The following is a 66,164-nucleotide window of genomic DNA, read 5'->3' as shown; positions in this document are numbered from 1 at the left end:
CAGAGTTCGGAATGTGGTGCACAAAATCGCACACTGCACTGTGCGAGTGGAAATTGTTTTTAAAATATGTACACGCACATTTGTGGTGTTAAGAAAAAAAATGCACGCACTCAAATTTGTTGTGCGATTTCAAATTTCACATCGCACAAAGCAATGATTGTGCACACAGATTCGTCCACACACATTTGTGCTGTGCGACTGATTTACAAAAATGTGCACAATCAGATGTGCGAGAAAATTTTATGCTCGCACCGCACTGTGCGACAAAAAATTCTCTTTGCACACGAGTGTGCTGCTCATATTACGTTTGCACAAATGTGCACAAATGTGCGACTGCACAAACGTGCACAAATGTGCACAAATGTGCGGTTGCACAAACGTGCACAAATGTACGATTTTGCGCTTGCACCCAAGGGTGGAAAAAAATTACAGGAACTTCACAATTTTGTTTGAAATAGAAAATATTATATTGTTGCAAATTTTGAAGAAATTGATATTTGCGTTCTTTGGGACTGTAACTTATATTAAAAATTGCATAAATTAACAAATATTTAAAATAATTATTTTTGTTAAGTAATGTTAACTAAAAATTATAACTGTCTTAACCTTATTTGTATTTTAACTTAAAATATCAGTTTTTTGTATATTACTTTGTGCATTTTTAAATGCAAATATAGTAAGTGATCTTAAAGTATTTGTTTGGAAAGTTTTGCACCAGTTTAAAAGAAATAAAAACATATTTTAGGAAATTTTTTTTATGCCCAAAAAATATGTATTTACATAGGTAGAGTATCTAACTTTTATTAAAAAACACGAAAGATTAGGAAAATATTTTTTTTGAACAGGTAGCAGGTATTGGTATTGGTGTATTTGTTTAATAAAATTTGCAACAGTTTAAAAAAGATAATACAGGAGGGCCACAAATAGATATTTTTCTTCTCCAGAAATATGTATTCACTTAGGTAGAGTATCTAACATTCATTAAAAAACGCGAAAGATAAGGAAAATATTTTCTTGAACAGGTAGCAGGATTTTAGCGCCCTTTCTACTGTGCTAAGTAACCAAAGATATAATTTAAGTGAAAAAAATATTTCAGCAATGTTATTAATAAGATTAAATGAAAATTTACTTCAAAAAATATGTAATAAAAATTATATATTTTTTAATAAGAAATTAAGATATTAAATTATTGAATTATTTCAATAACTTCGTTAAATTTAAGCTGTAATTAAAGATAAAAAATTAAGTGAAATCTAATAACAAAATTAATTTATGTTGTTGTAAAAAATATTTAATTTGGTTTTTATAACCTTACTAACGAATCTTAGTGTACAACTTACTATTAAATAAAATTTTATGAAGTAGTCCAAAATTGATATATATAATTTTTTCAAAGTACGATCCGTAGAACCGATCCTCTTTACTTATAACATTTTGAAACAAATACTCTTTCTCTATTAAATTCATGTACCTATTTAATATAACAAAGTTTTCAAGTACATTGTGAAATTAACTTTATTCCCATGTTTTAAATTAGTAAACCTTAAAATAATAAGTAATATAAGCAATAAATGTAAATCTAATAATAAATTCAAAATTAAAATATAAATACAAAATCATTTCTTCAATAAAATATTTCGCATTAAGACCAAAATTAATACAAATCAGTTTTACGTACTATTTTGCTGCGATATTTGTCATAATATTGTGCGCTTTTAAATCATCATTTCACACAAATGTGCAGTAGACATTTCGTCTCCGCACATTTGGGTGCATTTTTATTTTCGAGTCTGCACACAAAATGTGCTCCTCGTATTCTTTTCTGCACACGTTGTGTGCGAGAGCAAGCTGGCTGCCGCACACACAATGTGCTGTGCGAAATAACTTCGGCACAAACACCGAATGCGTGTGCGAGTTTTATTTCACTCCACCACACTCGTGTGAAATGTGCGTTTCGTTTGTGCACACAAGATGTGCACTTAAGATGTGCACAAAAATTTTCGCACACCACATTTGTGGTGTGAAATTTTAGAATCGCACAACATTTGTGCGTGGTGTTTTGCATTTTTGTGCACAGCACAGTGTTTTTCTGAACCCTGGTATATATATACATGTAGGAATGTTTAGTCGTCACTACATATTTATTTATCTTAAGGTATATACGGTTATAATGTCATCACAATATTTAAATAATATTAACTGTAATATAGTTGTTGTTGTCTTTATTATACTGTATAATAAGAGAGCAAATCTCTTAAAGAGTATATATATTAAAGTTATAAACAAAATCTTACCATTTTTCAAGTTTTCAAGAAAGACAAAATATAGTTCAAAAAGTATCATTCTGCAATCAAACAACATTTATTTCTATTTTCTCCATTTATATATGTATATATATATATGTAAATATAAATTGATATGAATTTTAATGAAAATACAAAATGTGTAGAAACAATTGTTTTTGTCTCATCCCAAAATATAATCTGCGAAAAAGGAACTAGTAAAAACCCATCCTCAGGTACCTCGTGTATATCTTTCATATAAATGCTTCCATAAAATTATCATTTCCGTTTCATCCAAAATAATTTTTAAGTTAATATATACAAATGTTAATGTACTCATGTACGTACTCATGTACACAAAGCATATGTTTTATGACAATTGTAATAATTTCCGGATTTCGTTGATTTGTTGAGAAATGCAGTTAAGTCCTGCTTTTATTTTGCTGTCATATAGTTAGACTGACATTTTTATATTAGTTTCTTTAAGACAGAGCTACCTATTTCAATAAATTCTTTAAAATAAATATCTAGTAGATACCAAGTGAGTTCAAGATGAAATTCATAAACAAAGGCTGAAAATTATCCTATCATTAAGTAATATACCTAACAATTTGTTCAATAAAATTGGGAGATCAAACTAGTCTTTACTTTCAATAAATATAAACGCCAAACGATATTAGAATTTTAATTTTATGAACACATTTATTAAAATGTTACATAGTTATATTGAAAATGTGTGGTTGTGAATTTGTATTCACAATTGACCACCATTGTTACAACTTTTACTGTCCTTTTTGTCACCATCGGAAGACACACCATCAGATTCCTTTCTATCCTCCCGGACGGCTATGGGTGCTACGGATGCTGTTGGCTCAGTAGTAGTAACATTGTTAGGGTTAGGTGCGTACCTATATCCACAAGCCTCACATATACCAGGTTCTTGCCTATTAACTCCAGCAAAAGTATTGTTAACCGCAAACTCATAACAGTCGAATATATCATGGTGAATTATCATTGCTAAAGTAATAATTGTTTAATTTGATATATATATATATTTAATTATTAACTTATCATACCGACTTTAAAAAATTTATATACCGCGTCCTCACCGTATGAAATTTCGTACACAATGAAGATGTCATGTTTACACCTTCGCAAATATTTGTGAAAGCCGAATCGTTGTTGTGAATGACAGAAAATGTAATAGATCCCAATGTCCCCAATGTTGCAATTTAATCAAAAAGGTGCCACTATATTTCTTATTGTCACAGTTGAACCAAACTCATCACTTGAAATTATTGTTTCCGAAACTTTAAGAAATGTGGTTTAATTTTGTATCTAAATCGGATGCCTGTTAAGTTGGAAGATACGGAAATTGGAAGTCAGTCAAATTAAAATATATAATAAATTTTATCATTTCGACACGTTCAAAACGTCACATTTGAATATAATAACCATATAATGTATCCTATGATTTTAATAATTAGGAGTATAGTGGCAGTATATATTATTCAATATAATTTGATAAAATATAAAATTTAAGGTTTTCTATTGTGTAAGATAATAATAACTCATTCCAAACTTAATCATAAAGAGGCCTTGAATATGAAATTTTAACGCCACAAAATACTTGGTTTTCTCTAATATGTAGTTCCACCAAATCCATTTGGTGGAACTACATTTGAATACGCAAACTATGGTAAATAATTAGATTTTGTGAGAACGAGCTTTTATTTCGTACTGTGCAAATCGGAACCAATCTGTTTGTATCACCTCCAGGTATTCAAGTATTCCAGGTAAAGCACACAATTATCATTTATTGATATATAATTATTTGTTTTGAAAAATTATTGAAATAATTGATAACGTTCGTAAGATATTTGCTAAATACAGCTTGTTTGAAGTTTATATATTTTACTATAACTACTCTCCAAATAAAAATCAAATTAATTATTTAATTAATTCCAGATTCAAGGCCTGCTTATGATTAAGGTTGGAATGAGTTATTATTATCTTACACAATAGAAAACCTTAAATTTTATATTTTATCAAATTATATTGAATAATATATACTGCCACTATACTCCTAATTATTAAAATCATAGGATACATTATATGGTTATTATATTCAAATGTGACGTTTTGAACGTGTCGAAATGATAAAATTTATTATATATTTTAATTTGACTGACTTCCAATTTCCGTATCTTCCAACTTAACAGGCATCCGATTTAGATACAAAATTAAACCACATTTCTTAAAGTTTCGGAAACAATAATTTCAAGTGATGAGTTTGGTACAACTGTGACAATAAGAAATATAGTGGCACCTTTTTGATTAAATTGCAACATTGGGGACATTGGGATCTATTACATTTTCTGTCATTCACAACAACGATTCGGCTTTCACGAATATTTGCGAAGGTGTAAACGTGACATCTTCATTTGTGTACGAAATTTCATACGGTGAGGACGCGTTATACAAATTTTTGGAGGTCAGTATGATAAGTTAATAATTAAATATATATATATATCAAATTAAACAATTATTACTTTAGCAATGATTATTCACCATGATATATTCGACTGTTATGAGTTTGCGGTTAACAATACTTTTGCTGGAGTTAATAGGCAAGAACCTGGTATATGTGAGGCTTGTGGATATAGGTACGCACCTAACCCTAACAATGTTACTACTACTGAGCCAACAGCATCCGTAGCACCCATAGCCGTCCGGGAGGATAGAAAGGAATCTGATGGTGTGTCTTCCGATGGTGACAAAAAGGACAGTAAAAGTTGTAACAATGGTGGTCAATTGTGAATACAAATTCACAACCACAAATTTTTAATATAACTTTGTAACATTTTAATAAATGTGTTCGTAAAATTAAAATTCTAATATCGTTTGGCGTTTATATTTGTTAAAAGTAAAGACCAGTTTGATCTCCCAATTTTATTAAATAAATTATTAGGTATATTAATTAATGATAGGATAGTTTTTATGATAGTAAAACAAATTTTCCTTTTTTTTTGTTTATGAATTTCATATAGAACTCACTTGGTATCTACTAGATATTTATTTTAAAGAATTTATTGAAATAGGTAGCTCTGTCTTAAAGAAACTAATATAAAAATGTCAGTCTAACTATATGACAGCAAAATAAAAGCAGGACTTAACTGCATTTCTCAACAAATCAACGAAATCCGGAAATTATTACAATTGTCATAAAACATATGCTTTGTGTACATGAGTACGTACATGAGTACATTAACATTTGTATATATTAACTTAAAAATTATTTTGGATGAAACGGAAATGATAATTTTATGGAAGCATTTATATGAAAGATATACACGAGGTACCTGAGGATGGGTTTTTACTAGTTCCTTTTTCGCAGATTATATTTTGGGATGAGACAAAAACAATTGTTTCTACACATTTTGTATTTTCATTAAAATTCATATCAATTTATATTTACATATATATATATACATATATAAATGGAGAAAATAGAAATAAATGTTGTTTGATTGCAGAATGATACTTCTTAGACTATATATTGTCTTACTTGAAAACTTGAAAAATGGTAACATTTTGTTTATAACTTTAATATATTTACTCTTTAAGAGATTTGCTCTCTTATTACACGGTATGATAAAGACAACAACAACTATATTACAGTTAATATTATTTAAATATTGTGATGACATTAAAACCGTATATACCTTTAGATAAATAAATATGTAGTGACGACTAAACATTCCTACATATATATATATACCTATGTATATATATATTGTATAGCATTGTATAATGTTATTATTATTATATATGTTTTATTGTACGCATATTCATATAATAATTTTCAAAAATTTGTTAATATATAAATACTGTTAAAATATTTTTTCGTGTAGTATTATACGAAATTTATATAAATATAATCTTATAAACATATATAAATAGAACTTTTATGTATTTCATAGTATTATGGAAACAATGGATCTGTTTTCATAAATTAAATGACTAGTCGGTTGGTATTTTAAATCAATTAATAGCTATGGGAAATGTTTGTTAACAAAAATATTTCTGAATTTTAAAATTGGTTTTGTTAACAAATCTCAGAATGGTTACAGGCTCCTCGGGGAGGTATGCAGATCTGAGGTCAATTATTGCTTAGTCTGATGAAGTGATAAGCAATAATCTAGTCAAGGCGTAAAGAGGAGTTTTAAAAATAGCTCGTGTTAAGAAAGAGTAAAAGTGCTCAAGTGCAGTGTCTTAAATAGAAATAAATAAATTAAAAAGAAATTAAATATTATTAATTGTAAATATTATTTTAATGAATCGTTACGAATAAAACAAATAATAGGAAGAATCACAATGATTTCTGAGTAGTTGAAAAGCCATTAAAAACAACAGCTTTTCAGAACTCCATAATTTTTTTTTATTTAAAATTAAATTACTTATAAGCAATGAAAAAGAAAATGCTGAAAAATTATAAAATTTTTTAAATTCTGTTTGCTTGTTGCATAGATCACCTTTAGCGAGAGTTATGGGCTTCTCAAACGATATATATACATTAAACGTTTAACTAGTCACTTGCAGTATAAATGTGAACCTGTGAAATTTTCGTCCATTTACAAATACAGCCACCATATTATATTTGTGGAACTCATCACAAGTTCAGTGTATTTATTTTTCTTGTCGGACAGACACAGACGTTTAGGTTTTGCTATTCTGTTTGTCAATATCTGTATTTTATATTATTAATAACGCACAGAAGAAACCTGTTTCATAAAGAATTTCTGTCACCTGTTTCATAAAGAATTTCTGTCACCAGAGCAGTTTAAGAACTCTTCTCTATATTTAGTTCTAGACTTTATTGCCAAAGCTTTAAGGGGCTTTGTTTAATCAATAGTGAGACTGGTATAATAGGACTCTTCTGGCCGCAATACCGGCTGTTGGGCAAGTTTCACGTCTACTCTTTAATAATAAATCTGTATTTTATAGATAATATTTTTTTTTGCACTTTTCATCTTTGTTAGAATAAGGTTTTTGTTCGCGAGAAACCCGCTTCGTCTCTCAACTTCAGTTCTTTTTTCTGTCAATCGGTTTCAACTCAATCTGCTACTTACAATATTTCAAAAAATATGAGTACACTATATAAATCGTGCTAACACCTGTGAAAACTGAAGACACTATGTTATACGGTAATTGTGTTGACTTGGTTTTCATTATCTCTAATTCTGTTTTAGAATTTGTGTAAGTATCATCATCATTGCAAGTTACCAAGTCATAATGGGATGACTAAGTAATTTATATTGTCGACCTTTTGTTTTTTCTCAGATATCTAATTAGCAGTCCATATTCAATCCAATTGAATTATCGAATTCAAAAATTTTTAAATATTTCTTATAATAATATTTTAAGAGGGATTCAATAAATACTTTGTGTTTTGTGTTGATTTTGTACAGAATAATTGTTCTTATCACTTAAAATTTTTTTCAACATACCATAGGTTCAACATATTGGGTTATTGTAATTTTCCTCCGACCCGCTGAACTGAATTCTCCTTTTACAGATTCATAAAAATTGTTTACTAATAATAAATTCGACGTTAAACAGATAGAATGTTCCTATGAGTTGCAAGTCATCTGCTCTCTTACGAGGAGGCGAAGTCAGTTTAGTATATGAAGTTGAAGTGGAATTAAAGAAGAGATATTGCTTTAGTATATCTTTTGTTGTGTATGCGTTTTTGTAAGTGTTGTGTACTTAAAGTTTTATCTCATTGTAACGATGCATTTAATAATGAAAAATCTCTGCAGTCTAAAAGCTGTATGAAGTGATTTTCTCTTCTCGTTCAGCATTTCTTTTTGCGATAATCCCTCAATACTCGTAAATTCAGTTCGCTTATCAATGAACTTGGGTAATATGCTGCTGATACATGTAGTTGGTGCATTCACCTAAAAATGTGTTATTGATAAGGGCCGTCTCGCGTATTAATACAATAGATTATATATACTATCATCAGTTCAGTGTAAAGATGTTAGAAGTTAAATGATTTTAATTTGTTGTAAAGGCTGAGTGATTATTCGTAAAGAGTTCGTCAAAGTGTTCTGTTCGAAATAAATCTTTTAATTCAGCACACTCCGTATTATTTTATAAATACTAACGAGTACTTAAATAAAAATATAATAATTCAATTATTAAGCAATTTTACATATAAAAGATATTAGGGTAAGTGTTTTATTTAATAAATTTAATATGAGTTTTTATATTATATATATATATTAAATTGAGACAAAAATTATCGACATAACGTGAAAGTCTGATATATGATATATTTACTTTGTTACACAAATATATATCTTTAATAATTAAATTCATATTAATATTAAATCAGTGTGTTCATTGGAAAATATTTAAATTAATTTCAAATTGATTATAATACAACATATAAGCTCTATATTATATATTGAGTTCAGCGAAACTTACCTAAGAAAATTTGATGTATAAATATAAAGTGAATAAATCTTAATATAAAACCTTATTTTTATAAAATTTCAAATTCATCATAATAATATTAGAAAAAATGAAAAGTCTGTAAACTACATATGTCAAGAAAGGTATATATAATTAAAAATAGATGTAAAAAATTAGTGAACATATAAGAAATAAAAATATGATTTCGTATATTGTAAAATACTAAAATTATTTTCTATAAACTTTTTCAAATAAGATGTATAGTATCTGTATAGATTGATTGTGTTATCTAGCTATAATGAGTACTATTTTTATTAAAATACATAATTGAAAATAAAAAGAATTAATAATAATTTTCAAAACAAAAGATATATTAGCATATGAAGACAGTTCATCGCTTCATTCAGAGCCTAAAACCGTAGAAATTTCTATATATTTCTATAATTTATTTTTTCTTCGCTGCGAGCTAGTACTTAAAACCCTATAGCATCTTGTCCTATACCCGTACGATTGCTTAAAGACATAAACTTAACAAATCACATATTTCCAGTATATAATTACCATTACCAATTACTTATATTATAAATATTTATAGGTTATAAAATTACTATTAGTGCTATATTCAATCCGACTGATTTAATTTTTATAGGTTTGTAACATATTTATAAATATTTTATTTATTTTATTTATAAATAAAATATTCAGTAAGAATATGGTATATTAAATATTTAGTATAAGTATAAGAATATAGTATAGCAACTAGTAGTAGTCTCAATGTTGACTTAACATTACGGTGTTCAAAAACATGCATATTAATACAACGCGTCCATCAACGTTCAAAGAATTTCCGCCGATGTCAATGAAGCAATGTCTGGAGGACATAACTTCCATCTTGGTTTGATGCGAGGCCCACACAACACAACCTCTGCTGATCTTTGGGTCACAGCAAACGATGATAAATACGCAACTCCACGCTGAATGAATTATAAACAAATACCTGATTATTCTACCCACGTAAGTTTAGGTATTAACCATAGCGACTACGAGTTTAACCTCAACACCTCAGCTCAGCTACGGGTCACTGTAGTACCCGTAGTACCAGATTCACACCTCTAGTCGAATGTCGCAAGCTTGGATAACTGGGATAACCATGTACACTTCCTGTCAAGTGTCGGTATAGCAGCGGGATTTTAGCTGCGTTCTACGATAAGCATGACTCACCTCGGGAATACTCTAACCCCTTCGCCGTAGGTGGATTTTTTTCATAACTGGTTGTTAACGTTTAATGTCTTAAAATACTCAAAACGTTGATTATTTAAAAAAGCGGTCCCAGTTTCTGTTAATATAGATATAGAAAAATGTGATTTTAATTAAAAGATTATCTCTAAAATTAGCGTTTTGCGGCTGAAGTAATAAACAAAGATTAGCGAAGGCAGTCGGATATTTCCACAACTTTGTGAACTACTCATGTAATGTAGTAGATGGGTTAATATCTTTTTTAAAAAAATTTTTAATATATAATTTATTTTTTTCTTTCATTCACAAAAAAAAAAAAAAATGTGCATACTTTGTGCATGGATTTATATGTCAATTATTTTGACACATTATCAATTATGTTTTTAAGAAATTGTCAGAAATATACAGAAAAAATTCAAAATTAGTTAGTTCAGAAAGCATTTATCGGGCGCAGTCTTTGAATATTTCAATTTCGTCTTGGGAGTTTCTAAAACGGCAGAGTTGACGACAGAAATAATTGGTCAATAATTCCACATATAAAGCAAATCAATAGATTTCAATATAAATATAAGTAAGTACCTTTTTGATTAACATAAAGTTTTTATGGTCAACAGTAATTTTTTGGATTTTGTTCTGTCTAAATATATAAAATTAGTGACTTTATCCGTTCAAATGTTTAAGTGACTTCATTTTCGCGTATATTAAGCTTTTACGTGAGAGCCATATCTGAATATTATCAATAGCATAAGTAAGTTAACGTCAATTTGGGTTGGAGATAGTGTAAATATATCTGAAAGGAGACGCTCCGATAACAGTTGAGTTTTATATATAATATCAAATTATCAGTACCGTGGATTGAAAAATATTTGAGCAACTAATATTCAATATGAATTATCACGTCTCAACATTAATGTGGAGTTATAGAAAAGTAGGGTAGCGCAGATGGGCCATAGAATCATCTCACATACTAGAAACACATTTGAAGAAAAACAATATTGCACTATTGTTGTTCTGAATGTTGCGTGAGCAATTGATAAAGTTTGGTAGGAAGGTGGGTTGTATAAGATATTGGTCGAAAAACATAAGTTTTGATAGGAAAACATTTTACCTTTGTTATTTATCTCATTCTAGCTAGTTTTCCCGAGATAATGTACAAATGTAATATACCGCAACAAAGTACGGTATATATTTTTTGAAATATACTTTGATTTGGTGTGTAACACGTTTTTTATCTGAAATCTGTAGATAATTATCTGCTATCTACTATAATTATATAAAGTATTTTTTGTACAAGATTTCCATAACATTTTTTTTATTTTTTATATATCAACACCTTATCTTTATATTACTTAGTAAAGAATGCTTTTTTTGTTTTGATGACTTAATATCAATTAGAAAATATCTAGAGATAAAATATCTTCTATCTTGCTAAATACTAAAAATGTATTCTTACCGTCCCCACACTAAACTTTAACTATACTAGAATTATTATCATTTATTTATTTTCTAATTGATGACGGACCATAGATCATCATATCTTTCTGTGCGTCCTGAGGTGGATTTAAGGTTTGTTATTGCGAGGTTGGACAACGTATCAACTTTTGTGAATAATTTAAGGGCTCTGTTCTTGATATATTTTTTCACTGAGTCGATTCTTAGATCTGTATGCGTGTCTGTTGTTGCAATATACCAAGGAATCTTTATTAGTCTTCCTAAAGCTAGATTTTGTGCTTAATGACAGTATTTTAGGCTTTGTTATTTAATTAATGAAATCAAATTTTAAGTTTCATTAAAACTATTGTTTTTTGTGTAGTGAAATTTTTGTATAGATAAAGTAAAGAAATGTGTTTGAAAATAAAACATCTGTACCAAACCTCACTTGCTTTCCTTATGTATTCATTTTCGTTTGCATCGTCATTATGAAGGTTAAGTCATAATATCTGTCAGAAATCTTCTATTTGAAGAGATTGTCTTTTCTTCCACAAAAGCTGAATAAATTTTAAAAAAGAAATTTATAGTTTTTAAATGCGTTAAACTGCAGAACAATCTATTGTTGCAAGACTGAATTTGTTATCTCTCAATTTCTGCATACCTTGAATAAGGATAGCTGAAATTGAATCCCAACCTATCGTTGTAGTCTTTAACTAAGCTATTGTTTAATAGCTCTGTTCCGGATGACACAACCTGCTTTCACTTTAATTCGAAACCTGAAAGCAAATAGCTTTTAATATTCACAAGGAATAATGAAAACGAAACTATGGAGTTGCACTAATTGAGGATGAGATGGTCTTGTTTTTTAATCAAAAAAAATTAATTTAGAAAATTTTATAGGTGGCATCTTTTCTTTTATATTTTCCATTTTCTATTTTCTATTTTCTATTGTCTTTTAAAGTTTCTAACTGAGGTGTTCGTTAGAGTGACAATATGTCGAATATCTAAAGTATATCTTGAATAGTTAATTTTTTTTTTAGTTTTTAGTTATAGCTTAAGCTTTTAAATCGTTTGTATGATATTTGTTTGTATATTTTATTATTAATTACAAACAATTAAGGTGTTTCAGTGAATTAGAATAACTACAGTGAAATATAATGCTTCGACTTAAAATTTCCTTTTAGATGAAGTGTAGAATTCTGTAATTGTAGTACAATTTTTAATAATTTTATTTTAACAGAATAAAATCAATTTTATTAGTTTATTAATAATCTATAATAAGCTATTTAAATAATCTATTTACTTGTAGTACAAAGTTTAATTTTGATTAGTTGTTACTTAACGTTTAATTTCTATTTTTATTTGATTTGACGTAGTTGATCTCTTAAGCGACTCTAGTACTGTCATAGTACAATAACAGATAGGTTTGTCATACTTTCAATTATTTTTCATTTTATTTTAATTCAAATATACAATAACTGAAAGTGATAACCTATTTCGATCTTATTTTGTAATAAGACTTTTTAATGTAAGTGGGCTAATAGGTTCGTACATCGACACGATGAATATATGAAAATACTTCAAGCTTACGGCAATCTACTCAATTAAAAAGTAAATAAATAAAAAAGTGCATATTTGTTACTATGCTCTACATACATATATATATATATATAATTATATATATATATATATATATATATATATATATATATATATATATTTACATATATATACAAACATTTCATGATATACATTTAAAGCAGTAGAATTAATATTATTATATTTTATTTATTATACATAGTTTTGAGAAATTGTGTTAAAAAACCTATTACAAAAAAAAAAAATTTATACCTTCTGCTCAAAAAGTACTCGGATTTTGTAAATAAAACACAAATTTAAATTTTATTCCAAATTTATTTTATCTCCTTTAAAATATGCTCCTTCTGAAGCGATACACATATGCCAACGCTTAACCCAATCTTCCATACACTTTTCGTAGGCCCCTGAAGGTATGGTTTTAAGTTCCTTCAGCGAATTCTCTTTTACCGATTCAAACGACTTAAAACGCTTACCACGAAGGGACAATTTGAATTTCGGAAACAGGAAAAATGCGTACGGCACCAGATCTGGCGAATATGGTGCCTGAGCGATGACAGTGGTGACGTGTTTGGGTGTTTGGTCAAAAAATCGCGTACAACAAGAATTTTCCATAGTAAAAATCGTTAAATGCACTTGAGGTAGTCTCACATTAACAGCTACTGTAAGCAAACTAATTGACAGATGGCGCTCAAATTTCTACCATATGTCAGAAAGGGTGTACCAACATAACAAAAAATTTTTGAAAAACGTCAATTACTTAGGAAGTAAGTTACAAACAACAAAATCCGGATTTGAGCAGAAGGTATATACTGACTGTAAACTAATTAAAAATTTCGATTATTTCCTAAGACCATTGATGATGAGTACTGGGCAATACTCGAAATAGCGTTGGACCATACAACGACTAATTTCAATAAAATTAAATAAATTTTTGTAATCGTTCTTTCTTTCTTTCTTTGCTATTCGAAAACCCTCTAAAAAATAAAATTATTGAAAAGTGACAATCAGATTGAAAATCAATCTAAAAAATTGACAGATATCTGCACAGATTGATAAACAGACAGATAATTAAACAAACAGAAATATAAATAGAGATAGACAAATAGAGATACATATGAAGACGCTAAAACACAGTCAAATAAACATACCTATATACTAAGAGATAAACAAAAAAACAAACAAATAGACGGACAGACGGACAATTAGATAGACAGATCGATAAGGCAAGTACTTAGATAGATACAGATAGTTTTATCGAAAATCTATATTACTATTGTTTCGTTTTTCTTAAAAAAAAAAACAGAGATTCTTCCACAAATAGACAAGCAGTAGCATAAAAATGCTAATAGATAGACAAATAAATAAACAGATAGACAGACTTACATAGAAATAGACAAATAAACTGGCAGGCAGACAGACCTAAAGACTTTGAAATATAGGTAAACAAACTAAGAAAAAGTTAGGTGGATCGATTACAATGTACGACATTAAATTCTCTTTTTTGATCAATCTCAAATCTGCAATTCATTTTTCATCTAGACATCTGTATCTCTGGCAATAACCGGTTAAAGTTGAAAAGCTAAGGTTTTACAGAATAAATAAAAAAAATATCGTGACTTCAATAAACTTGCGAAGCGTTGACTTGTTTTACCACGATTAAATAACGATTCTATAGATATAAATGACTCAGAACTATAGTGTTGTTAGATGTTATAATGATCAAATGAATATACCTACTTAGGTATACCTATGTTCTATTTTTATAGGTTTATTGGTAAATTGATGTATTATTTTATTATCTGTATGAGCAACTCATAAACAAGTGAAATAATCAGTTTTACTTAACAAAGAGATACATATAAATATAAATATAAATACTAAAAAATATAATTTTTTACAAATTAAAAACACTCCCTTTTATGTTTTATAAAACATTTTATATGTTTAATATTTCAGTCATTCTTATGGATTAATCTCTTAGGTCATTAAAATCGAATTTATAATACTTTCACAAACAATCGTCTACACAATTAACATATAATTCAGTTATATTGCCCAGTAGCTGTAAATTTAGCTACTACATATATAATAGCTTATATATAGGTTTTGTATTCCTTTTTATATCTGGAAAAATATAGCATATGTTTGAATATATATGTACACATTTTGAAGACAATATCATACTTATGCTTTATATGTATACTTTCATATTTAGAGATTAATATTAGCTTTCGTAGAAAATATCTTTTTCGTTGTAAAATGTTAATGCAAAGTACACACTAGAAGGGTTCGAACAGTAATGAAGAAACAGCAACAAAAATTTGATTAAACGCTGTTTCGAGTATTGGCAAAAAGTACTCATCATCAGTGATCTTAGAAAATATTCGAATTTTTTTATTTAATTAGTTTATAGTTCGTATACCTATAATTTGTTGGACTTGCAGGTAGGCCAGGCTTACAAACGTTCTTGTAGTCGACAGTTAGTTTACGGTGGAACAAATATTTAAATTTTAATATATTTTTTTTATTTAAAATATATACTTTATAATTCTCTTGATTTTAATAAAACAATTAACTAATAATTGTATTTTTTATATATACTCTGCAATTATAGGTCTCCGATAACGCCTGTAAGTAATGTATACTATTAGGTTAGGTTGTATCGGAGAATAAAAATATTTAAGTATGTTTATAAATAATAAAACTAATTTTCATTACATGGGATTACGTTGAAATGATCTGTTCTAATGGCATTTGTGTTATAAACAGCATTTTTTGTCACATACATACATATAATATAGTCCATATAAGTTATAATCCATATATATAAGTTAGTATATGGTTATAAAAATATTGAATATATTACATAGTATATACATATGAGATTTATTTTTATTTAATCACAATATTTCTTATATTAAAGGTCCTTTAAATCTACAAGCTGCAAACGAGTTCATAAGATTTATAGTACAAGTAAGCGAAGACATTAACAGAACCTTTGCCCGAACTTCTGGTTTTACCGCAATTAAAGTGCAACAACATTAGCAATAATGGGAGACACCATTGATATGTCATCATTGAGCTCAATTAAGGCCGCCACGAGTTACACAAGCAACTCCCTGCATGAAGCCATTAAGCTACGGTTAGGCAAGCAGGGCCTTTCGGCAATCAAGCCACAGACAATTCCACAATTTTTTCGCGAAGGCTGTCAAAAGTATGCAACATATCCTGCACTGGTGTACGAGTTGGATCCGGATCTAAATGCAACTGCAAATGCACACCCACACCCACAAACCACGGAAGGCGTTTGGCGCACGGTTACTTATGCTGAGTATGCGAAGCAAGTAGAGCAGGCAGCGTTGATACTATTGCACGTGGGTCTGCAACCCCGCTCCTCTGTCGGCATACTTGCTTTTAACTGTCCTGAGTGGTTTTATACAGAGTTTGGCACTTTACGTGCTGGTGGTGTTGTGGCTGGCATTTATCCTAGCAATTCGGCGGAAGCAGTTTATCATGTACTCGACACATCGGAAGCAACTGTTTGTGTTGTGGACGACACACAACAAATGGCAAAGGTGCGTGCAATAAAATCTCGTCTGCCGCGTTTACGTGCGGTCTTGCAGTTGCATGGTCCGTACGAGGACTTCGTTGGTGTTGACGAGGGTTATTACCGTTGGGAGGATTTGTTGCTTATGCAGTTCGGTGCAGAACTGAAAGAGGAATTGGAGCGCAGGGAGCGTGATGTGGGCGCAAATGAGTGTGCCCTATTGATTTACACAGTAAGTGTTAGTTGTTGTTAGTCGCTAATAATGCGTTATAAAGTACGTACGAGTTTTAACGTACGAAAAACTTAAATACGCCTAGTCGTGTAACAATATTAGTTCTGGGCATAGTAAATGTGTATAAATCATATTTTCCTTTTAGTCAGGCACTGTTGGTATGCCGAAAGCGGTTATGGTTTCGCATGATGCAATCGTTTACGACACAAAGGCCATCACGAAAATTCTACCCGATATTAAGGAGGGCGCTGAAACCGTAGTGACTTACTTACCATTAAATCATATTGCAGCTCAGATATTTGATATATATCTTCCTTTGTATAATAATGGCTGTGTTTATTTTGCGGATCGTGGTGCATTGAAGGGCACATTAGGAAGAACATTAGCTAAAGCCAAACCGACACGATTTTTTGGTGTACCGCGAATTTTTGAAAAAATGCAAGAAAAGCTTGTTAGTATAGAGGTAAACTTGTCAGCCATCACAAAATACATTGTACGCTTTGCCAGACAAAATGTGGAGCAATATCATATGTGTATATACGAGAGGTAAGTTGATTAATAATATTTTGGGTTCTTTTTTAATAAGTTATAAATTGAGCAGAAAGACACCTTCGCATTTTAAATACTGGTATTCATCGAAAATAACTGGCCACATTAAGAGTGCATTAGGTTTGGATAATTGCAAAAGTTTGATAATTGGTGGTGCACCGGTACGCGAGGAGCTTAAAAAGTATTTTCTCAGCTTGGATATGGTATTGATTGATGTGTATGGCTTGTCCGAAACAAGTGGAGCAATAGCATTCTCATTTGATCAAACTAACCTAAAGAGTGTTGGTAAAGCAATCGATTGTGTGGAAATGAAAATTTGTAATCCTGATAACAATGGGCACGGTGAGGTATGTAATACTTTGTTTATATTAGTTTAGATGAATGCAGAAAATTTGATAGATATTATTTTAAACTTGAAGAAAATCGACACAATTTAAATAATGGAAGCCAATATATACGTTTTATAGATTATTTCGTAGCATTTATGATTGAAAAAAAAATCATCTGTCATCATAATATTGAAAATTATGGGTATGGCGGGCGAGCTAAAAAATTTGATAAAAGTACAGATACGTGCAGAATTTTGAGTAAATTTAAATACTTAAACTTAATTTATAGGATGTTTGTCTATAAGGAATGTATTTCAATTTGAAAGAAAACAAATTCATTTTAAGTCACATATATATTAAATATATTAATTAGATATATAATATCATAGTATTAAATATGTGAAATAGTCTTCATAAGTATACAAAAAAAGTTATGGACAAGAAATTTGCCGAAAATTTTAGACTATATTTTAGAATTATTGGATTGCATTTGTTGCATCCTTTCTTAGCTGGAACAGTTGTTAATATATCCATAAGATATTATAAATAAATTCACACATCATGTTTTAATTTCGTTTCCACATGTTCTCCACATGTTTCCATTATTGGAAACATACATTGTAATAGTTTTGCTTCCAGTATCATTGACGATGACATATCAATTTTTGGACTCAACCAATTTTTGCCATCTGACTCAATTCGACACCAAGTTTTCCAAACGCTCATGCGTAGCCTCATTAAATCTTCTTCAGCAACTCTGTTAATTCTTCTTCATCTAAGCAACTCTGTCTAGGTCTGCCTTTTCTTCAAGATCCAATTAGGTTTCTTACAAATGCTGTTTTGCTGATAGTTCTCGGTTTATACGCTGCTTGACGTGTCCTAGCCATCTTAGTCGTTATGATTTTATGTATTGTGTTATATTCTGCTTATCGATTGAGTCCTCTAATTCGTGGTTGTATCAAATAAAAACTATTTTATTATCAAATAAAAAAGTACTTTCCGTTCGTGAGATAGTAGTTGGCATGTTTCCGTCTGCGTGTGTGCATAATTCGCAGCCCTACGTTAGAACTGATCTAATTAGGATTTTATACATACTAAGTATTTGTTATATTAGATTAAAAAAAATTTTATATGTAAGTTTTATGTCTCATTTGCTGTCTAAATTGTAACTTGTATCGCAACTGATATATTTTCTTTAGAATTCAGTACTATTCCAAGGTATTTGAATTCTGTGATAGCTTCAAAGTTAATAGTATCAATATTAAACCGATTACTACAGACTCTGGATTTTGATCTCAGTATATATTTTATTTTTTAATGATTAATTTTTAGTCCGATTTTTTGAGTAAAGCTTTTAAGTTTTCTGAACGATGATCTTAAAGTGTTGGGGCTTTCGACTAATATAGTAAAAATTGAAGGTCATTGTTAAACAGACTTTTATCAACGTCCATTTCTGATAGAACACTATTAAGCAGTCGACTGAATATTAGAGAAGAGAGTGCATCTCCTTATTTTACTCGGTTAATCCACCTTGAACGAGTACTTGACTTGTTGTGTTCTAAAGCGTTAGTATTATTAAGTTGTTCAGTTTTATTGGAATTAAACTTTTCAATAGCGCTAGCTTAATTTCTAAACGGCATATTTTTGTTAAAAGCAAAATATAAATTATTAATTATTATTACTATATTTATTTACAAAATAGTTTTTGTAATCAACAGTTTTCTAAAAATACTATATATGATTTAATTATGAGCTCTTTAAACTTAGGTTTGCTTAAGAGGGCGCACTAACTTCATGGGATACCTAAATGATGTTCAGAATACAAAAGATGTACTCAAGGAAGACGGTTGGTTGCATACTGGTGACATTGGTTACATAGATACTCAAGGTAATTTAATTATTTCTGGACGCATAAAGGAGTTAATCATAACAGCAGGCGGTGAAAACATACCACCTATACATATTGAAGAATTAATCAAGCGAGAATTACACATTATCAGTAATGCTATGGTTGTTGGTGATCATAAGAAATATTTAACTGTTCTACTAACTTTAAAGGTAACTTTTGAATATTTATATAAGCTCGTATGGTCCTTAACTCATTATATAAATTTATATTTTAGACAGAATTTGATAATAACACAGGTAGACCAACAGATATATTAACCAAAGAAGCCATTGATTGGCTAAAATCTTTTAATCTTGAATTGACAAGATTGTCTGAAGTATTAGAAATACCTACTGATATAAGCGATTTAGATGCATCAAATGTGGAAGTGAAACCACATCCAATCGTTATGAAAGCAATTGAAGAGGGTATACAACGCGCCAATAAACATTCTATATCGAATGCACAGAAGGTGCAAAAATTTTCCATACTGCCACATGATTTCTCTACACCAACCGGCGAATTAGGTAAAGTTATTAATTTTACATATAACTAATACAATAATATATGAATTAATTTTATAATTATTTATTATTTATTATTAAATGATGATAAAAATTTTGTTACAGGTCCTACTCTCAAGATGAGACGCAATATCGTTTTACAAAAGTACGCCAATATCATCGAAGGAATGTATAAGTAAAAGATACTATTTCTTGTTTAAATTTTAATACTATAATTTAATTTTAATAAATAAACTCAACACATGTTTACTGTAATAGAAAAAAATGCTTTTTATACTAAAAGTAATAAATTGTGAATACAAAATTAACATTAAATTTAAAAAACTGAGATACATTTTAAATTTGCCGCATATTCCGTTGTTCCTTATCGTATGTCTCTAATTCTAGATCAGGTTGAAAAGTTCGCACAGACTCCCCTAGCGCTAAGGCTTCAGGACGTAATTGAGGCTATAGAAAATAACAAAAATATTTAACTATGAATAAAATTAATTGATTGAATTGTATAAATAAATAATAAATAGAAAATTAAGTAGAATATAAAAATTTGTTGAGTTCAAGGTTTGACTTCTTGAAGCTTACGAGTTTCTTAAATTCGATTTATACATACATTTATTATATATATGACATTTGCAATGATCTGGACCTAGTATAGAGTATTTAATGTTGTACAAATAATCTTCTATTCGTAATAAGTTACCCTAATTGAATATAACAAATTTGAAACAGATTGCTTTAAAATATATGTTACTTATGTACTCTCAGATGTACTCCCGATTTGTTAACTGAATAACTACAAGTACTCATAGCATTAAACTATATGGTATATATATTATATACTATATAAATACTATACATATATATACTATATATACAATAAATTTTACATATAGTACTACTATATGCTATACTATATGTTATATCATATACTATAATATATACTATATATATTTACTATATACACATCCTAAAAAATGACACACATACTTAAATAATGAAACGGAAAAATTTAAGACTTTAATGAATTTAAGCCAAAATAATGTTCTAGATTATCGATCTGGAATATAAAATCATTTAAAAGCAATAACCAAGAATTGAATACTGACGATTCCACCATTAGACGATTCCATATTCAGGATGAAAATGTCCCCTAACACAATAATTTTAAAAATGGTCATAAGGTAAAGGTGCAAGATACAAATAATGCAAAATATCGAGAGGATTTCAAGTATTTTCGCATATATATACAGCTATTGACAAATTTGATATATAATTTCTTAAACATATAGAAATTAATTAAATTAATGAAATTATTAAATATTTTTTTTATTTTTTATTATTTAATGAAATTTGATTTTAACTTCAGTTATGTCGGAAGTAATAATTTTATTTAATAGAAACTAGTATATTTGGTGCAGAAGTTTCAAAAAGTAGTGAATTACAGTAACAAAAATTATTTTTATGTTATTTTAACTTTTGGTTAACCAAACAACTGTTTCGAGTATTGCCAAATATTCATCATCACTGCTCTTGAAATTACATCTTATATTTAATTATTTCATAAAGAGACTTTTTTCGAACAGTAGTGAACTACAACAACAAAAGTTTATTTTATATTTTTTTTTTATTAATTGAATTTTTGACTGACCATACAACTGTTTCAAGTATTGCCAAATATCCATCATCGGTGGTCTTGAAAATATTTCTTATATTTAATTATATATAAATAATTCTCTTGCAAGCACCCAGGGTTGAACTCGTGCCCTGTCAAATTTGATGCTCAGTGTCAGTGGTCATTAGCCAATTGATTCAAAGCTGACTTCACTTGTACATTCGATTTTCTAGCTTTTTTATTAATTTGCTGTGAAAGTTTTTTTTTAACAAATTCACTTGGTGTGTTATATTAGAAGAACATCATTGACCAGCTGTAGAGGCATTATTTATTGGGTGGTTTCATTTCTTTCTTTTGCATATAACTTAATCGAGGAGCGTAATACGGAGAAAGTCAAGCCTATGTTATTCTACGATTCGTACAATCGAAACTGCAAATTGTATATATTTATAATAAATAAAATATCTCATTTAAATGTATTTTATCAGACAGGTATAATATAGATATATATATATATATATATATATTGTTGTGCATAGAACCTAATCCAGGAACATAATATGGAGAAAGTCAAGCTGATGTTACTCTACGATTCGTACAATCGACACTCGGAAATTGAATATATTTATAATAAATAGAATATCTCTTATTTAATAATTATAAAAATTTATTTTATTATTAGACAGATATAAATATTTAGAAATAATATAATAATAATTTTTGTTGCAACAGTAAGACCTAAAGTTGAAGTTTAAACTGAAGAGAAACAGAAGTTCTAATATTCTAATAGTATAAAATTAGTGATATAAAAGTATTAGCAATAGTTCTCCTAGTAGATTGAAAGTTTGGTCAGAAAGTCAGTTAATCGTATTCGAAACAAATTACTGCAAATTTATATACGATATATACAACATATCACTTCCATATTGTTTTAAAACGGAAGTGATTTTAACTTCGGGAGGTTATTTTCTGTTCCTTGAAATGAAAAACATTATATCGTTCGTTTTCAATAAATACTGGGATATACTGGGATTAAAAAGAAACTTTAACGTAAAGAAAGATGTAGTCATAAAAGTCTATATCTCAAAAAGAATTTGTTCAAACATAAGATTTCATAAAGAATATAGGATTAGAAATCACAGCACAGGACATCTTGATCGATTGGGTACTTTATTTCGTTGGAAAATAAATTGAGAATGGAATATATTTGTTAATAAACATTATTATGTGTTCAATTCATTGAAGTCTAAGTAAATTTCAAAGCTTATTTTAAATTAAAGTCTAAAGTCTGCTTACTGAAAGCCACTGCCTTACAAAAATATGTAATAGGTAGAATAAATTTTTTTGTTAATAAAAGCTTCTGTTTGTCAACTAATACTATTGAAGACTATTGAGGTCTATGGAAGAACTGAAGAATATATATAAAGATAGATTTTGTTCTTAATTATAAGATTCATGGTATGTCATTGCGTTATTGTATAGAGGTTTTTGTAATACTTAACTAGTTCGATATCCATATATAGACGGAACTATAGTTTATATGAGAATATAACAGTGCATAATATTGTGTTTCTTGTGTTGAGTAATAAATTCGAAGTTAGACAATTCGAAGTTAGTTTCTTGAAAATATCAGCTAAGAATATGAAAGGGCCTTTATGCAACATTGCACAAAGCCAGGTTCTGAGCAGACTTTTCAAAGTACCAAGGTACATTAGGACAAATGACATCTTCAGAGACCTTAAAATTTATCCCATCAAAAAATACATAAAGGATAGAGCCCTGATATTATTTGCGAAAACTGACAAACTTACCAACATCGCGTTAACAAATCTTAGAATGGTTACGGGCTCCTCGGGGAGATCTCGGCAGATCTGAGGTCAATTATTGCTTAGTCTGATGAAGTGATAAACAATAATCCAGTCAAGGCGTTTTTAAAATACCTCGAGTTAACAAAGAGTGAGAGTGCTTAAGTGCACTGGCTCAACTTACATAACTAATCACTTGTTTGTATAAAAAATTTTTATTAAAATCCGTAGCTTATGCTTTGATTAGTTCACACTTTCAAGATATGTAAAAATAATTCTATTACTTTTTACCATTTCTTTCCTTTTCAATAGCATTTTTTTGCGTTCCTTTCGGTCCAAGTAGCGTCGAGCAACGCGCAATATAGAAAATGCTATAGCTATTGAGATGAGCATCCATATAATCACTGAACGTGAGTCAAATTTATCAAGCCGTACGCGTGGCCAGAGCAGCGCTGGTGGTGTGGGTTTGATAACTTTATTGTTTAACTAGAGAGAGAGAAAAGGAAAATTTTATTAGAGTTAAAGATAATATCATTATGTTATTTAAGCAAAAAATGTACTTTCTCCAAAACTTACTCCGCATTCGGAATCGCTTGATCTGCAATCAAGTGCACAGCCTGCATTGAGAACGATTATATTACGTTGTGTCATTTCATCGTGGCAGTCTATGCCGCTCACGTTCAGCATTGCAGTACTCCATGTTGTTGCCACTGAATAGCTATGGTCGAAGTGTATAGTTGGTGGCATTCTTAGCAATTCCTGGATGAGCCATTTGCAACTCCAAACATTTCCTGCTAGTCCCACGCGATGAAAGTCCGTCAACGCTGACAGGTTCAGCATACTGAAGCGATTGTCACTTAAATTCAATTCTAATGCGGTTCGATTTAAATCAGTAGCCAAGTTTTTAATGAATGCATCCGTATGAAGTTGATTCTTTGACAAATCGACCGTACTGAGGAATGGTACAGTTGCTAAGAGTGTAGCATCGATTTCCTGCAGTGCGTTACGTGACAAATTGATGTGTTGCAGTAATTTCGTGCCATTAAAAATATCCGCGGGCAGACGTGTTACGTTGTTGCCTGAAATGTCGATGTGCAGTAGATTCGTTAGCTCATGGAAGCTACGTGCTTCGATATCTTCTATGAAATTGTGACTGATGTTTAATATCTGTACGAAATAGTTAGAGATTTGATAGTATTAATATTGTTTATTAAGTTAAACCTATGCTTCTCACAACAACGTTTTGAGGTTACGCACTAGTAAAAGCAAAAAAAATTAAGTTTTTTTATTGCCAATTAGCAATACTTTTACAACGGGGACCTAAAATCCTCTGGGGACTTAATTACATTAGACAACGGATTCAAAAACCTAACATATGGATATTGATTTTAGTTTAATAGTACTAAAACTCAAGGAGCGTCGAAATATAGACTATAGAAATATTAAACAAATGTTGAATTTTGATTTATGAAATAAAAAAAAAAATAAACTAAAAAGAGTAACCTGTACCTGAATATAAAATATATAAAATATATTATTATAAAATAAGTTCGAGAAACAAATTTAAAATTGAATAATCCATACTAAACTTTATCTGTAATATTATATCTAGTCTAGTGATTAATATGTGATTAAATTAATTAAATCTGACGTTTTTGTTCTCGTTAACTGTCATACGAGGTCTTCTGTTTGAAGGAGTGATCAAGCTTCTGTGTTGCAGTGAACTTCAAGCTCTTTTTAAGGGTCTTCAGGCTTAAGAGTGATTATTACAGCAACAGTCGAAATATTCAAGTCACGATAAATGTGTCGTGTTTTGATATCGTTTGATTATCTGCCTATTTGACTCAAACCTTGGACCACAGAGTTGAGATCCATAGGCTTAAACATCATAGCCTAAAACATAGGCTATGAAACATCAGTCGTATATACATTACTAGAAAAATTTCCTTATGTAATGCAAGTTAAAATTAATTTCTGTGTTTTTTTTTTTGGAAGTGTGCCATTAAAGACTACAACTGCAAATTAGTCAAAAATACAGATTGTTTCAAATTAATGTCCACATCGAATATGGTGTATCTGAGGACCATAAAGATTAATATTATCCACTGATAACGCAAATGGGGCTGAGAACATGCTCTCAAAAAACCGAATAACAACATTGCACAACAAGGTGGATCCCACAATGTCTTCAACATCCTCCTGCTCTAGTCATAATACAAAAAAGAATAACACAGCTTAAAGAAAACTAATACTGAGAGTTTTCGTTCAGGAATCATTTTTATAACAAACTGCATTTGATCTATCTAGAAGTAGAAATAGATTAACATCAATAGACTCTGATTGGCATGAAGCTGGTATGAGCAAGGGAGTGTTGAAGACAATTCATGGGAAACTATTTGTAGCTGATTTTAAGGTAAAACATAGTAATGTGCCAATATCCTTTCCTGTCCAGATGGTACGCTAACTATTTGGATGATATCGGAGAGTTTGTGCAAATTTGTTGGAATATACAGTACTTTAGGAAGATATTTAGATGATATTAGAGAGTTTGTGCAAACTTTTTGATAAATACAGTATTTTGTTTGCTCCAAACGATCATAATAGAAATACAATATGAGATGGAAGAACAATAGGATACTTTCAAGAATTTAAAAGGCGTAGTTATAGAAAAGCAAAAATATTTATTATTAGTTTTGAGAATAATATTTTTTGTGGTTGAACATTTCCCACAAAAAATTCATTTCAAAACACTTGTTTCAGCAGAATAAGCAAAAGACCATCATATGAAAGGATATTTAATTCTCTCGAATGCATCGTTTTTAAAGATATTGACGGTTTCATGACTGTATGCTCATGTTTTCTTCTGGAACAGTATCCTTTCCACGAAGTTAAAGTATAACAAAAATAATCTACATAAGATAGTATTTAATCGTATACATTGTATCAAGGAACTATGGACTAAACTTTTTGGAATGAGGTAAGTAATAATTTATTGTTTCTCAAAATAAAATGTGATTGTAACTAATTAAAAAATGTAATAAAAAATTTTAAATATATTCTTTTCATACTTATCAGTAACTTATCAAACAGCCCTTCCTCACTGAGCAGAGAAGTACACAGAAATCAAAAAATGTGGTTTAACATGATAAAATCAATAATTATTTAACATAGTGTGTAGTCCGTCTGTAATTCATGTTGGCTGGTATAAAACATATAGAAATCAGTTAAATGGTTTTTTCATATAACGATATATAGATGTATATATGTTATATATAATTTTAATTAAATATATTTTTTAAAAACTAAATACTACAAAAATAATGCATATTTAGTTGGTGGGTACTAATTATTGAAAACACTTTCAACATTAAGTTTACATTGGCAGTGACAGGGCTTTTCTGTTAACTCTGCAACAACATAACATAAACGATAACATTTCTCTGTTATACATTTTCATCACAAACATAGAAAAAATGTGTAAATTTAAAATTTGTGCTTAGAAAGCAACAGGTGGAAAGTAATGGGGGCTTTCTACCTGTTGCTTTTGAATCTCTTATGCTATCTCTTATTATTGGCATATTAATAGAAAAGTATATAATAACCAAAAGAAAAGAAAATAATATTTAATAACAATTTCGTATGAATTTCTATAAGAGAATTTATAATGTCATGTAAAAACGCCACACCGCTAATGTATTTACACCAAATATAATATACGTGAACTTGGTTTACATATAGGTCTGATCCAGAAAAATGGGACGATGTCAAGTCGATTGTTTTAATTACATAGCTACAAGCTTCCTTAACACCATCTAAACCATAATAAAACATAAACAATGTAGTCAAATTAGTGGATTTCAGCAGATCGATGACGATGACGCACAGATTTGAAATAAAATGGGTATACCTACTGCTCAAAAAGTTTCCGGATTTTGTTGTTTGTTAACTACTCCTTAGGTAATAGACCTTTTTCAAAAATTTTTTGTTGTGTTGGTACACCCTTTCTTGACATATGGTACAAATTTGAGCCCCATCTGTCAATTAGTTTGTTCACAGCAGCTGTTAATGTGAGACTACCTCAAGTGCATTTAGCGATTTTTACTATGGAAAATTCTTGTTGTACGCGATTTTTTGACCAAACACCCAAACACGTCACCACTGTCATCGCTCAGGCACCATATTCGCCAGATCTGGATCCGTGCGATTTTTTCCTGTTCCCGAAACTCAAATTGCCTCTTCGTGGTAAGCGTTATGAGTCGATTGAATCGCGAAAAGAGAATTTGGCGAAGAAACTAAAAGCCATACCTGCACGGGCCTACGAAAAGTGTTTGGAAGATTGGGTTAAGCGTTGGCATATGTGTATCTCTTCAGAAGGAGTATATTTTGAAGAAGATAAAATAAATTTGCAATAAAATTTAAATTTGTGTGTTTTATTTACAAAATCTGGGTACTTTTTGAGTTGGAGGTGTAATGATATTTTTTGCATATTTATAGACTTTAACGCTGCATATGATTTAGTAAAGAAAGAATTTCGTAAGAAATGATAAAAGTTGGGACACCCAAAATATTATGAACGTCATAGTAATGATGATCTGTAAGAGTAAAATGATCTGTCATCCGAGTTTATTATTCATAAGGAACTGTGACTATAGGAAGTGATCTGGCATCCGAGTTTATTATTCACAATATACTGACAGTATATGCCACGTGGTCATGTTTATTATTCAATAGAGTGCTTAAGAAAGCGATATGTGAATAGAACTAATAGAAAAATATTCAATAGGTTATCAGAAGTACCTATCTACTGTGAAAGTTGATATTATGTCTATAAGATGAGAGTAATATACATAACTGAAAAATGTGAACCAAGGTACTATCTACAATGAAACGACGAACCTTAACAATAGACGAAATTCAAATAGTATTTTACATTTTCGTGATAGTGAGGCTTTTCAAATGCTTAGAATTTAAAACAAATTGAAGTACGTAAAAACGATTGTTAATTAATTTACTATTAATATTTACTTAAGATTAATACTTGCGTTTAATACTTCATAAAAATTTTTTTATATGTAAGGCTAATGGTTGTTGTGTGAAATTTTCAATTAAATTCCTTTATGGCACATAGTCGGCTTTTAATACTCATACTCGTAAAGCAGTAACCATTTATCATTTAAAATTTCATTGTAAACATTTCCGATGTTGATGAAGAGGAGTTTTCCTAATTTTCAAACAATTTTCATTTAAATAATGCGGCCATTTTGTTATTTGTGCAACAGTTACAGGCAAAATCGTTTTTAATTCATTCAATTATGGCGTTTAACAGTTCAGCACTTTAGGCGCAATGAGTCAATGGGAAAATTGCCAAAGAACGAAATGCATTTTCCGATATTTTGTGTGTTCGGATAAATATTGAATTCTGCAAATATTTGAGAGGGAAAAATAACTTTCATTGTTTGCTTTAAGGTTTTAAAGCCTTAATATACCCAACAATATAATGATGGAGGCAGAAAAAAGGAAATATTTCAATTATGAAGAGATTTTACTTAAATGATTTTATATTTGCTAATTTTTGAAATATCCTGCGGTGCTATATCAATGCAATTGAACAGTTTTTCATGGTATTAAGGTATGCCCATTAGGCTTCCAACATAAAGGGATGAGGTTTTTAAGCAGATTAATATAATATCTTCTGCTCAAAAAGTACTCGGATTTTGTAAATAAAATACTCAAATTTAAATTTTATTCCAAATTTATTTTATCTCCTTCAAAATATTCTCCTTCTGAAGCGATACACATATGCCAACGCTTAACCCAATCTTCCATACACTTTTCGTAGGCCCGTGCAGGTATGGCTTTTAGTTCCTTCAGCGAGTTCTCTTTTACCGATTTAATCGACTCAAAACACTTACCACGAAGAGGCAGTTTGAGTTTCGGGAACAGGAAAAAGTCGCACGGATCCAGATCTGGCGAATATGGTGCCTGCCGTGTTTGGGTGTTTGGTCAAAAAATCGCGTACAACAAGAATTTTCCATAGTATAAGTCGCTAAATGCACTTGAGATAGTCTCACATTAACAGCTGCTGTGAACAAACTAATTGACAGGTGGCGCTCAAATTTGTACCATATGTCAAGAAAGGGTGTACCAACACAACAAAAAATTTTAAAAAAGGTCTATTACTTAAGGAGTAGTTAACAAACAACAAAATCCGGATACTTTTTGAGCAGAAGGTACTTATACTAGGCTATTGAAAATGTTTGTGGAGCGCCGCCTTTTTCTACAAGTGATATTAAAATACCAAATCCGTTTTAGTACAGACGATTAAAGTGTTATTTATTTAAGCGAACATATGTATTTTGTGTGAAATTATTTTTTATTAATTCAAATTACAAAAACTTGTGAAAATAATCAAAATATCAAAATCCATTCACTAGCTCGATATGGCCACCTTTTGCTTTGGCTATGGCCTTCAAACGAATGTGACCTTCTGGTAATGTGGCTCATTCCTGAATAATAGCTTTCTTCAGCGTACATATACTGACATATTTTACATTTGGCGAATTCGAAAACCATTTTGTGGGCGAAATGAAGTGTGGAACATTGGTTCACACGAGCTTCATGAGACCGAGACTGGTGCTGAGAGATGTTGGAACGTTCATGCTCTATGACCGAAATGTTTGCATGCCCACGGCTCTAAAGCAACTAAAGCAAAACATTTTCCCGATAATAACTCGCATTGACTTTGACAACAGATAAGATGAAAAGGATTCGTAAGCGTCAATAAGCGATCACAGCTGCCTATAACATTACTTGATGGAAACTTATTTCAGGTGACCACGACAGTGAACAGCTTCGCGTTCAGTTAAGTTAATACGATCATTTTGAGAGTTTATTAACTGCTCAATGGAAAAGAAGATTGCTTTCATCAGAGAACATGTTTGGAAAATCGCCACGCTTCTGGTTTGTGCAAGCGGAACAACTTCTTTGCTGTTTCGACTCTTACGTTTTGTTACTTTGGTGTAAGATCTTGTGTCTCTTGGAACTTGTAACGCTTTAACTTGAGCTCATTTTAGTATATGCGTCGGATGCTTCACTGGGATATTTTAAGTTCTTTGGTCATTATCCGTTTGATTACTATTACGACGTAGATTTCGTTTAAGTCGAGTCTTCACTATCCGAACCTTTTAAGGTCAGGTTGCAGTTTTTTTATGACTGATATTGTAATGATTTCTTTATATAAGTTGTCGGATTTTCTTCTTCGCAATTTTTTATAGAAATGAACTGAGCAGAAATGATAACATCTGTATTGTTTATTATATTTGAACAAGTCTTAAAATCAACGGACAGAAATTTAAAAAAAAAATATAATAGCATAGACTATTAAATTTTTTGGCATTCGAAATCTGTACCGAAATATAATATTTTAGATATTAATATGAAAAATAATGTCTATAAATATGAAATTTTAAAGCAAATTAATTATTTATTTGTGGATATGAGTGATATAATCTTTTAATGCATTAAGTATACAAAGCGTTTCGCAGTACATTCTCTTACGTCGGAGGGTAAATTCTCATTTGAAAATTCAAGGAATTTTTTATAAAGATTGTACCATTTGAATATTTTTAAAATTATCTGATGTTTATAAAAATTGGACTATAATACATTTTGTCTGAATGCTTCCAGATTTTCAAAACAAAACATGAAAACTCATTAGCTAATTAAGTTCCAAATTTTTGCCTTCAATCACGGTTGCCACTTGAAAATTTTTTTCTGTACCAAAATTGGTTTAAAAAGTTACCATTTCTGTAAAAAAAGGTCCAAAATTTTTTTGGACCTTTTTGTTTTCTCGTTCTGTGTTTTTTATAGTGTTATAAATGAACAAAATATAAAATAGTGCAAAGTTGCATTCATAAAAAAAATTAATTGGAAATATCCACAATAAAATTGGGTCGTCAAAAATGTACCAGTTTTTGAAAATCAGTACCAAACGAAAAAAAAAAAAAAAAAAAGGACCAATTTTGGTACTAAAGTACCATAAGTGGCAACCGTGCCTTCAATCACACATACGCTTCTCGTAGGGTAATTGAGATATGAGTAGGGACACAACTATACTAAAATTCCTTAACATAATTTACTTTTACAGCTATTTCGAACTATTTTTGACGAAATATTAATTTTAGTATTGCGAACATAAATATTCGTTGAGTTGCCAAAAATGTATTTACTATCACTATAGTGTTATATTGTGGAACCAAATTAATAGAGTTTCCAAATTTGTATTATTAATTATTAGAATAATGTGCTCTAAGAAGGAAGTCCAGTAAATAGAGCTAAAGATTATAAATCTATAATAAATCAAATCGGAATACAGGTTACGGCGTTTTATTTCTAATCAAATACAATATTTTATATATTAAATAACATTGCTATGAAGGATACTCATGGCTTTATATAGAACATTCTCAAACAAAAAAACTATGTACTAGCACTGTAATGCTATGTTGTGGCACCAAATTGATAAAGTTTCTATGATAAAATTTTTAAAGCTCTAGACACTTTAAACCAAATGAATCAATTATCTGAGCCTTTTATAGTGGACACCATTTTTCTTTTTTGGTGCCTTTGTCTTTGAGAAACATTTAAAAAATTTTATGTTATTAAAAATTTCAAATAATTTATTTTTTTATAACTAAATATTTTTAATAATAATTTGTTATGTAGTCCTATGTGAAAAATTATAAGTCAACATAAAAGAACAAAATAAATATTCAGGGCATGACCTCGAGCTTCCATGAGCACTCCTCGCAGCTCCTCTTCTCACCACTTGTGTTTCTTTGATGGCGCACCTGACCATCAGTACTCGGACCAGATCACATTATTTTTTTTATTGCCCTTTTTTCTTTTTTATATTTTTTTTAATATATATATATATGATTTGTTTATTATATATGTATTATTTACTGATTTATTTTTAATGTTATTATTTCTATTACTAAAAATTGGCAATGTGCTTTTATACATTTTTTGTTTTGAGCAGAAGATGCAACGAAAGCTTTATGCAAATTAGGATTTGGGAAAAGTAAATCTGCCAGAGCCAATGCATTATATTAATGAAAATAGTCTACATAAAATTAATTCATAAAAGGAAAAGTGATGCCAATCTTTTGGAAATTTCGTGATGTGCATAAAGAAAGGAAAACTGTTTTAACTGGTAGTTTTGGAGAACGGTCTCGAAAACGGGAAAAGATTAAGGTATAAAAGAAGACAGTTAGCAGAAAAGTGATGGTTTTTTAGTCAGTCATAGTAGGAGTTGCAAGTCTCGAGAAGTGTTGAAAATATTGATACACATATATATGAAAAACTAGTTTATTTCTGGATTACTGATCAAATTCAAAAAAAAAAGGATCCTTGAAGCTGCAGATCTAATTTCAGGAACGGTACAAAAATAACAGATTTTTCAAAGAAAAAAAAACAGAAAACTATATATGATTAAGGACGTGTTATTTTAATAGGCATCATCCATGTTTCCGTTACGGTGATCATTTCTTAAAATTTTTAAATTTATTAATTTTTTTTTTATTATCATGTTTAAAATAAATTTAATTAAGAATTGTGATTTGTAAATTTATAAAATTGATCATTTATTTTTTTTTAAGTAGAAGAAAACAAAAATAATGCCATAAAAATTTACGGGACTACCGCGAACGAGTGATACGTTCTTTTTATACACTATATTATGTTGAGGCTGGTTGAGTCAGTGTACTTGAGCACTTTTACTCTTTCTTAACTTGAGGTTTCTTCAAAAACCCTCTTTGCACCTTGACTAGTTTATCGTTTATCACTTCATCAGACTAAGCAATAATTGACCTCAGATCTGCATACCTCCCCGAGCAGCCTGTAACCATTCTGAGATTTGATAACGCGGTGTTGGTAAGTCTGTCAGATTTCGCAAATAATTTCAGGGCTCTATCCTTTATGAATTTTTTTGATGGGATCAATCTTGAAGTCCCTGAGGATGTCATTCGTCTTAATGGTACCATGGTACTTTGAAAACTCTTCTCAGAGCCCGGTTTTGTGCAATTTCTAGGTGGTGATTAGTACTGTTTGAAGCTTTGCTCAACGCTACACAACTATATAAAAGTGACGGACGAATTATTTGGTTATATATTAGTTTCCTGTTCTTAGCATTGAGATTTTCATTATATCTATATATTAGATACATAACATACATTATAAATTTTTTTCATATTTTTTTTTGTATATAATATTACACATAAAAATATAAAAATGATTGTAAATATTTCATATTTTTTTTATATATTATAAAAAGAAATGGTTATTCATTTTATTTTGGAAAAAAAAAATTACATAAAAATTTTATTTAGGTGCAATGGCAGCTGAGGTGACGTCATTTCAGCGGCAAAGAAAGTGCATTCTACGATTACATTTTATTTATTTGCTTTATGGGTCTGTCTTTTTTTTTTTTCATTTTTTTTAGATGTTTTGTAAGAAATTTTTTTTGTTTATTTACAATACAGAAAAATCTGACTAACGATGTGTCTCACTCGTCAGAGTTATGTTTTTTTACAGCATTATTTACCTTATATATCTTAAAGAAAAAACAAAAAGCATTGTAAAATAAAAAAAAAACTAATTATTTATTTTGAGTTTCTGTAAGCTTCAAGAAAAATTTTATAGAATAATTTGGTATATTTATATATATATTTATATATATATTTATATATATATTTTATATATTAAATAAATCATCAACAAAGTTTGAATTTGAAAACAAATATGAAAGGCTGATTAATTTTTTGTTATTATATATATTACAAAAAAAAAATGAAACCAGAAAAAAAATAACTGCTTAAAGGGAAGTATCTTTGACTAAAAGGGGTGGTACAACTAGCACGACCGCATAAGTCTTCTGGGATAGAGCTATTAATTTTAGTTTTTGTTGTTTCGCTTTTAATTTTTCTTTTAAATTACTTAATAAAATCGTAAGATATATACTAACAAGATATATTTTTAAGCATGGGTCAACTATGCAATTTGGAACACGTACTGCCAGACATCTTACCGGACTTTCCTAACTGAGTAGGAGAAACGGAAGGTCAGGCTGGTCAGGACGCTGTGGTAGACTAGGAAGTATAGCAAAAAATTTTACAGGTAATGAGTCTTGCGGATGCAGTTAAAGGAAAAATCTGCATGATGAACAAGAAATCCTTCTATACCAATTCAGTCTATTGTATCTTGTGTGATTCAAACCGTTGTGTACAATCACATTTCGATAATGTTTGACCAAATGTTGTTGAGGTTTAGAATAGAACCTTGGTTTTAGGAAAGAAAATAAAAAGATATTTAAATATATGAAGTTAAAAATTTTTTTTTGGGAACTATATTGAAATTGTAAATTTCTTAAATATTTTGCTTTGTATAATATAAAGAATTAAATGAAGTGAAGAAATGTAGGTTTGTTAGGTAAAGCTGAGCACTTTGATTTGTAGAAGTAATAGAAAAAATTGTATTTTGAAATATGAAATCATCGACCGAAAATATACCATTTTAGAAAGCTCTCTTTATGGTCCATGAGATACACGAAAAAATAACTAAATTGGCAATATGAAGTTTAGGAGACAATGGTTGTAGATATTTTTACTAACGTGACGATGGTCAGATACTATACTTTTTTATTGGTAAAAAAATGGTACGATTATTTTTTTTTTGACGTCTGTAGCGATTACACAGTTGTCAAGAACCCCACCCTAAAACCGGCGACCATACCGAACTAGCCACCGCGCCATTAGCGGCTTCTGAGAGTGCTGAACTACCAATAAACAAACACAACAAATTTCGTTTTTTACAGGCTAATTGGACAACAGTTAAATAATACATTTTTAAAAAATTTTTTGTTGTTCAAAAGATTTTATTCAAACTTATATTCGACTATATTCGATACTCGTCATCAGGGTACAATATCATGTAGCAATATTTTAGTATAAATCATAAAAAAGATTCAAATAAAATCAAATTTTTTCAAAAGCGCATTATTAAACTATTGACCAATTAGCCTGTTAAAAAACAAAATTTTTATTAATAATATTTCGTCATTAAAAAAATAAATTACTTGAAATTTTAAATAACATAAAACTTCTTAAATGTTTTTCAAAGACAAAGGCACCAAAAAAGAAAAATGGTGTCCACTATAAAAGGCTCAGATAATTGATTCATTTGGTTTAAAATGTCTAGGGTTTTTAAAAATTTTATCATAGAAACTTTATCAATTTGGTGCCACAACATAGCATTACAGTGCTAGTACACAGTTTTTTTGTTTGAGAATGTTCTATATAAAGCGATGAGTATCCTTCATAGCAATGTTATTTAATATATAAAATATTGTATTTGATTAGAAATAAAACGCCGTAACCTGTATTCCGATTTGATTTATTATAGATTTATAATCTTTAGCTCTATTTACTGAACTTCCTTCTTAGAGCACATTATTCTAATAACTAATAACACAAATTTGGAAACTCTATTAATTTGGTTCCACAATATAACACTATAGTGATAGTAAATACTTTTTTGGCAACTCAACGAATATTTATGTTCGCAATACTAAAATTAATATTTCCTCAAGAATAGTTCGAAATAGCTGTAAAAGTAAATTATGTTAAGGAATTTTAGTATAGTTGTGTACCTATTTATATCTCAATTACCCTACGAGAAGTGTACGTGTGATTGAGTCAAATTCTCAAAGCGTTATATTGCTTCGATGGAATTCGATGGAATCTACTTTGAAGGCAATAATTTGGAACTTAATTAGCTAATAAGTTTTCATGTTTTGTTTTGAGAATCTGAAAGCTTTCAGACAAAATGTATTATAGTCCAATTTTTATAAACATCAGATATTTTTAAAAAACTTCAAATGTTACAATCTTCATAAAAATTTCTTTCAATTTTGGAATTGGAATTTATCCTCTGACGTTAGAGAATGTAGTGCGAAACGCTTTGTATATTTAATAGACTAAAAGATTATATCACTCATATCCACAAATAAATAATTGATTTGCTTTAAAATTTCATATGTATAGACATTATTTTTCATATTAATATCTAAAATATTATATATCGGTACAGATTTCGCATGCCAAAAAATTTAATAGTCTATGTTAGTATTTTTTTTTTTAATTTCTGTCCGTTGATTTTTAGACTTATTCAAATATAATAAACAATACAGATGTTATCATTTCTGCTCAGTTCATTTCCATAACAAATTGCGAAGGAGATAATCCAACGACTTGTATACAGAAATCAATACAATATCAGTCATATTGTCTCCGAATAACACTAAAATTCATTCGTTGCTTTGTAAAAATCAGTAGTGTTGCATGATGAATTAAACGGGTTTAGGCGATTGAAGTGTTACCAACTGCACTCAGGTATATCTGTAAAACGAAATTGCCAACTACGTAAAATTCTTACGAATGACAATTATTTATTTATCGAAATGAAATGGAAAGATAATGGTCTGATTGCTTTATATTTGGCTGGGAAATCACAATCACAACCAGATATTGTTCGTGAACTCAGAAACCTCAAAGTGGGTAAAATGTACCAGAAATAATTACTTCAAAAGACCAATTTTTTGTTGTTCAAAAGATATTATTTGAACCGATATTTCGACTATATTCTATAGTCATCATCAGGGTACAATATAATGTTAATATAATGTAACAGTATGTTGGTATGAATCATAATGATTTATTATTTAAATAAAATGTTTTCAAAAATAAAAAAAAAAATTTTTAATTTTGTCTTTTTCTTTATAATTCAAAGTTTTAAAAAACCGATCTCAACATATTAAAATGTGTGTCTAATTTGAGAAACTAAAGAGTTTTAAGGGATACCATAAAAATAAAATAATGTAATTTTAACAAAACTTATCAATTATGGTAGATCACAAACATGTCGCTCACATATATTAGCCACGGGCCGCATATGGCACGTGGGCTGCGTTTTGGACAGCCCTGTAATAGAACATAGTCGAAATATTGGGTCAAATTAATTATTTACTAATTAGCCCGTTTAAAAGCAAAATTGTTAAAACTGTTAATTGAAAACAGCTGTTTTCTGCACAACAGAAAAAATCACATCTTAATTTAACACTTAACTTTCCGATGTTTTAACTGTTATAACTTTTCTAAATACTACCATAAATTGGGTTAACCTATTCAAAATATGTGTTTGCGGTAGTTACCAGTTCACTTTTTGATGATAAAATTTTCCTCCAATTTAAATTTTTTACTTTAGAAATATAAAATAATCTCTAGGGTACCAGATTCATTAAACAAAGACGATGTTTTATCAATTTGAAAGACAATATACTATTTTTAGCAGTGAGGACTGTCGTGAGCTTTTGCGACCCTTTTCTCAGAAATTATTATATGCGATTATTAATCATAAAATGGGAGTGCACGGCACTGATGCACAAACGGAAGAAATACCTAAGAGGGTATTTCATAGATCAAAAGGATTCAAGATCAGGAAAGATGCACTCTAGACTGTCCTTCATTAAAGAAATCGGATTTGGAGAAACACTTTAATTTGAGTAAGGGGCATTATAGGGCTTTTAGGTCACAGTGCACCACCCCTTTTTCATATAATAATAATATCATGAAATGCTTCAGTTATTGCAGGATCCTCTTTAAGATAGTTAATAAATAATGCCTTTTATTGATAAATGTGAATCAATGGAACTTATGACAAAAAAGAATTAAAATAATTAGTTTATTATTGAATTTTTATTTTATAGTATATTATTAACTGGCTCGTGATATTCAAATTTTCTTACCATAAATTAAATTATGATCATAAATTATCATAAATTATTTTAATTTTATTTTATTTTTAAAAGACATTTTATTTTTAACTGCACTAAGCCTATTAAGCCTATTAAAATCATGAACTTATATTTTTTAATATAAATTTATTTTTAATTTATTATTTATTTATTATTTATTTATATTTATTTTTAATAAAATATACTTTTAACATTTAGTTTCAAGTATGAGGTCACTTTTCTAAAAAATTGCATCCCTTAACTAATTTTAAATTATTCCAACATTTTTTTAATGAATTTAATTACCGAGTAATTAACTCGTTATAATTCGATATATGTAAAATGCTATTTAATTTATAATATATTGTATATATCTCATGATACATGAATAAATTTCTTAGAAGGCCAAAATTTGAAACTGAAATTGTAAAATAGATTTATTATTTACCTGAAGTGACTCTAGTCCGGCAAAAGTGTCAGCGGAGATGTGTATTAAACGATTATAGCTCATATCTAAGCTAATCAATTCATAGTCCTTTGAGAATGTTAAGCTTTCCAATGAATCGATTCCATTGTATGATAAATTCAAATGAACCAAATGCACCAAATTCTTCACAGTCATAAAATCCAAATTCCTTAGCTTGTTGCCCTCTAAACGCAGCGAACGCAAATGGGTGTTGCTTGAAAAGGAATCACCTTCGATATCTTCGATTTCATTGAAATGCAACGATAAATGCGTTAATCGGTGCATGCCATGAAAGTTACGTGCATCGATCGCTTTTAAATGATTTCTTCCCAAATTCAAGTATTTTAAATGGGGCATCCAGCGAAATATTCCATCATCAATATCCGTTAACAGATTTACGGCTAGATTCAAACGTTGCAAATTTGGATAACGATAAAAGCTCTTCAATGTCAATTTGGAAATTGCATTGCGGCGCAAATCAAGCGAAATGAGTGCATTCATTTGTTCCATGGACCAGGATTTTAATTCCGTTATGTTGTTGCGTGCCAAGGATAAACTTTTCAATTGCCGCAAGCCATGCAGCGCATAGTCCTCCAGCGCGGTGAGTTTGCTGTCAGTAATCTCCAACGATGTTAAGTTGTGGAAACGTATAAAGAAAGCATTTTCCAGTTCGCTGATATTACAGTACATTACATTCAAATCAGTTATGACAGGCATATTGGGTATTTGGAGTACATGCTCCTTGGTGCAGTTGTTAAGTGTGTAAGTGGTTAAGGTTGCATCTACAGCTGGTGCTGCTGGTATGCCATAGGTGTGTGTTGCGGTTTTAAAAAGTATTATTAAAAATATTTGCAGCTTTAATTTTAGTTCTTCCATCATAATTTTCTTTATTAATTTGAATTTTAATTTATTTCGTCCCATGAAAATGATTTCTTTATATAGCTTGTGCTATTTAGCTTTAATTATATATACATATAAAATGCTGTTTTTTTATTTTTATTTTAGTTTCAGTTTGAGTTTTAGTTTTTAGTTTTTGGTTTTTAAATTATTGTAAAAATTTTTAATATTTTAATTTAATCACATTTGCGTGGTAGTTATTTCATCGAAGACACTGTCTGCGATTTGCATCTTAAGATATGGACCTTATCTCTTGCTTTACTCAATGTCAAAACGTCATAATAAAATACATTTAATCTTAATTATTTATGTATATATATATTTGTGTATAGTATGTTTGATGATTATATACATGTATTAAAGTTATTATATATATGTATGTTTTATACATTTTCGTATTATATGAAATCAAGTATATTTGCTAGAATTTGTTGTGTTAAAATGTTTTATCTGGAACAATTGCTAGACTGAACAACAGATGCTAGACTCTGTTCAAAAGCACTAAATGCAAAAAGTGTGTTAGTTTGTTTAATTTATATAAAAAAATAGATATATAAAAGTAAACTTAGGCAGAGTTATGATGTTGTGATTAAGAAAAAGATAATTAAACTCACTTATGTAAAGTGTAATTAAATTTGAATAGTACATATTATACCTAATATAAAGTAATTTAATTAATTTGAAAATAAAACTTATGCTTACACCAAACCTTAAACATATAGAAATTAATATCTAAAAAAGTCTATTAAAGTACATAGTATGCAAAAAAACATATATACTATTCGTATTAAAAAAGTTCGGGGGGTTTTTCACCGCCATTATAATACAGCGATTATAAGACAGATTTTGTTTGAGCTCTATACTTTCATTTGGAGCATATGTCATTTTTGTTAATAATGAAATCTTTACTTCTATAAAAATTTTCAGAAGACTAACTAGGAGTACATATTGGTATTATATCTATATATATATATATGTGCATTATGTTAAACTGAAAAAGTTACAGATAGGTGGTCATTGTTGTATCATAATCACGACATGATATCTTCAAGGTACTTTAAATCATGATTAAATCCTCGGATCTTTCTTATAAATTTGGCCACTCCCAAACTAAAATTGACGATGAAATTAAATCATTTGAATAACATCCCGAGAATTAAAAAGGATTCGACTCTAATTATTATTTATTGATTCAGGGAAAATTGTACAGCACTTACAAAAATTATAGAATTTTACTTAAAACTTTGACAATAACATATTTGTTGTGTGTCAGATTGGCATTCAAAAAGTGATGCATATTGTTAACATTATTATACACATACAGTGTTGTGCATAACAAAAGCAACCAAAATTTGCCCATCAAATAAATAAGTTTTTTGTCTACTTTTTACTTTTCATTCAAAAATCTAAATACACAGTTTTATTTGTTATTGTATTAGCTATTATAAAAAAACAACCAAATCTACAATTCTTCATAACGGGTTAATTAATTCACACAAATAATAAAATATTGCGAAATGCGGCTGTGCAAAACAATAGCAACTGAGACAAGATCAATTATAGATCTATGACCAAAGTGCATTCTAGCAAGATATTTTTTTGATTTTTTGCATTTTTATGCTGTGATTTATGTTTTTAAGCAAATTAGAACATAAACACAGAATAGTTCAATATTAAATCAGGTAATGAAAGTACGTTTTTATCATGGCTCGTGACGCGTATACTTTGAAGTTTAAAGAGGCAAGAATTGAAAAATATTTAAATGGCAGTGCTCAAATGAAATAGCCAAAATATTTAAAATTAATTAGTTTATTGTTTCGCAGCTTATAAAAAAATATAATTAGACAAAATACCGTTAAAACGGTTTATTTGGGTGAAGCCTCTCTTAAGATTACTTGTAGAATTGATCGAAACATCATAAGAATTACAAAAAAAACAACCATTCGTGTCGTTGACAAGGTGTTGACTCTAGTACTGGACGCAGGCTTACTCTCGAAGCCGGTTTCAAAAGTTACAGACCAGTCAAAAAACCAATGTTGACTAAAAAGCATTAGCAAAAGAGGCAGATTTTTGTTTTGCTTTTTAATTACATAATATTAATATACTTCATTTAGATCAAACTTCGCATGGAATCACTTAAATTGGACTCTTACTAAATGGAAAATAATTTTTTTCAGCAATAAATCAAAATTTAACATCTTTAATTCTGATGGGATGTGCACAGTACGTCGCGAAAAAAAAAACGTTTGTATCCGCGTAACTGTCAAGCGACTGCGAAGCATGGGCGTGGGTCAGTGCTAATTTGAGCGTTCTTTTCAGGATTTAGACTAAGATCTTTTCATGAAATTCATCAAATAATAGCCCAACATGTGTACAAAAAAGTTTTAGAGAGCCATATGGTACCCCATGGCGGATGAAAAATGTCACTCCGACGGGTATATCAGTACGATAACGACCCAAAACACACCTTAAAGCTGATAAGAGAATGGATTTTGAAAAATGGAATTCCAATTTTAGATTAGCCAGCCCAAACACCTGATTTTAATTCAATTGAGAACATTTTGGTATTCTCAAACGTCGCTTTGGGGGCGAAAAGTTTCCAATTGTTTGAGGTCATTAAAGATGAATGGTGTAAAATTCCAAAAAGTTTTATTAACAATTTAATATCACCTATGACCCGTAGAAGTGCCCAAGTAATAAAAAGCAAAGGGCTTTATACAAAATTTAGAAAAATAATACAAAAATTTAATATAATAAATAAAGTTGCTATTGTTCTGCACAGCCGCATTTCGCAATATTTTATTATTTGTGTGAATTAATTAACCCGTTATGAAGAATTGTAGATTTTGTTGTTTTTTTATAATAGCTAACACAATAACAAATAAAACTGTGTATTTAGATTTTTGAATGAAAAGTAAAAAGTAGACAAAAAACTTATTTATTTGATGGGCAAATTTTGGTTGCTTTTGTTATGCACAACACTGTATATATATATATATAATATATATATATATATATAAATTCTTAAATAATTAGTCTTCTTTAACTTAAAACAGTTTCATAGATGTGTACTGGTTATTAGTATTGCTACAATTTAACAAGACTTCAACTTTTTCTTCGGGTAGAAGTGCTTCATGTTCCATGTTCATGTTCATGTTTAATTTCTTCTTCGGACAGAAGTGCTTTATCAAATAAAAAAAGACGTTTATGTTCTCTGAAAATCGGACATACTGCAAGGAGCAATCACATCACACAAAGAGCAATCATGTTCAGATATATTAAAGTCTCTGCCGTTCAGTTTAAGAGAACCGCCTATTCACTTAATATGTGCTGAGCGTTTTCGTAGTAAGAACTATGCATAATGTCATATTGCAGCTGTCACGAGACCCCGACCTAGCATTCGCGACAAAGCAATCGTGTTCACTTCATTAGTAGGTTAGGTTAGGTTAGGTTATACCGGCGGTCACAGGTGGATCCACTTAGGCCTATAGACCCATTGTACTACTGTATTATTAAAAACCCAAGGGTTAAAATCATTTATAACTTTTGGCAAAGTTTATGATGCTATTTAAAGGGAAGTTCTGAAGTTCGCCAAGATCCTCAAAAAAGAAACTCCCTAAAATGTTAAGGCGGCAATTCCGTTTGTATAAAGTTATAAAATTATTGTGAAATAACTTAAGATCCATACTCCGAATACTGGTTATTGAAAGACACAGTTTTAAGTACATATTTTCCCAATCATTGGTTTGATTTCGAGGCAGCCTTATGAAGGAGAAATTAAAAATTATACTTATATAGGCGAAATGTGTTTGCACTATGTCTACAAACAGCATTGGAAAGGTTTCGACTAATGATAATGATACAAAAAACTTCGTGAAATATGTTGACTTGGAAATTATAAGAACTTTAACTAAAGATTAGTATGGAATTAGAATAATATGATGTTGTAATTTTTTGGAATCATCTTATCGGATCTAGGATAGGTTGCGTATGTGTAAATTTTTACACATTTTCTAGAACTAGAGTCAATGCTTACAGTTAATGTGATCTGCACTAATAGTTTTAAGTACGGGATGATATCTTACAAAACATATTTGAATTAGTTGCTAAGTATCATTTTATATTTTTTAGTTTTTAATTATATTAATTAATTTAATTTTTTTTTAAAAAAGTAAGCAAATTTTATGTCCACAAGTAATTATTTTTTTAAGCAACTTTTTAAAATTTGTTTGATATATATATAAGTATATACTTATAAGTGGGTAGAAAATTAGTATATATTATAAAGCAGTGGGGGGATGACAGTAAAGATCATGAGGCAATAATTTTTGTAGAAATATAAACCTATTAAACTAGAAAAAACTTATTGTAGTAAATATGCAAATTACACTTTTATACAGTAATTTTTATTTAATTTTAATAATTTTAATAAATATTTTCATATTAAAGTTCTTTTTTTAAATTATTTTTCACATTTGCCGCAATTATTCACAACGCACATGTCATTATAATTCAAATATATAAATAAGTAATGAATTTATTTATTTGTTAATTATTGAAAAAATTAAAAATTAATCTATTTGATAATAATTAAGTTATTAATAATTTATACGCTATACAAAAATTCAGTAAATATTAATAATTATTTGTCAATTTTAGTCACTTGAAGATAAATTAATCAAACAAAGCTGCAAAATATTTAAAATCAATTATTTATTAATTTATTAATTATTTATTTTGGATATTAATTATTTATTTTGGATATTAATTATTTATTTTGGATATTAATTTTGTGTCGTTACTGTATATTGCTGCATATATAGATAGATCTTTTATTAAATTTGCACTCATAGTTATTTTACTGGAGACGGAATGAAGTTACGTTAATTAATTAATTAACATAATTAAAAGTTGTGTTAATTAATTATTAAAATATAAATTATTTTATTATTTTTGCTGTTTAAAAATAATTTAAATTTTATGTTATATATCACTAAGTTCGTTATAATAATATATTACATTATATATATTATAGTTGCATTTTATTATAATTACTTAAGTTACTTCTTTGGACATCGAATCACAGATTTCAATATTTATTGGTCCATTGTCTGATTCCACGGAATTTTTATTAAAATTGAAAAAACTTAAAGTAAAAATAATATATGTATATATATTAATGTTGAACTTTTTTTTGTGTCATCACAGACATTTTAATTATTGATTTATATATAATTAATTATTGATATATATATTAAAATTATTTTGAAATAGTTTTTGTACAGAAACGTATGTTTCATGCTTGCGCTAGTAATTAAAGACTGAAGTCAGATTTTATGATATGATATGAGCTGCCAGCTAGATTGATATACCATGTAGATATAAATATAGTTGTACGTATACAAATGCACATTTATCTAAATTTATACTCATTAATATATATTTAATAATTTGTTTAACATTTTTAAAAATTTTCACTTGCACACATTTATAGTTAGCTTAATAAATCAAGCAGTTAAGCAGTTTATTATCTATTCACTTTTATTTACTTAAGGTAAGAGAATTTTAATCAAACAATCATTAACAGCAAAATTTTTCTTAATTATTATCTTTGCAGTTCTTATCATTTTATATATACACACCTACATTCCCTTGTTCTATATGAATTTAGAAAAGTGAAACAGTCAATGGGAAACTTTTATATTAAACTGTATAAATATATCATTATTTTTAAAATAATGGTTATCTTAAACCTTAACGTTATTGGGACTCATACAGATCTCGAGTGCATTTTAGAGACTCAAGTCAAACTTTTTACTTTGCGCAAATGAACTAACTGGCTTTAATCATGAATGCCTCGAGTACTATTGTTAACTGTAGCTAGATCTGTTATTAGTTTAATATAGACGTTTTCGAGAAGTTAAATGCTCCAAAATTGATTGATGAATATTGCAGCAAATTGTTGTAAACAAAACCAAGGCTCAGAATAGTATTGAAATTTAATAATTAAAAATAAAAATATAATTAATTTAATCAATTATTCCAGAACTGGTTATTGATTTAGTTCTAATATTAACACAGCAAGTGAATTTGTTAATAAAACTTTCGTATCAAAGTAACAAAACTCCAGAAAGATGTGCGAACAAAAAAGTCAAGTACAACTTTGGGTCAGTTGGTTAAGGTGTGCTGACTCTGAGCTTCAAATTTGGCAGGGCACGAGTTCGTTTCCTGGTACTTGTAGTCTCAAAAAAATAATGTGCGAATAAGTAAATACAAGAATTATTTCCAAGACCACTGATGATAGGTATTTGACAATACTCGAAACAACTGTTTGGTCAGCCAAAAATTCTATTAATTAAAATAAAGTAAAAATAATTATTGTTGTTCTAGCTCACTACTGTGCGGAAAACCTCTTTATAAAATATTAATTTTTTATATATAAATTTATTTTTGTTTTGTAATTCTTCTTGTAATTTGTGCATTTCCAACTTGCCTAGTGTTTACCAGGCATAAGTTTGGAAATTGGGGTAATATGTAGGATGCTTACCTGTTAGGATTTTCACAGGTAAAGAGCTTATTACACATGAGATTTTTTTGTCATGCGCTTTACATATCAGATTAGGTCGTACAACTTGTACGACGTCGCTTGCTATAAAGAACATGCGATACTTAAATATCTGTTAACCCATTTTATTGACGGTTTCATGCAAGTCTATGTGTTTAAGCGAAATACAGAACTATCATCTGTAACATTTTTTTTACATCATTAAGCTTGAGTAAGTATTTGATGTCCAAAGACCACGTCTTCTTCGTACTGGTACTGAGCGCAGTAGAAAACATTAGTAGTAGATTTTAGAAGAACACGAACTATGTAGAGGTTTAAAAATTTTAAAACTGAAATTTCTTAATGACTCAAAAAAAAAGTTCGTACCAGAATTAGAACCACTGAAGACAAATGATTTCCTACACAATATGATATACAATTACATTATACATTTCACATGAAATATTTTAATCAAAAATAAATATCATTAAGCGATATTATAACCAAAACTTAAATGAATAAATTTAAGTCTGATACGATAACAATACTCAATTCTATTCAAGGAATCATATCTCAAGAACTGTTTTATAAGCATTTATTATAGAGTACACCTCAAGATTGATCCCATTAAAAAATATATTAAGGATAGAGCCCTCAAATTATATGCGAAAACTGACAGACTTACCACCACCGCGTTATCAAATCTCAGAATGGTTACAGGTTCCTCGGGGAGGTATGCAGATCTGAGGTCAATTGTTTAGTCTGATGAAGTGATAAACAAAAATTCAGTGAAGGCGTAAAGAGGGGTTTTAAATATACCTCGAGTTAAGAAAGAGTAAAAGTGCTCAAGTGTACTGGCTCAAATAGAAATAAATAAATAAATACCATTAGTATCCAAAAAATTTTGTTTTGACAATATATTATGAAACAATATTCCAAAAATTGCATTTAATTAAAAATCTAATCTGAAAACACTAATCTGGGTCATTCTAGCATACAACACAGGTGGGTACCACATATCCACTGTGGCCATCAACACATATTGACTTTCTAAATCTTGTCTTGAAGATATGAACTAGACCTAGCTTTTTATTTGTATGAATAATATTCATATTTAAGCCTACAAAAAATGAGAAGAGTAATGGTTTATCGTAGAGGCGTTTGCGCAAATCATTAAACATTAAAAATAGTAAAACCACATAATTTATATGAAAATAAGTGTTCAATAACAATATTCTAAAGAGCAATCAAAAGGATAAATATAATGTAATGTTTTTAAACTTAATGAAAATTCTTTTTGTGATACATAAACAATTTATTTCTTATTTCTTCTTCGGACTTTTTAGACTTGGGCACAATAGTCAGCTGACTAAGTCTTCTGATTGTTACCTCTCCTCCAATCAAATAATAAAAACAAACAAAAATATAGATAAATATATATAATATAATATATAGATAATAATATAATATAAATATAGATATAGCTGTAAACAAATTGTTGTTGTTGTTGTGATTTGTGTTAGTGCTATTGCGCACTTTTACTATTTTATGGCTGGGGGGCTTATCCATGCCCCACACTAAGCTTTAACTATACTAGAATTGTTATCATTTATTTATCTTCTAACTGATGACGGACCATAGATCAGCATATCTTCCTGAGGTCGACTTAAGGTTTGTTAGGGCGGGATTGGGCAACGTATCAACTTTTGTGAACAATTTTAGGGCTCTGTCCTTGATATACTTTTGCACTGAGTCAATTCTTAGATCTCTATGCATGTCTGTTGTTCTAATATATCAAGGAATCTTAATTAGTCTTCTTAAAGCTAGATTTTGTACTATTTGTAACAACACGTATTATCGAATTACGGATAGTTTAAATATGCTTATAGATTTATTCCATGGCATAAAAAGCAATTCTGATAATATGGTTTATTTAAGGAAATATATTCCAACCTGGTTTCATTTTGTGTCTTATTTCTACCGTAACTACAATTATTTTAAAAAGGAATAATGTGATATATACTTAAATATTGTTGCAATATATTAATTTTAATGAAGAAATTTAAGACTTGCATTTTTAATCGAGAAAACATTGATTAGAAAAGTCAAAGTTCTTCGCAGCCCCATGAGCAGCTTATGTTAGAGCCCACCAATGTATATGTATACTATATACCATACTATGTACTATGTGTATTATACCTAAATAAGAGTTTTAAAATGTTATGAAATTGTTTGTTTAGTCTACTGACCTTAATTCAAAAATAGTTTCGAGAACAGCTATATTAGTGGTCTCAGGAATATATCACCTCACGAGCATTCTTATAAATTTTTGACGTGTTACTAGTCCAATACGATAGGAAAAAGTATTAATCCAGTAAAAAATATACAAATACATTATATATGCTTGAGCAACAGGTTCTATGTATGTGTTACTTAGCACTTTCCCACATGCATTCTGAAGTGGGATGCATAAAGCATTGATATATAGTGACTTATTAATTAATTGCTTTATTGATTGTTTTTTATTTCTATAGTAGCTTTATGTTAATTATTAGGTTTAGATTTTGGTATTCGACCGTAGTCGTTATTGTTAGTGATGTTACATACAATTTTATAGACCCTACTAAGATTTTTTCTTGCGGACTGAGAATAGTAACAGTATATATATATGTAATATATATATACGTAATACAATATATGATATATATATACATAATATATATGTAATATCGGACCTATTCTGTGCAATTGACAAATTTGTCAAATTTTTTAATAAAATTTTTGATTTTTATATAGCAGAAAGCTCTTTGGTATGTTATTCTTGACACATCTTGACAAATTTCAAAGCTCAAGTACCTAGTGCTTCTCACCACACTATTGTGTAAAGTGTTTTGTATAGAAAACTGTTCATAATTGTTCGTAACTGTTGGTAAAAAGTGCTTGTAAAGAGCATATATTTTAAGTTGTCCTAAGCATTTTTCATGCATTTTTCATGCATTCAAATAGCAATAAAAAATATGCTTGTAAAGAGTGTATATTTTAGTTAAGATTATTTGTCATGCATGCAAAAAATAAAAAATGCTTAAACATAGCATATTTTTATAGTTGTCAACAGCATTTGTAGTATTGACAACTAAGAAGGAAAAGAGGTTTTCATTTATGTCACAGCATACCAAAACCTTTTCAGCAGTCAATTTTGACACGTGTCAATGTCTGTATATATACATAATACATATACCTCTATTATTTAGTTTTATTAAGACTCAGCAAAAATCCAAGTTAACATAATGTAAATATTATATATCACAAAAAATGAAAGTGAACACTATCTTTTGTATTTCTTTTCTTTTAAGTCATTGGTATTTTTTGGGTTGATAATTTTGACAATAAGGGAATTATGAATCAAGAGAAATTTCATTAGCCCTTGCAGGTGCAATATTTTAAATTTGCGCACGTATTTCATAAACTCAAGTGCACGCTCACTTAAATTCAAACAAGTAAAAGTAACTTTCGCCCATTCACCAAACTTTCTCTTAATCCTTAAATCCTTTCTTCAGCAGGAGTTTCCATCGTGACGACATTACAAGCCACCAAGGTATGCATGGAAATGGTGCATGAAAAGATTGCAAGTACCGCCAGTGTGTCATCTGCTCTAGAGTTTTTGGTTTGTTGTTCACTATTTTTTTACTTGTTGCTGCAGCAATTGTTGCTGTTACTGTTGCAGCGATGACTGTTGCTCATTCAGTTATGCACCAGCGTTTTTAACCATTTTTTTTAACAATATAAATAATACTTCGTGCGTAAGTTTGGCTTTTATCGTGTTTACTTGTGCTGAAGTCAAAAGAAATTTGTCGCACATTCATGATATCTTGCAGTTGATAAACGTCAGTAGAATAGCATGATTTCTTGATTTCACACTTTATATATCAGTACATGTGCATATATGTACTATGTACTATGTGAAAGATTGAAGCCAATCGTCAACCAACTGATTGGACCTTATCAGTGTGGCTTCAGACCTGGCAAATCCACTCTAGACCAGATACTCACAGTGCGTCAAATCCTGGAGAAGACTCAAGAAAAACAAATCGAAACACACCACCTATTTGTCGACTTCAAAGCTGCTTTTGACACTACGACTAGAAGCACACTCTATGCCGCTATGTCTGAATTTGGTATCCCAGCAAAACTTATACGGCTATGTAAAATGACGTTGAGCAACACCACCAGCTCCGTTAGAATTGGAAAGAACATCTCTGAGCCGTTTGATACCAAACGAGGTTTCAGACAGGGTGACTCCTTGTCGTGTGACTACTTTAACCTAATGTTGGAAACGATAATTCGAGCAGCAGATTTAAACCGTACTGGCACAATATTCTAAAAAAGTGTAATGCTGCTTGCGTATTCCGACGATATTGATATCATTGGTCTGAACACCCGCGTCGTCAGTGCGGCATTTTCCAACTTAGAAAAACAAGCAAAACAAATGGGTCTTGTGGTAAATTAGGACAAAATAAAGTACTTTCTGTCAACAAACAAATCTCCTGAGCGTCTTGGGACCTACGTCACTGTTGACAATTATAAGTTCGAAGTTGTGAAAGACTTCGTTTATTTAGGAACCAGCTTAAACACCAAAAATGACGTCAGGCTAGAGATTCAACGAAGAATTACTCTTGCCAACAAATATTACTTCGGGCTAAGTAAGCAATTGAGAAATAAAGCCCTCTCTCGACAAACAAAAATCAGGCTCTACAAATACCTTATCATGCCTGTCGTGCTGTATGGTGCAGAAGCTTGGACAATTACCAACAGTGATGAGAAGGCGTTAGGAGCATTCGAGAGAAAAATTCTTCGGAAGATCTATGGTTCCTTACGCGTTGGCGACGAGTATCGATTAAAATGGAACGATGAGCTGTATGAGCTATACCGCGATATTAACATAGTTAAGCGCATAAAAATTCAGCGGCTACGCTGGCTTAGTCATGTTGTGCGAATGGAAGAAAGTGCTCCGACTAGAAAGGTATTTGATTCGGTACCCGCAGGTGGAAAACGCGGTAGAGGACGTCCGCATCTTGGGTGGAAGGACCAGGTGACCAACGATTTGGGGGCGCTCGGTACTACCAACTGGCGTCAGAAGGCAACTAATCGGGCTGACTGGCGGAGGCTACTCGACGCGGCCAAGGACGACACACGTCTGTAATGGCCAACTAACTAACTAAGTAAGTACATGTGCATATATAGTATCTATACAACCTGGAATACATAACACATATATATGTTTATAACTGTGTTTCCATCTCCAATAAATTGATTAAAATATTTTCACCTGGTTTATACTCACAATACGACTAAAGAACTCTGAGAACACAAATTTATTATCTTCCACGTTTCACTTTTTTAATTTAACTCAAATGGTTGACCTTATTGCTAGTTCTATAGAACTAAGAGAGAAGAAATTCTAAAAATATTAGCAGATACCGGTTCTAATGAAAACTACATTCCGGTAAGCTAGCAAGCTAAATGTTTAATACCAAATGCCAAAATTTTTTTTGCGAATTTGGTAAGAGGAGATAAAGACATCACGCACGATACATATGTAAATCTTTTCAATCTAACAGATATTAACTCAAAATTTTATATTCTCCCATCTTTAATTTCACTTACTGCAATCCTAGGTAACGACAGTCTTCACTGTCTGCAGTTATTCATACTAAACACAACTTTATGTTTATTCAAAATTCCATTAATAATCAGTTAAAGCAACTAACCTCATAGGACGTTAATTTTGTTAATTTAACATAAAACCATATAAATTTCTTACATAAAAAAAACTAATGAAAACGTGATACATCAACATTTACAATTGTTTCCCGCACCAAACGAAAGATTAACTTTTATCACTCAAGTTGTCGCCACCATTAGATCAAATTCAGATACTTCCGTTTACACTAAATATTATCCATACCCCGCATGAGAAAAGAAGTTGAAAAGCAAATGGGCAAGCTGCTAGAAGATGATAGTATTAGACCTTCTAGGTCACCCTACAATTTACCAATATAAAGTGGTAGTAGGTTATTGAAAATTCAAAGCGGCTACAATAACTGTCAGATATGCTATTCCTGATATCAATGAGATATTAGCACGTTAGGACAAAACAGTTTTCTTTTGTAATCAATTTGAAAAGTGGTTTCCATCAGATTCTTTTAAGAGAATCTGACATCAAGAAAACAGCTTTTTCATTGAACAATGCAAAATATGAGTTCATGCGACTGCCATTCAAACTAAAGAACGCTCCAGCGATTTTCCAAAGAGCTTTAGATGACATTTTAAGAAAATACATAGGAAAAATCTCTTATATCTATATAGATAACATAACCATGTTTAGTAAAGATAAAAAATTCCATGCAGATCATGTACGATAAGTTTTTAATAACTTATGTAAATCTGACATGAAAGTCCAATTAGATAAATGCGAATTTTTCAAGAAATAAATGGAGTTCCTACATTTTCTCATTTCTCCCGACGGAAACTCTACCAATCCTGCTAAAGTACAAGCAATAGCCGAATTTCCTTATCAAGAAAGAGCATTTCTTGGTCTATCCGATCACTATAGACGATTTGTTAGAGATTACGCCAAAATAGCGACGTCTCTTACCAATTGATGCATCGCGTGAATAGAATAATTTACTTTTCCAGTGGAGTATCACTGGATCACTGAATTCACTCTTTCTGTAATTGCAACTAACGTTACGAACCAAAGTAATAAAGACCGTGAGGGACTATAAAATTAAATACTTGATTCGTATTAAGTAAGTTTTTTATTTCTTTAGTTGTGACACAGACAGATCAGATTTAAATTAAATAAGTTGTTCAAAGCTACATAAGTTGATCAAACCATTAAATTAATGTCTTTCAAATAGGTGGAGGTGGTTTAGTGGGTTCAAGTCTCACACGGTGACTTTCAATGCTTCAACCTACTGTCAAAAAAAAAGAATTATTCAAAATTTTAATAATAATAATGAATATTGTATATATTGTATATATATATTTGTATGTAATCGTGGCTCTCGTGACCCTGGTGTCAGAGTCTAGTTTTAGTTCCCTCGTGTTTTTGCCATAACCCGACCCCCTTCACTACTTCCCATTTTCCTTATGTTATGCCCATGATTTCTGACTTAGATGAACCTAGCTTGCTAGGTGTTAACTCTTTTCACTCTCTTTTTTCTACTTCGTCTACTGGAATGAAGCTTCCTCATTGCTTCGGAAATCTTCTCCTTTCATTCCTTAGAGGTGGTTTAGTTGGTTCAAGTCTCACATGGTGGCTTTCGATAGGATAATACTATTTGTTGTAATTACAAACTGGTTTGGCTCTTCACTGTCCAAAAGGTTTTTTCCTTTTAATTTTATTCTTTGCTGGTGCCCACCAATTGTTAATAACTTTGTGTTCTTTCATATTATCTATTTACCTTGCTTACGGTTTCCCTCATCGTCCTGTTCATCAATGTTTCTTGTGTAATATGTTGTTAAGTCAATTATACCACTTGATCTTGTTGGGATGAATTCATCACTGTATGGAGCAAGACACCTTCCAAAAACTTGATTAGAAGGGAGATGTTATATTTCGCCAACATTTCCTAACGTATCTTCTTCAAGAAAGACATATAGTGCTCCAAATGGACAACGGTTTGCGAATGTGTATTCTGAAAGATACCTCATATCTATTTTTTTGCTGTCATAATTTAGCGGTTTTACTAACTCGAACTCGAAGTTCTGAGTAACTCTGAAAGTTATTCATTCGATCAAGGATATTATTCCACTGCTTCTGGTGTCAAAAGATTGTACCCAAAATTGAATATAAAAAATGTTGACGTTGCGTTAACTCTTATCACAGTTCTAATCACATTTGTGCTTCTAAGTCATTGTTTCAATGGTTTTTTAACTCAGCAACGATGCCTTTGTTACGAACGTTGTTGTCGTTGTTGTAATTGTAGTTGCTGTTGCTGTTGCTGTTACTGTTGCTGTTGCAGTTGTTGCTTATGTTATGCGTTTTTGCACTGCCTTGCAAATGTTCAGCTCGTTTCGCTTGCTTAGTTCCGTTGCAACGCGTCGTCCATATCACAATTCCTACTCCATTCTTCTTGCAAAGTTGTTGCTTTTATCGCTTATCTTTCTGCTGCAGCTATTGTTTCTGATACTGTTGTTGCTTTAGTTATTGCTGCAATTGCAACAAGGAACTCCTTATCATTTATCATGCGAAATTGAAAATGTCTTAAGCTTGAATGATTGTGTAAATCGTGAAATCGTGCTGAATTGCAAAAATTCTCCATTATTTTCTCGTTCAAGTTTAGTGAATTTTTTTTTTGTCTTTCTAATATGTTAAGCAGCACAATGATGTAAATTGCTTCACAAAAACAAAAACAACTGAATTAAAAAATTTAACGTATATATTAACTGTTACGTATATATTATACATATGTATGAAATAATTTCAAACACGCAAAGAACTTGATCCGCAAAGATACTATTGAAAAGATAATGTAAAGATAATTACTGTATGTGATAGATTATTTATTTGAAGAGTGGAATATGTTCATTTAATTTATGAAGATTTATTCCTACGACACCATTCTAATGTGAGTAATAAGCGTTTTCTCAGAAATTTGAAATTCACACAAACACGCATATAAAAGATAACAGTATAGCCTTGTTAAAGCAGTTATGAATACATAATAGTCAAAGAATTCTTTAGGTATTCTGTGACGAGGCCTTCAAACAGAAGCACGGCATTTGGATCGTTTGTGGAGATCCCATGTTTTTGCAGGAGTCAAGGAGACAGATAGTAGGTATGTAAAGTTAACAAAGTTGGGAAGATATGGCGCTGGCACGTATGAGATTTAAAAGAGGATAAATATAAAAACTGATACACCATTTTTTTTGGCGGAGGAGGAGAGATACACATGAACTAAAAAAAATTCTAAAACACACATTTTTTATTTCAAAAAATAAACACATTCAATAGCTTGGTAAAAGTAGTCAACAATCATAATAATTAATAAAAATAGATGAAAAATTTGTAGACTGCCAGTATTTCCTCTACGTATTTGTGTAGATTACTGTTTCACAAAACCCAAAATGTTCTTCGGACTGGAACAATGATAAATGTCTTCTCTGAGAATTGCACAATACTTAATAATTGTATGACGGATTGACAGAAGTAGGAGTAGTTAGAATTCTATAACATTTTATGAGTCTAAGCTACAAATTTGTTAGGGCACGAGTTCAATCCGTAGTACTTGCAGGCTCAAAAAATTTTTCACAAATAATTAATTACAAGAAATATTTCTAAGACCACTGATGATGGGTATTTAGCAATACTCCAAACAGCTGTGTGGTCAGAAAAAAATTCAATTAATTAAAATAATAAAATAAAGTATTTTTGTTGTTGTAGTTCATCAATCTCCGAAAACCTCTTTGTAAAATTTTTATTAAATGTTTAAAGGTTTTGTTTCATAACTATGATTTTGTCTTATGTTTTAATATCATTATTAATAAAACAACTTGCATACTTTTTTTTTATATTAATAAAAGATTATTCTCTAAAACCGGGAAACTCTATTCTGGTGCATTATAGTTGCTTAAGACGATTTGATGCTTGAATGCATAAATTCGCACTGCAACACAAGGTGCCAGATATCCATCACATTCTCCTGGTATTTTGGAGAAGGTATTAGCAACTAAATTTTTTACCGGTTTGTAGAGCAGTTGATAATTGTATTCTTCTATAATGCCTCTAGTTGTTGGTTTGTAAATATTTTTAATTATTTTGAACCGCAAAGATGGTTTCTTATTGAATTTAATGTAAAATATAAAATATGAAAATATTATGAATCATTTCTGTGGCGAATGTGAATGCATAGAGATAGTGTATGAGAAAAACATTTATACGTATTTCTTCTTCTGTCATTCTCATCTCCCAGTAGAGCATAGAGCCTCGACCATTCTCATACACCGAATTCTATTACGCGATTCACGGCTGATGTCATTTCAGAAGTAATTTGCAGATTCCATTTATAATTGTATTCCACTTCTCCACTTTCTTGCTGGTGCACTGATACGTAGAGCTCTGTCTTGAGTATTCCATCGAAGTCCTTAACGAGCGATGTTTTCGTTCGGTTTATGGAGTATATGCCCAATCCAACGTCATTTTAGTTGGAGGCATTCATTATACGCATTTGGATTTGGTGTTAAAAGTGTTAAAATTATGAGTCGTTGCAGTTCTCTGGTGTGTAAGAACAGCTAGCTATTGAGTCAATACTTGAAGTGACAAGAATCAGGCAGTAAAAAACTTTATGTGTTCAGTATATAATCAGATATGTTGGGTACATTAATGTAGTGTAGTTTTGCTATATCGAGAAATTGTAAACCTAAATAAAGGAGATAAGAAAGAATATAGGAAAGAATGAGTACGTAAATAAATAAGCTTTTATGTTATTTTATTTAAACATAAAGCAAAAGTTCATGGTAAGTTAATAAATTTGTCTTGTAAAAACTTTGACAGTTAGACGAGCAGATTTGAGTACCTGAAAGGTTCATGCAATACTCTATTTTAACGTTGATAGTTTATTTTTTAATATCTGTATGCTTTTTTCTATCCTATTGGTATAGCTCAGAGCTGTTACAATGAAAAGCAATGCAATAGCAAAAAGTTAAATCCATTCAAATACTTTGAAAGGGAAGGGATAGTTTTCATGTTAAATTAAATTCAATTGAAGGCAGCAATGAAACCAGAGTTGAAAGTAAGAAGAATTGAAAATCAACAAACCGTAATAAAACAAAAATGTGTTTAGTTCTTTATTTGTCGTCAACTCCTTACTATCCTTTGTAATTTACGACAAGGACATGAGTTCAGACACACGAAACATTCAACACTCGCTTGTTACATGACAAGCAGAGGCGGTTACGCCTGTGATGTTGCCACTCTTCCCGTATTGCCAATGTTAGCCAAAATTGAGTACGTGAAATGGTGAAACTGCAGCAAATGAAATAAGGCATAAAAAGCTTATATAAACCAGAACTGCCAACAACTCCACTTGTAGCTGACACTTTTTTCCTAGCTTGCATTTCCAACAACTTGTGAGTGTAGGTATACACTCACAAGTCGCCATCGCCGAAAGATAGAATAGGATTTCAATCTTCCGATATTGACGTGGTTATGTTGTACTCCGTAGAAAAATTGCTACATACACTTTGGTGGAGTGCAGCAAATTGGTATGCATTTGCCGGAATTGTTGAATATTTAATGCAATTTTCCGTGTTCAGCTTTGTTTTCCGTAAATGAACATCTGCACATTTTCTTTACTGCATTTGGGCCTATGTTTATATAGCTTAAGCTTAAATAATACAAGATATCTTTAATTAATTTAAAGGATGCAAAAGTTAAGGCTACAATTTAGTTATGCAGTGTACAAACATATATGGTACAATCAAATAGTTAGTTTGACATATATTAAGTGGCCAGGTTATAAAAATCCAATTTTAATTAGTTATCAAGATATCACCAAATCAATTATAAAAATAGAAAATTTTTGATATATTTTTTAGGAATTTTTTTTTTTAAACTAACAATCAATATAAGTATTTATAAATAATATAATTTCACTTTTTTAAACATTGTTTAGAATATTCAACTAATCATCTTGGCAATGCAAAACGTTTTGAGTCTCTATTATTCACTGAGTTTGAGATATGCCCATTGGTCTGAATTAGAATTCCTAAAGAACAAAAATTCATTATATGTGATCAGGACTAACAGATCATTGGTCGATCCGGTTTATAAGGTATATAATGTATATTTTGCATCTTCTGAATTTTATCCGGTCCGGTCTACCGGAGATCTTTTTAAATTATCTAAAAAAGTCAAAAGTTGTATCTGACCGTAATTTGGGACGGAACATACCCATCATTCGTTGGAGATTACCAGCTGTGACACATTCCAGGCTCTATAATAATGAAAGGGGTGTGGGCTATGGGGTTAAACTAAAAGAATGAATATTTGTGAGTATGAGTCAAGAAAACTCGATTTTTCAAGCCGAAGTTCACACAATTGTTGAACTATGTTTAAAAACATATATATATTATATATACTTAATATGGACCTAGACATAGTAGATTTGAGGGAAACGAGAAATCCGATGAGCTAAGCAGAAAAGGAGCGGCCTCATATTATATTATTGCGAAACTATTCTGCGATCTTTCATGGAGCTTTCTTAAACTTATAATAAATGAATGGCTGGAAGAAGCAGCGCAGAGTAATTGGAATAATGTAATTGCCTGACAAGAAGCTTATGAACTTGCAGCGAATAGATCAAAAGCTAGAAGTAGTGAGCTACAAATGCTAAACAGAAAAGTCATTCAACATGATACAGAGTTTCTCACTGGACATTACAAAGTCAAAAAATATCTATCGAATTAAGGTATTACAGGGATAATAGCTGCAGACTTTGTTACGATAAAGAGGAAACAGTAGAACACATTCTGCATCACTGTGATAGTCTCGTCAGATTAAGACTTCGATTTTTATCAACTGCCTATAGCATTTGGCAACATAAAAGGACATAATGACATTTTTAACTTCTACGTGCCTATAGAACTAATGTAGGTTTGTCACAATAATCCTTAAAGGATGCAACGGCGTGGTGACATAGTTCCCAACCCTTTCCAAAGTTAATCTAATCTAATCTAATCTATATCTGACCGTGAAAATCATATGTTAAAACAAACTGCTTAATAAGAGAATTCAAGTAAATATATCGTACTTTGTTTACTATGATTTATTGGTATTTTAATGTCGTATATTAACATGTGGTATATATTAGAAACTCATGAGAGAAACATCAATATTTTGGTATATGTTTTTGGTTGAGGTAATGTAACCTCTGCAATGTATGAATGTGTTTATCAATGAATATTGAAAACAGTTTATATTTAAGATAACAGGACTCTATTTAAAAAAAATTAAGACAGTTTACAATTATTTTATAAGCACATAATACACATACCTAATATATAAGATAAATTTAAAAGTCACTCATTGTGGAACAAAGGACAGTTTCAAACTGTCTCCAGCTTTGTCGATTTTGAGCTAAGTTCTTGATCACCGGTCAAGGACCTCTTGTCTGATTTTCCACATGCACCGAGCGGATTCAAGGGGAATACGGATGACCTCTTCTTTTCGCACATTGTTGGTTCTATTCAAGTAAAATATTCTAGATATCATTATCCATTTTTTTCAATGTGGGGCTAATTCAATTCCATTTTCTTCTCTCAATTTCTTTCTTTACAGGTGCAGTGTTTGTCAACCGGCAAAGGTCTGCATTAGTCATAGTATTTTGCAGATATAGTGCAGACATTTATTAATAAACACTTGGACTTTGTTGGTGAATTCACGCGTTACACACTAGATTTCTGTTACTCACTGATTTGTTTATATATATTGCAATTGCCAATACATCTTATATATCAGTCATTATTGCATACTGTGCAGTATTGCAATATCTTGATAATAACCCAATCCAAATCCTTATGTAATGTTCCAATTCTATACTATCATAAATTTAACGCAAGGAAAAAATCGACTTTTGCATGGAGTAGTAATGTTCCTAGGCCATAGAGGAGTACTGGTAGTATGAGCAACACACAGAGCGTGAGATTTGTGGATAGAGAAAGACAACTACATCCCAATTACATTTAATGTCTATTGCAATCGCAATTCTTTATCTATTCTTCAGGCTGATATTAGTGTTCTTAGTTACAGCAGTGCGAAGACAGATAAAAATTTACAGGACAATTCTAAGAAAGACCGTTACAAGTTTTTCGTGAGCTGCTTACAAAAGATCTTTCAAACGATCTTTCGTAAGATTTTTGAATATGCTGAGTTGAAAGATCGCTGGTACATTTGACCTGTTAAAAGCAATTATTTCCTGGCATTGACGTCAGGATGAACATCTTCGGTGCTGTTTACATCAGTTGCAGATAATGTAAGTTTTGGTAAGCTTGGTAATGCAAGTTTTTTGCTATAATTGAAAAAAGTGGACTGAGACTTTAGTTCACATTGCGAGTCCGCTCGAAGTTATTAATTTGGTGGGCATAATTTTTTCTTGTTTAAAAAAAAAATTAGAAAATATATAGCAATTACCGACAATCAATTAGCTTCTAGATAAACTATCATATATCAATATCTATTTATTTAGCAAAAGTGAAGAAAATGCAGAGTAAATGTTATTTCTGTTATGTTATCTTAAATAATGGATTGAAATTAATTAGTTCTCATTGGAGCTGGGACTCGAATTTAAGAGTTTAGGTTTTGTAGCCTAAATGCCGACTAAAATATTTGACAATACATTAAAGAATTTTAATAACAATATTAAAAATCTATCTTCAACTACATATGATTAAAGTATAAGTATATTAAAGAAACGATATGATGCGAATATTATCTAAGTATATCTTAAAATTTGGAAAAAAAACATCTTCTTCTTCCCTTACGTCGGATAGTGTGTATCTATTCGCAGAATTAATAATTTGATATTGATTGCTTTCTAATTAAGAGTTCTAACTCATATAAAGTTGATTTTACTCTCGGGTGATATCAGTAAAAGCAGTTGGGAAAATCATTATTATTTCAATTTTATTTTCTTCATTAATATAACTGAAAAAAAAAAAATTAATAAAGGCCTGTCGACAGTTTTTCATTAGTACCACACGATTTTCATAACAAATATGTTTGTTTATATCGAGTTTTGCACGTACTGTGGACGAAGAATGCCCCGGGCATATATTCTATGGCGTTCAATTTATCACTCTGATATGTGCGCAATTCTATTTGATTTGGTGGCAATATTAACGCCAATAGGATAAGTTTTAATTATCTTTCGAAATGCAAAATCCATTTCATTTATTATTGCAAACTTAATGAAGATTGCGTTATCCTCCCGAAACGCTGAAGGTCATTTCCATACGTATAGGTATAATATTTTCTGGTTTTATGAAATATTTGATTTAGTATATTAATACGGAATATTTAAGTATTCCATATGTTATATTAAAACCACATTTGCTTAGAAAATATTTATATGCTTTACCAAGGTGATCAAATAATAAATGTATATATTGAGCTCTACTCTTAATAAATTGATTGCATCTCTAGATAAAAGATATGCTGCACTGTTTCATGCTATAAAACATATGTAAATATATATATATATATATGAACTTCCTTTCAAAAAAACCCATTAACACCTTATATTCCAACCTTATACCTTCCGCTCAAAAAGTATCCGGATTTTGTTGTTTATTAACTACTCCTTAAGTAATAGACTTTTTTTTTTTGTTATGTTGGTACACCCTTTCTTGACATATGGTATAAATTTGAGCGCCATCTGCCATTTAGTTTGTTTACAGCAGCTGTTAATGTGAAACTACCTCAAGTGCATTTAGCGATTTTTACTGTGGAAAATTCTTGTTGTACGCGATTTTTTGACCACACACCCAAACACGGCACCACTGTCATCGCTCAGGCACCATATTCGCCAGATCTGGCGCCGTGCGACTTTTTCCTGTTCCCGAAACTCAAATTGCCCCTGCTTGGTAAGCGTTTTGAGTCGATTGAATCGGTAAAAGAGAATTCGCTAAAGGAATTAAAAGCCATACCTTCACGGGCCTACGAAAAGTGTTTGGAAGATTGGGTTAAGCGTTGGCATATGTGTATCGCTTCAGTAGGAGCATATTTTAAAGGAGATAAAATAAATTTGGAATCAAATTTAAATTTGTGTGTTTTATTTACAAAATCCGAGTACTTTTTGAGCTGGAGGTAGATGTGAAGATGCTCACAATTCCAATACATATCAAACTGTTCAAACGCACTTCAATCGTATATGTCAGCTTTTAAATTTGTTATTTGACGTTAACGATTCAGTGTGTGTTTTTGAAAATTGAAGAAACCAATCGATGACGGACCACGAGAAGAAAATCCAAAATTTGCATTAATATCAGAAATTCTGGATTGATTTTGACAAATCGTCGGTTAACCAACAGAGTTTAAAAGGAAACTCTATGAAGTTCATTAGCGACAGTGAGCGAGATGTCAACTCTTCGGTTGGATACATTCTTCACCAATGTGATTTTATAAGCAACATTCGAAGCATTTTAGAAAGGATGAAAATTATTTTTACAACTGAAAATACACATTTTATTTGCGTTATCCGAACTCTTCTACGCGTATCTTGTACTTTGATGTAATGGACTGCATTGTTTTCGATTTCTGATACGACTTTACAGAAAGTCATGGTTAGAGTAACTAATGATTAGAGAAATCGTGGAACTATGGACTAATTGTGAAATCATAGTCAATTTTGTTAAGTTCCAGTTTGCACCTAATTAATGAATTTTAACACACTGGTAAGCTATAGGTCTGTAGACTTCCTAAAATTCTATGGACGTATTGGTTTTGTTAAAAGAAATATTTTTATTTTTCTTTGATATGTATATATTGATTTCTAAAATATTGAATTTCATCAAAAATATTTATGAAAAATAGTAAATATTTAGTTCTATTGTTTCACAATCGATATAAAATTGTATTCTGAACTTCTATGTAAACAAAAAAACATTAAGAATCTTTTGGTAAGGTCTATTTTGACAATTTGAAGATTACAAAGAAAATATAACATCTTGAACCTTTATTCTTGTAATCGTGTACTATACTCGTATCGATAAAACAGATTTCTTTTAAATTGAATTTTCTTTAATTTATTGCTGCACTTCTGAGGTCCAAAACTAAGTGCCCAGTGAGTTTACAATTGAACCACGTATTGACTTTTGTACATAAAGGCAATTCAGTTATTTGCCAATTTTTGTTAAACTTATTTACTTCATGTACTACTTCGGTTGTGAGCATAGAGTCAAAGTAAGAACAAAACGAATGCTCCTGCCTTAGGATGGAAGTGGAAAATAGAAACTCGGTCAAAATGGCTTTTTAAATATTTAATAAAATTTCTGTCGTTGCCACATGGTTTTGTTTTTTGTCTTGAATTCGCCGACAAATATTTGTTGCTATTGACAATTCGATGTTGAAATCTGTTCCAAGTTGTGGTTGATTGAGGTCGCCCTTTTTGAACAAAATATATAAGTGAATCTATATTTGTTTATTCCAATGTGAAACATTAAAACATTTAGATTTAAAAATATTTGATAATAACTTAATTTAAAAAGTTATTTAGTAATTTAAAAGGTCTTTCCTTTACTTATGTCTCAAATTTATTAAACACTATTACTTATATAAAGTCACACTTTGCAATGTAAGATTAATCTGTAGAATTGCAACTTAAATGTGGCAACACTCTGTGTCCACATTGGATTGCAACCATGATCGATACTAGAAGCCGAAACTATCGAAATGAAGTCACTGTGCACTCCGAATGAAGATCAGAATATTTCTAGTTGACACAATACTTCGTCCATTATTTATTTTAATCCTTAACTTTTTATTTTTTCACACTAGTAGAAATTAATTCCAAATGCTTTTCCTAGGATATATGGAAATACAGTCAAACTTCCATAACTCGAAGTCAAATTTTGCAAAGAATTGGTTCGACTTATGGAGATTTCGAGTTGGAGAATTTTTATTTTTTTTTTATTTTTGAAAGAAATTAGAATTACATTTTAAGATATTTATTTCTTTGCAATCAAATAAAGTACAGAAGTTATAGTGAAGTGAAATATTCAGAAATTAGTGTTTGGGACCTTAATTTTTTTCTTATCTTCAGATAACTCTATTCATACTCTTATAGTGATCATCAGTTGTAGTATCATTCGTTTGCAAATATAAATTCAGAGTATTGAATGAGTCTTCTACTCCAAGCTTGGAAGTCTGATAAGCAATTACATACACTGAACCCTCATCATCACTTTCAGTGGCGCTTAGAATTGGATCTTGTAATTTAGAGGTATAGTGCTCAATAATATCGTCATGTGGTGGAAAGCTTGATGTACAAATTTCATTGTCAAGCTCAATATAAACGTTAAGAGTAGCATTGGAAGTTATTTTATTTACTTTAAATTACGCTCCCAGCTACTGACATTTGCACGAAGAAGCAACATAAGAAAGAAAAAAATTGAAACATTTGGTTTGGAAAAAGGGACTTCCCCTAACAGCAAAATGCATTTATACTTAAAACAAAAATTCGATTTATAGAATGCACTTTCCCATATTTCTATCGACACGAAACAAAGTTTTTGTTCGAGTTATAGAGAAATTCGAGTTATAGAAGTTCGAGTTTTGGAAGCAGAATTGTATGCAATTTGCTCTCTAAAAGTATTTTGACTCATATATAAAAAAATATTCTTACAATTGTTATCAGATGAAATATTTACTACATGTACATATGTATTTGTTAGATTAATTTTACGCCTTTGGATTGTAATTGAGAACCAGACCTTTGTGAACATTGCAAAGCACCTTTAACAGGTTAACAAGTAGATTTATAGTAATCCAATAACGGATGATGCAGTTGTGTGTTTGAGTGCTACATACCATATATACGATCGTAATTATTTTAAATGTAAAAATAAAACATATTAGTTATAGAAATTAAAGATATTAATTGGATGACAAATTGGTACATAAGAAGAGTATCAGCAATGTAGAAGTACGATTTCTAATACAAGAAGATTCTTCAGTTGGATCAGTTGGATCTGTTTTGGAAATCTGCTCCATGCATCTTATCCATTATGCTTATTTATGTTAGTGTAGTAATTAAAGATTAATTAATTACAAATACATTATTCTGATCAAAATACGCTAGAATGAAAATTTTCGAGTTTTTAATCATTTGATAGAAACCGGAAGAAATTTCTGTGTATTTTATGTTTCGCTTTGCTCGATTTGTCTATAGCCTGTGTGTTTCTCTTTTTAGATTTATTGAAAATCAAAATAAAATTCGAATTAAAATGAAAATATATTGAATATATTAGAATAGTACTAGCATTATGCATAATAAATTATTGCATTAAAAATTTGGTGTCATATAATTTAGGTTACTTTGCTTAATATTAATTATTATGCCAATAGGGTTGAGATCTATAGTAAAGATAGAAAACTATTAGTAGACATCAGCCTTCCAATCAAGTTTATTTTCTTTAATTTTAGAACAAATTTTAAGCAATTCAAATGGTACAACAGTATTTAAATCCAAAGTAACAACACTAGCACCAACTCTAGCATCTCTTTTTGAAATTGTTTATTTCTCTTTTTTTTTCTTCAGTCAAAGCTAATAATTGTTCCCTGGTAATGAGATTCGAATCCGAATAACTGTCACAATTAGACCCAGTTTCTGAATTAACTATACACTGCTCACTGTTGAAAGCGTTCGGGTTGTTGAATTCCTTGTTGCAACCCATGCATGGCATTATGTCCTCTTTTGAACTGCCATGATATTTTAGGTTTCATTTGTCAGCATTTATTGTAGACTCTTGAACACTGACTTGTGCATTGGGCCTAATATTTATTGTTGACTCTTGTGAATTGACTTTTTCAAATTTTTCCAGAAGTTCTTTCACTCTTCCTCTTTTAATGCAAGTGATTGAAGGTGAAATAGTAGTGTTTCCATTACTCTGCTCCATTTCAGAACACCTATCACTGTTAACTTGACTAATATACTCAGAACTTTTTATGTGCTTTGTCAGTTGAGTTGGTGTGTCTAGAAGATCTAAGTTAGTTCCTGTACTATATTTAAGTAGTATAAAAACTCACCCTGTTGTTCTGTTGTTCTCTGATGTTGGGAGACAAGATGTGCACTCTCCGGGTATTGATTTACTATGAACACTGACTTGTGCATTGGGCC

At 30.1% G+C, this 66,164-nt stretch overlaps 3 protein-coding genes across 6 annotated transcripts in view; 1 reads left to right on the top strand and 2 right to left on the bottom strand.

Annotated features, from left to right (window-relative positions):
* The first annotated feature begins 8,470 nt into the window (after positions 1-8,470).
* LOC119687893 (long-chain-fatty-acid--CoA ligase heimdall) lies at positions 8,471-20,354 on the top strand. 2 transcript variants are annotated; one of them, XM_038102433.1, is made up of 7 exons: positions 8,471-8,516; positions 15,952-16,807; positions 16,953-17,353; positions 17,409-17,703; positions 19,453-19,743; positions 19,809-20,100; positions 20,203-20,354. In XM_038102433.1, exons 2-7 carry the CDS (start codon positions 16,079-16,081, stop codon positions 20,274-20,276), a joined length of 2,082 nt encoding a protein of 693 aa, XP_037958361.1. In that variant the 5' UTR covers positions 8,471-8,516; positions 15,952-16,078; the 3' UTR covers positions 20,277-20,354. The 2 variants fall into 2 exon arrangements, with proteins under 2 accessions (XP_037958361.1, XP_037958362.1); XM_038102434.1 differs by lacking the exon at positions 8,471-8,516 and adding an exon at positions 10,400-10,569.
* Positions 20,355-20,400: 46 nt separating this feature from the next.
* On the bottom strand, positions 20,401-39,722 carry LOC119662684 (insulin-like growth factor-binding protein complex acid labile subunit). Its single transcript, XM_038072373.1, has 4 exons — positions 38,808-39,722; positions 24,088-24,678; positions 23,803-23,997; positions 20,401-20,544 (listed from the first exon to the last, which is right to left on the bottom strand). The coding sequence occupies exons 1-4, from the start codon at positions 39,702-39,704 to the stop codon at positions 20,434-20,436; spliced, it is 1,794 nt and encodes a 597-aa protein (XP_037928301.1). The 5' UTR covers positions 39,705-39,722; the 3' UTR covers positions 20,401-20,433.
* A 25,699-nt stretch (positions 39,723-65,421) lies between these two features.
* LOC119689930 overlaps positions 65,422-66,164 on the bottom strand; it is a 1,264-nt gene continuing 521 nt past the window's right edge. The window contains exons 3-4 of one of the 3 annotated variants that reach the window (XM_038104868.1): positions 66,074-66,164; positions 65,422-66,020 (exon numbers count right to left, since the gene is read on the bottom strand). The exon at positions 66,074-66,164 is cut by the window's right edge and continues 201 nt beyond it. In XM_038104868.1, the coding sequence (XP_037960796.1) occupies positions 65,981-66,020; positions 66,074-66,164 (131 nt within the window). In that variant the 3' untranslated portion in view covers positions 65,422-65,980. The remainder of the gene's footprint in view (positions 66,021-66,073) is intronic. The other 2 variants (XM_038104870.1, XM_038104871.1) reach the window with 2 other exon arrangements.

The sequence above is a fragment of the Teleopsis dalmanni genome, chromosome X, assembly GCF_002237135.1.
Source record: "Teleopsis dalmanni isolate 2A chromosome X, ASM223713v2, whole genome shotgun sequence".
Lineage (NCBI taxonomy): Eukaryota > Metazoa > Arthropoda > Insecta > Diptera > Diopsidae > Teleopsis > Teleopsis dalmanni.
This window is presented reverse-complemented; position numbering and strand designations above follow the sequence as displayed.

Bases quoted from the DNA above. Each gene is read 5' to 3' on its own strand.
- LOC119662684 (XM_038072373.1), bottom strand. From the start codon at position 39,704: ATGATGGAAGAACTAAAATTAAAGCTGCAAATATTTTTAATAATACTT. The intron at 24,679-38,807 runs GTAAATAATAAA...TATTTCGTACAG, and splicing joins CCGGACTAGAGTCACTTCAG to ATATTAAACATCAGTCACAA. The intron at 20,545-23,802 runs GTAAAAAGTAAT...TATTTTCTATAG, and splicing joins TATTGAAAAGGAAAGAAATG to CCTCAATTACGTCCTGAAGC.
- LOC119687893 (XM_038102433.1), top strand. From the start codon at position 16,079: ATGGGAGACACCATTGATATGTCATCATTGAGCTCAATTAAGGCCGCC. The intron at 17,704-19,452 runs GTATGTAATACT...CTTTAAACTTAG, and splicing joins ATAACAATGGGCACGGTGAG to GTTTGCTTAAGAGGGCGCAC. The intron at 19,744-19,808 runs GTAACTTTTGAA...TTTATATTTTAG, and splicing joins CTGTTCTACTAACTTTAAAG to ACAGAATTTGATAATAACAC.